This window comes from Amblyomma maculatum, chromosome 10, assembly GCF_055883805.1.
Source record: "Amblyomma maculatum isolate TAMU_Amacu chromosome 10, ASM5588380v1, whole genome shotgun sequence".
Lineage (NCBI taxonomy): Eukaryota > Metazoa > Arthropoda > Arachnida > Ixodida > Ixodidae > Amblyomma > Amblyomma maculatum.
In genome coordinates this window covers 42,345,143-42,417,231 of record NC_139353.1, presented here as the reverse complement: position 1 = coordinate 42,417,231, position 72,089 = coordinate 42,345,143, and the positions used below count along the sequence as shown (strand labels likewise).

General features: G+C 41.1%; 2 protein-coding genes and 2 long non-coding RNA genes across 5 annotated transcripts in view; 1 reads left to right on the top strand and 3 right to left on the bottom strand.

The window, feature by feature from the left end:
- Positions 1–15,382: 15,382 nt before the first annotated feature.
- Positions 15,383–23,152, bottom strand: LOC146176280 (uncharacterized). The gene is made up of 2 exons (XR_014701514.1): positions 22,993–23,152; positions 15,383–22,555 (listed from the first exon to the last, which is right to left on the bottom strand). It is a non-coding gene; the product is annotated as an uncharacterized LOC146176280 (long non-coding RNA).
- Positions 23,153–23,318: 166 nt separating this feature from the next.
- Positions 23,319–33,129, top strand: LOC146176279 (uncharacterized). The gene is made up of 3 exons (XR_014701513.1): positions 23,319–23,484; positions 29,658–29,777; positions 32,970–33,129. It is a non-coding gene; the product is annotated as an uncharacterized LOC146176279 (long non-coding RNA).
- LOC146176278 (L-asparaginase) lies at positions 25,459–59,739 on the bottom strand. Its single transcript, XM_084582605.1, has 14 exons — positions 59,199–59,739; positions 58,700–58,817; positions 55,496–55,607; positions 53,135–53,260; positions 51,651–51,734; positions 48,519–48,645; positions 43,039–43,151; positions 41,419–41,604; positions 39,358–39,471; positions 37,597–37,707; positions 34,089–34,184; positions 31,834–32,081; positions 29,664–29,763; positions 25,459–27,584 (listed from the first exon to the last, which is right to left on the bottom strand). The coding sequence occupies exons 1-14, from the start codon at positions 59,512–59,514 to the stop codon at positions 27,411–27,413; spliced, it is 2,025 nt and encodes a 674-aa protein (XP_084438731.1). The 5' UTR covers positions 59,515–59,739; the 3' UTR covers positions 25,459–27,410.
- An 8,850-nt stretch (positions 59,740–68,589) lies between these two features.
- Positions 68,590–72,089, bottom strand: part of LOC146176277 (uncharacterized) — a 14,953-nt gene continuing 11,453 nt past the window's right edge. For both annotated transcript variants that reach the window (XM_084582604.1, XM_084582603.1), the window contains exon 4: positions 68,590–72,089. This exon is cut by the window's right edge and continues 2,943 nt beyond it. The gene's annotated coding sequence lies outside the window, so the exon portion shown is untranslated.

Here is a 72,089-nt window from a genome sequence, read left to right as displayed (position 1 = left end):
TCAATCATCGCATCAAATATGTATCTCGCTTTCACTCTTTACTCTTGTCATTATCATCGTTTATATTTTCACGAGTTCATAGTCAACCAAGTAAACATCCAATAGTTAGTGCGCCACCTATATCATTCTCAATACCATATAAAATCATACAACCCCTTTTTTTCCATTTACCACAACCTTAACATTTTTTCACCCTGCTGCAGTCATCACACCCAATGTATCTCGTGCTTTCACTCCTCATTCTTGTTTTTCATTATCACGTTTTCGCATCTTTTCACGAGCTCATATTCAACCAAGTAAACATCCAATAGTTAGTGCGCCACCTATTTCATTTTAAATACCATATAAAATCATCCAACCACTGTTTTCCATTCATCATAATTATTTCTTAATCTCATTTTTCCACTCAGTTTCAATCATCGCATCAAATATTTCTTTAGCTTTCGCTCTTTACTCTCGTCATTACCAGGGTTAATCTTTTCACGAGTTCATAAAGTAAACAACCAATAGTAAGTGTGCTATTTCATTCTCAATACGATATAAAATCATACCACTTTTTCTCCATTTTCCACAACTATTTGTTAACATTTCTTCACTCTGCTTCAGTCATCACACCCAATGTATCTCGTGCTTTCACTCTTCAGTCTTGTTTTTCATGATCACATTTTTGCATCTTTATACGAGTTCATATTCAACCATCTAAAAACCCATAGTTATTGCGCCACCTACTTCATTCTAAATAACATATAAAATTTTCAACCACTGCTTTCCATTTATCATAACTATTTCTTAACCTCATTTTTCCATTCCGTTTCAATCATCAAATCAAATATTTCTCTCGCTTTCTCTCTTTACTCTTATCATTATCATCGTTTATCTTTTCACGAGTTCATATTACACCAAGTAAACATCCAATATAGTCAGTGTGCCACCCATTTCATTATCAATACGATACAAAATCATACAACCACTTTTTTTTCCATTTACCACAACCTTTAACATTTTTTCACTCTGCTTCAGTCATCACACCCAATGTATCTCTTTCAAACTTCACTATCGTTTTTCATTATCACGTTTTTGCATCTTTTCACGAGTTCATATCCAACCATCTAAAACCCATAGTTATTGTGCCACCTACTTCATTCTAAATACCATATAAAATCTTCAACCACTGTTTTCCATTGATCATAACCATTTCTAACCTTAATTTTCCATTCCGTTTCAATCATCGCATCAAATATTTCACTCGCTTTCACTCTTTACTTTTGCCATTATCACGGTTTATCTTCTCACGGGATCAATTCAACCAAGTAAACATTCAATAGTTAGTGCGCCACCTATATCATTCTCAATACCATATAAAATCATACAACCCCTTTTTTTCCATTTACCACAACCTTAACATTTTTTCACCCTGCTGCAGTCATCACACCCAATGTATCTCGTGCTTTCACTCCTCATTCTTGTTTTTCATTATCACTTTTTTGCATCCTTATATGAGTTCATATTCAATTATCTAAAAACCCATAGTTATTGTGCCACCTACTTCATTCTAAATACCATATAAAATTTTCAACCACTGTTTTCCATTTATCATAACTATTTCTTAACCTCATTTTTCCATTCCGTTTCAATCATCAAATCAAATATTTCTCTCGCTTTCTCTCTTTACTCTTATCATTATCATCGTTTATCTTTTCACGAGTTCATATTACACCAAGTAAACATCCAATAGTCAGTGTGCCACCCATTTCATTATCAATACGATATAAAATCATACAACCACTTTTTTTCCATTTACCACCAAATTTAACATTTTCTCACTCTGCTTCAGTCATCACACCCAATGTATCTCTTTCACACTTCATTATCGTTTTTCATTATCACGTTTTTGCATCTTTTCACGAGTTCATATTCAACCAAGTAAACATCCATAGTTAGAGCGCCACCTATTTCATTCTCATTACCATACAAAATCTACAACCACACTTTTCCTTTTATATAATCATTTCTTAACCTCATTTTTCCACTCAGTTTCAATCATCGCATCAAATATTTATTTCGCTTTCACTCTTTACTCCCGTCATTACCACCGTTATTCTTTTCAGGAGTTCATATTCAACCAACTAAACATCCATAGTTAGTGCGCCACCTATTTCATTCTCAATACCATATAAACTCATGCAATCACTTTTTCTCTATTTACCACAACCATTTGTTAACATTTTTTCACTCAGCTTCAGTCATAAAACCCAATGTATCTCTTGCTTTCACTCTTCATTCTTCTTTTTCATTATCACATTTTTGCATCTTTATACGAGTTCATATTCAACCACCTAAAAACCCATAGTTAGTGTGCCACCTACTTCATTCTAAATACCATATAAAATCTTCAACCACTGTTTTCCATTGATCATAACCATTTCTTAACCTCATTTTTCCATTCCGTTTCAATCATCGCATCAAATATTTCACTCGCTTTCACTCTTTACTCTCGTCATTACCAGGGTTAATCTTTTCACGAGTTCATAAAGTAAACAACCAATAGTAAGTGTGCTATTTCATTCTCAATACGATATAAAATCATACCACTTTTTCTCCATTTTCCACAGCTATTTGTTAACATTTCTTCACTCTGCTTCAGTCATCACACCCAATGTATCTCGTGCTTTCACTCTTCAGTCTTGTTTTTCATGATCACATTTTTGCATCTTTATACGAGTTCATATTCAACAATCTAAAAACCCATAGTTATTGCGCCACCTACTTCATTCTAAATACCATATAAAATCTTCAACCACTGTTTTCCATTTATCATAATCATTTCTTAACCTCATTTTTCCATTCCGTTTCAATTATCAAATCAAATATTTCTCTCCCTTTCTCTCTTTACTCTTATCATTATTATTGTTTATCTTTTCACGAGTTCATATTACACCAAGTAAACATCCAATAGTCAGTGTGCCAGCAATTTCATTATCAATACGATATAAAATCATACAACCACTTTTTTTCCATTTACCACAACCTTTAACATTTTTTCACTCTGCTTCAGTCATCACACCCAATGTATCTCTTTCAAACTTCACTATCGTTTTTCATTATCACGTTTTTGCATCTTTTCACGAGTCCATATCCAACCATCTAAAACCCATAGTTATTGTGCCACCTACTTCATTCTAAATACCATATAAAATCTTCAACCACTGTTTTCCATTGATCATAACCATTTCTTAACAACCTCAATTTTCCATTCCGTTTCAATCATCGCATCAAATATTTCACTCGCTTTCACTCTTTATTTTTGCCATTATCACCGTTTATCTTCTCACGGGATCAATTCAACCAAGTAAACATTCAATAGTTCTTGTGCCACCTATTTCATTCCCGATACCATGTAAAATAATCCAACCACAGTTTTCCATTTACCACAACCATTTGTTCATTTTTTTCACCCTGCTTCAGTCATCACACCCAATGTATCTCTTGCTTTCACACTTCATTCTTGTTTTTCATTATCACCTTTTTTCATCTTTATAAGAGTTCATATTCAACCATCTGGAGACCCATAGCTATTGCACCACCGACTTCATTCTCAATACCATATAATATCTTCAACCAATGTTTTCCATTTATCATAATCATTTCTAAACCTCATTTTTCCACTCTGTTTCAATCATCGCATCAAATATTTCTCGCTTTAACTCTTCACTCTTCCCATTATCACCGTTCTTTTCACGAGTTCATATTCAACGAAGTAAACATCCAATAGTTAGTGCGCCACCTATTTCATTCTCAATACCATATAAAATCATCCAACCACAGTTTTCCATTTACCACAACGATTTGTTAATATTTTTTCACCCTGCTTCAGTCATCACACCCAATGTATCTCTTGCTTTCACTCTTCATTCTTGTTTTTCATTATCACGTTTTCGCATCTTTTCACGAGCTCATATTCAACCAAGTAAACAACCAATAGTAAGTGTGCCACCTATTTCATTCTCAATACGATATAAAATCATACCACCTTTTTTTTCCATTTTCCACAACTATTTGTTAACATTTCTTCGCTCTGCTTCAGTCATCACACCCAATGTATCTCTTGCTTTCACACTTCATTCTTGTTTTTCATTATCACCTTTTTTCATCTTTATAAGAGTTCATATTCAACCATCTGGAGACCCATAGCTATTGTGCCACCGACTTCCTTCTCAAAACCTAAAATCTTCAACCACTGTTTCCATTTATCATAACCATTTATTAACCTCATTTTTTCACTCTGTTTCAATCATCGCATCAAATATGTATCTCGCTTTCACTCTTTACTCTTGTCATTATCATCGTTTATATTTTCACGAGTTCATAGTCAACCAAGTAAACATCCAATAGTTAGTGCGCCACCTATATCATTCTCAATACCATATAAAATCATACAACCCCTTTTTTTCCATTTACCACAACCTTAACATTTTTTCACCCTGCTGCAGTCATCACACCCAATGTATCTCGTGCTTTCACTCCTCATTCTTGTTTTTCATTATCACGTTTTCGCATCTTTTCACGAGCTCATATTCAACCAAGTAAACATCCAATAGTTAGTGCGCCACCTATTTCATTTTAAATACCATATAAAATCATCCAACCACTGTTTTCCATTCATCATAATTATTTCTTAATCTCATTTTTCCACTCAGTTTCAATCATCGCATCAAATATTTCTTTAGCTTTCGCTCTTTACTCTCGTCATTACCAGGGTTAATCTTTTCACGAGTTCATAAAGTAAACAACCAATAGTAAGTGTGCTATTTCATTCTCAATACGATATAAAATCATACCACTTTTTCTCCATTTTCCACAACTATTTGTTAACATTTCTTCACTCTGCTTCAGTCATCACACCCAATGTATCTCGTGCTTTCACTCTTCAGTCTTGTTTTTCATGATCACATTTTTGCATCTTTATACGAGTTCATATTCAACCATCTAAAAACCCATAGTTATTGCGCCACCTACTTCATTCTAAATAACATATAAAATTTTCAACCACTGCTTTCCATTTATCATAACTATTTCTTAACCTCATTTTTCCATTCCGTTTCAATCATCAAATCAAATATTTCTCTCGCTTTCTCTCTTTACTCTTATCATTATCATCGTTTATCTTTTCACGAGTTCATATTACACCAAGTAAACATCCAATATAGTCAGTGTGCCACCCATTTCATTATCAATACGATACAAAATCATACAACCACTTTTTTTTCCATTTACCACAACCTTTAACATTTTTTCACTCTGCTTCAGTCATCACACCCAATGTATCTCTTTCAAACTTCACTATCGTTTTTCATTATCACGTTTTTGCATCTTTTCACGAGTTCATATCCAACCATCTAAAACCCATAGTTATTGTGCCACCTACTTCATTCTAAATACCATATAAAATCTTCAACCACTGTTTTCCATTGATCATAACCATTTCTAACCTTAATTTTCCATTCCGTTTCAATCATCGCATCAAATATTTCACTCGCTTTCACTCTTTACTTTTGCCATTATCACGGTTTATCTTCTCACGGGATCAATTCAACCAAGTAAACATTCAATAGTTCTTGTGCCACCTATTTCATTCCCGATACCATGTAAAATAATCCAACCACAGTTTTCCATTTCCCACAACCATTTGTTCATTTTTTTCACCCTGCTTCAGTCATCACACCCAATGTATCTCTTGCTTTCACACTTCATTCTTGTTTTTCATTATCACCTTTTTTCATCTTTATAAGAGTTCATATTCAACCATCTGGAGACCCATAGCTATTGCGCCACCGACTTCATTCTCAATACCATATAAAATCTTCAACCAATGTTTTCCATTTATCATAATCATTTCTAAACCTCATTTTTCCACTCTGTTTCAATCATCGCATCAAATATTTCTTTAGCTTTCACTCTTTACTCCTGTCATTACCACCGTTTATCTTCTCACGGGATCATATTCAACCAAGTAAACATTCAATAATTTTTGTGCCACCCATTTCATTCTCGATACCATGTAAAATAATCCAACCACAGTTTTCCATTTACCACAACGATTTGTTAATATTTTTTCACCCTGCTTCAGTCATCACACCCAATGTATCTCTTTCACACTTCATTATCGTTTTTCATTATCACGTTTTTGCATCTTTTCACGAGTTCATATTCAACCAAGTAAACATCCATAGTTAGAGCGCCACCTATTTCATTCTCATTACCATACAAAATCTACAACCACACTTTTCCTTTTATATAATCATTTCTTAACCTCATTTTTCCACTCAGTTTCAATCATCGCATCAAATATTTATTTCGCTTTCACTCTTTACTCCCGTCATTACCACCGTTATTCTTTTCAGGAGTTCATATTCAACCAACTAAACATCCATAGTTAGTGCGCCACCTATTTCATTCTCAATACCATATAAACTCATGCAATCACTTTTTCTCTATTTACCACAACCATTTGTTAACATTTTTTCACTCAGCTTCAGTCATAAAACCCAATGTATCTCTTGCTTTCACTCTTCATTCTTCTTTTTCATTATCACATTTTTGCATCTTTATACGAGTTCATATTCAACCACCTAAAAACCCATAGTTAGTGTGCCACCTACTTCATTCTAAATACCATATAAAATCTTCAACCACTGTTTTCCATTGATCATAACCATTTCTTAACCTCATTTTTCCATTCCGTTTCAATCATCGCATCAAATATTTCACTCGCTTTCACTCTTTACTCTCGTCATTACCAGGGTTAATCTTTTCACGAGTTCATAAAGTAAACAACCAATAGTAAGTGTGCTATTTCATTCTCAATACGATATAAAATCATACCACTTTTTCTCCATTTTCCACAGCTATTTGTTAACATTTCTTCACTCTGCTTCAGTCATCACACCCAATGTATCTCGTGCTTTCACTCTTCAGTCTTGTTTTTCATGATCACATTTTTGCATCTTTATACGAGTTCATATTCAACAATCTAAAAACCCATAGTTATTGCGCCACCTACTTCATTCTAAATACCATATAAAATCTTCAACCACTGTTTTCCATTTATCATAATCATTTCTTAACCTCATTTTTCCATTCCGTTTCAATTATCAAATCAAATATTTCTCTCCCTTTCTCTCTTTACTCTTATCATTATTATTGTTTATCTTTTCACGAGTTCATATTACACCAAGTAAACATCCAATAGTCAGTGTGCCAGCAATTTCATTATCAATACGATATAAAATCATACAACCACTTTTTTTCCATTTACCACAACCTTTAACATTTTTTCACTCTGCTTCAGTCATCACACCCAATGTATCTCTTTCAAACTTCACTATCGTTTTTCATTATCACGTTTTTGCATCTTTTCACGAGTCCATATCCAACCATCTAAAACCCATAGTTATTGTGCCACCTACTTCATTCTAAATACCATATAAAATCTTCAACCACTGTTTTCCATTGATCATAACCATTTCTTAACAACCTCAATTTTCCATTCCGTTTCAATCATCGCATCAAATATTTCACTCGCTTTCACTCTTTATTTTTGCCATTATCACCGTTTATCTTCTCACGGGATCAATTCAACCAAGTAAACATTCAATAGTTCTTGTGCCACCTATTTCATTCCCGATACCATGTAAAATAATCCAACCACAGTTTTCCATTTACCACAACCATTTGTTCATTTTTTTCACCCTGCTTCAGTCATCACACCCAATGTATCTCTTGCTTTCACACTTCATTCTTGTTTTTCATTATCACCTTTTTTCATCTTTATAAGAGTTCATATTCAACCATCTGGAGACCCATAGCTATTGCACCACCGACTTCATTCTCAATACCATATAATATCTTCAACCAATGTTTTCCATTTATCATAATCATTTCTAAACCTCATTTTTCCACTCTGTTTCAATCATCGCATCAAATATTTCTCGCTTTAACTCTTCACTCTTCCCATTATCACCGTTCTTTTCACGAGTTCATATTCAACGAAGTAAACATCCAATAGTTAGTGCGCCACCTATTTCATTCTCAATACCATATAAAATCATCCAACCACAGTTTTCCATTTACCACAACGATTTGTTAATATTTTTTCACCCTGCTTCAGTCATCACACCCAATGTATCTCTTGCTTTCACTCTTCATTCTTGTTTTTCATTATCACGTTTTCGCATCTTTTCACGAGCTCATATTCAACCAAGTAAACAACCAATAGTAAGTGTGCCACCTATTTCATTCTCAATACGATATAAAATCATACCACCTTTTTTTTCCATTTTCCACAACTATTTGTTAACATTTCTTCGCTCTGCTTCAGTCATCACACCCAATGTATCTCTTGCTTTCACACTTCATTCTTGTTTTTCATTATCACCTTTTTTCATCTTTATAAGAGTTCATATTCAACCATCTGGAGACCCATAGCTATTGTGCCACCGACTTCCTTCTCAAAACCTAAAATCTTCAACCACTGTTTCCATTTATCATAACCATTTATTAACCTCATTTTTTCACTCTGTTTCAGTCATCGCATCAAATATGTATCTCGCTTTCACTCTTTACTCTTGTCATTATCATCGTTTATATTTTCACGAGTTCATAGTCAACCAAGTAAACATCCAATAGTTAGTGCGCCACCTATATCATTCTCAATACCATATAAAATCATACAACCCCTTTTTTTCCATTTACCACAACCTTAACATTTTTTCACCCTGCTGCAGTCATCACACCCAATGTATCTCGTGCTTTCACTCCTCATTCTTGTTTTTCATTATCACGTTTTCGCATCTTTTCACGAGCTCATATTCAACCAAGTAAACATCCAATAGTTAGTGCGCCACCTATTTCATTTTAAATACCATATAAAATCATCCAACCACTGTTTTCCATTCATCATAATTATTTCTTAATCTCATTTTTCCACTCAGTTTCAATCATCGCATCAAATATTTCTTTAGCTTTCGCTCTTTACTCTCGTCATTACCAGGGTTAATCTTTTCACGAGTTCATAAAGTAAACAACCAATAGTAAGTGTGCTATTTCATTCTCAATACGATATAAAATCATACCACTTTTTCTCCATTTTCCACAACTATTTGTTAACATTTCTTCACTCTGCTTCAGTCATCACACCCAATGTATCTCGTGCTTTCACTCTTCAGTCTTGTTTTTCATGATCACATTTTTGCATCTTTATACGAGTTCATATTCAACCATCTGGAGACCCATAGCTATTGCGCCACCGACTTCATTCTCAATACCATATAAAATCTTCAACCAATGTTTTCCATTTATCATAATCATTTCTAAACCTCATTTTTCCACTCTGTTTCAATCATCGCATCAAATATTTCTTTAGCTTTCACTCTTTACTCCTGTCATTACCACCGTTTATCTTCTCACGGGATCATATTCAACCAAGTAAACATTCAATAATTTTTGTGCCACCCATTTCATTCTCGATACCATGTAAAATAATCCAACCACAGTTTTCCATTTACCACAACGATTTGTTAATATTTTTTCACCCTGCTTCAGTCATCACACTTAATGTATCTCTTGCTTTCACTCTTCATTCTTGTTTTTCATTATCACGTTTTCGCATCTTTTCACAAGCTCATATTCAACCATGTAAACATCCAATAGTAAGTGTGCCACCTATTTCATTCTCAATACGATATAAAATCATACCACTTTTTTTTCCATTTTCCACAACTATTTGTTAACATTTCTTCGCTCTGCTTCAGTCATCACAGGCAATGTATCTCTTGCTTTCACACTTCATTCTTGTTTTTCATTATCACCTTTTTTCATCTTTATAAGAGTTCATATTCAACCATCTGGAGACCCATAGCTATTGTGCCACCGACTTCATTCTCAAAACCTAAAATCTTCAACCACTGTTTCCATTTATCATAACCATTTATTAACCTCATTTTTACATTCCGTTTCAATCATCAAATCAAATATTTCTCTCGCTTTCTCTCTTTACTCTTATCATTATCATCGTTTATCTTTTCACGAGTTCATATTACACCAAGTAAACATCCAATAGTCAGTGTGCCACCCATTTCATTATCAATACGATATAAAATCATACAACCACTTTTTTTCCATTTACCACAACCTTTAACATTTTTTCACTCTGCTTCAGTCATCACACCCAATGTATCTCTTTCACACTTCATTATCGTTTTTCATTATCACGTTTTTGCATCTTTTCACGAGTTCATATTCAACCAAGTAAACATCCATAGTTAGCGCGCCACCTATTTCATTCTCATTACCATACAAAATCTTCAACCACACTTTTCCTTTTATCATAATCATTTCTTAACCTCATTTTGCCATTCCGTTTCAATCATCGCATCAAATATTTATTTCGCTTTCACTCTTTACTCCCGTCATTACCACCGTTATTCTTTTCAGGAGTTCATATTCAACCAACTAAACATCCATAGTTAGTGCGCCACCTATTTCATTCTCAATACCATATAAACTCATGCAATCACTTTTTCTCCATTTACCACAACCATTTGTTAACATTTTTTCACTCTGCTGCAGTCATCACACCCAATGTATCTCTTGCTTTCACTCTTCATTCTTTTTTCATCATCACATTTTTGCATCTTGATAAGAGTTCATATTCAACCAAGTAAACATCCATAGTTAGTGCGCCACCTATTTCATTCTCAATACCATATAAACTCAAGCAACCACTTTTTTTCCATTTACCACAACCATTTGTTAACATTTTTTCACTCAGCTTCAGTCATAACACCCAATGTATCTCTTGCTTTCACTCTTTATTCTTCTTTTTCATCATCACATTTTTGCATCATTATACGAGTTCATATTCAAGCATCTAAAAACCCATAGTTATTGTGCCACCTACTTCATTCTAAATACTATATAAAATCTTCAACCACTCTTTTCCATGTATCATAACCATTTCTTAACCTCATTTTTCCATTCCGTTTCAATCATCGCATCAAATATTTCGCTCGCTTTCACTCTTTACTTTTGCCATTATCACCGTTTATCTTCTCACGGGATCATATTCAACCAAGTAAACATTCAATAGTTCTTGTGCCACCTATTTCATTTTTGATACCATGTAAAGTAATCCAACCACAGTTTTCAATTTACCACAACCATGTGTTAATATTTTTTCACCCTGCTTCAGTCATCACACCCAATGTATCTCTTGCTTTCACACTTCATTTTTGTTTTTCATTATCACCTTTTTTCATCTTTATAAGAGTTCATATTCAACCATCTGGAGACCCATAGCTATTGCGCCACTGACTTCATTCTCAAAACCATATAACCTCATTTTTTCACTCTGTTTCAATCATCGCATCAAATATTTATCTCGCATTCACTCTTTACTCGTGTCATTATCACCATGTATCTTTTCACGAGTTCATATTCAACCAACTAAACATCCATAGTTCGTGCGCCACCTATTTCATTCTCAATACCATATAAACTCATGCAATCACTTTTTCTCCATTTACCACAACCATTTGTTAACATTTTTTCACTCAGCTTCAGTCATAAAACCTGATGTATCTCTTGCTTTCACTCTTCATTCTTCTTTTTCATCATCACATTTTTGCATCATTATACGAGTTCATATTCAACCATCTAAAAACCCATAGTTATTGTGCCACCTACTTCATTCTAAATACCATATAAAATCTTCAACCACTGTTTTCCATGTATCATAACTATTTCTTAACCTCATTTATCCATTCTGTTTCAATCATCGCATCAAATATTTCGCTCGCTTTCACTTTACTTTTGCCATTATCACCGTTTATCTTCTCACGGGATCATATTCAACCAAGTAAACATTCAATAGTTCTTGTGCTACCTATTTCATTCTCGATACCATGTAAAATAATCCAACCACAGTTTTCCATTTATCATAATTATTTCTTTAGCCTCATTTTTCCACTGTTTCAATTTATCCATTCTGTTTCAATCATCGCATCAAATATTTCGCTCGCTTTCACTTTACTTTTGCCATTATCACCGTTTATCCTCTCACGGGATCATATTCAACCAAGTAAACATTCAATAGTTCTTGTGCTACCTATTTCATTCTCGATACCATGTAAAATAATCCAACCACAGTTTTCCATTTATCATAATTATTTCTTTAGCCTCATTTTTCCACTGTTTCAATCATCGCATCAAATATTTCTTTCGCTTTCACTCTTTACTCTTGTCATTACCAGAGTTAATCTTTTCACGAGTTCATATTCAACCAAGTAAACAACCAATAGTTAGTGCGCCACCTATTTCATTCTCAATACCATATAAAATCTTCAACCACTGTTTCCATTTATCATAACCATTTATTAACCTCATTTTTTCACTGTTTCAATCATCGCATCAAATATTTATCTCGCATTCACTCTTTACTCTTGTCATTATCACCTTTTATCTTTTCAAGAGTTCATATTCAACCAAGTAAACATCCAATAGTTAGTGTGCCACCTACTTCATTCTCAATACCATATAAAATCATCCTACCACTGTTTTCCATTTATCATAATTACTTCTTAACCTCATTTTTCCATTCCGTTTCAATCATCGAATAAATATTTCTTTCGCTTTCACTCTTTACTCTTGTCATTACCAGGGTTAATCTTTTCACGAGTTCATATTCAACCGAGTAAACAACCAATAGTAAGCGTGCCACCTATTTCATTCTCAATACGATATGAAATCATACAACCACATTTTTTCCATTCTACACAACCTTTTGTCAGCATTTTTCCACTCTGCTTCAGTCATCGCACCCAATGTATCTCTTGCTATAAGCTGTTTCGACATATAGTATAGGGTACCTCATTTCAACCACAACGCTCTAGTTTCATGCATCTCTACTACTATTCAGAAATATGTAGCAATATAAAAGCACCCAACCACCCTATTCACATTCATTTCACTCACTTTCTAGCCCGATTATTTTCAAAACTCCAGTGTTATGCTACTCAGACCCCCAGTGCAATGTAGTCACACCTTACATTATATAATCGACCATTTTAACAGGTTCATTTGGAGTATCAAGCAATGCTGAGGACAGTATTAAGCAATGTTGAGCATGGCATGTAACCATATATAAAGAACCCTCCATTGATCTCTTATTCACATAGACTACTACTGTATACCACGCATTCACATCACCAATGCATTCATATGAAACATCTTTAATTCCTTATCACTCTTCTAAAAGAACTCTTCCCTACGCTTTCATTAGTTGATATTCAACTACAAAACTTCTTGAAACCACCCATCCCAATAAACTAGAATTTTCCTGAACTATTTCCACTCCACCGAAATATATCACTATTATCCAGTGTCAACATAACTATATATAAAGGCTGTTTAATCACCTTTATTTTTTGATATCATATTCAACTACAACATTGGCAAACCACCAAACCAAAACATTTTTCCCACTTGTGGACGTAAGAGCCACTCGTTTTATGCCATGCACTTTGCTACTTTCTTTGCTATAACTACAGATCCGTTGTAGCCTAATTCAAAACACTTTCTCCAGTTCCATAGCTGTTACACTTTGCATTTATTAGCAACATACTGTGCCTGCAATTTCCAGAAACTTCCATAGGAGTTTATATAAACCTTATTTCCACCTTGCTCCATTATTCAGAGCCATAGCACTACCATCCATTTTAGGCAAGCTCTTATCTTATGCTAAGTGAGAAATTCATACACTGTACTTTGAATCCACATACATTTGCATATTCAAGCCACAACCATATAAAATGAGCTTTATATAGTACATATTGACTGCACCCAGAGCCACAATATTGCATCATTCCATCAACTGTATCCCAGTCACTAGGACCACTTTGCATGCTTTTTACTCCAAGCTTTAGTGTACCTTCAACAAATCAGAACCACATTTAAAGCTTTTTTTTTTCATTATAACAGAACTGCAACAACAAACATTTTTCATCCATCCAAATTTCAAATTCAAAACCAGTTTTTTTTTTTTCAACACCCTAGCAGCACAGCCCCAATTATCTTAATGGAGAACTAAAACCGATTACATCATTTGCCCATGGGTATCCCTGCTTTGTAGTTTTCACAAGTTGACAAACTGGTAAATCCAAAACCGGTTGAATGAATTGCTTTCCCTGAAAGGACCACATAATAGTAGCCTCACCTTTACAGCATCATTTGACACTTCACCCTGCCTTCTAAAAGCCCCATTATTGGCAAGGCACGTAAGTATTGCATTTTTTTTATCAGCAGTACAACCTTTATCAGAGTACAACCAGCAAGAGCCAGTCTCAATTTTAAACCCATTTTACGAATCTCTGGTCGAAACTTGTTTTAATATACGCCATTTTCTGTGCAGTTTCTCAAAACTCACAAGCACAACCCAACCTCCATATGTACAATCGTATTTTATTCATGCACTCGTATCCACCTCCAGATGAAATTTTAACACTCCATACAGCCTCCCTGTGCACATTTTTTAAAAACAAGCAATGTGCACTTGCAGCTTCCTGGACACGGCCAGCATGTTTCATCACTTCTCAATTTGCATTTACAGAGGACTTCCAGATTCGAAACAATGTTTCTCGCGATCCAGTCTGTCTTCAAATAAGGGCAAACAAACTGCCACATCATGTGTATCAGAGCCACACCCACAGTTGCCCAAGAATCCATCCCGCATTTTCATCCCGACAGCAGTACAGTATAGGGGGCAAACGAACTGCCACATGTAATCAGAGCCACACCCACACTTGCCCAAAAATCCATCCAGCATTTTTGTCCAGACAGCAGTACAGTACCGATGTATGCTATGCAAAACTCGAAATAGGTGTTTTTCACTTTGTCCACATAGTCGCTCGAGATACTGAATCGCGCCATGCTATAAAATGCACAATACAATACCATTCAAACCTGCAGTATCCAGAATCGATTACGTAGCATCTCGCAGACGCACAGCGCTTAACTGGTACGAGGTGCTCAGTTGCAGGCATACTATACCAGTCAAATCTGGGGCATCCACAGCACTTCTATGCAGTATCTTGACTTGCTAGAAAAAAACACTACCACTATGGCTTAATCCAACACCCTTACTCAACTGGAGCAGTAAATCGTTAATTTGCCACCAGTCTCGAGGGGTCATGGACTCAAGCAAAAAGCCCAAGCCATTTGCTTTAACTGCAAGTACTTTTGAGCCAAGCAGATCATGGGCTAATTTCCAAATGCTGCCAATGTTTGGCTGGCACCTGGGTAATGAGATACACAACAAAAGTTTGCAACATACTTTTCTGATTTATCTTTATTCATTCAAGTTACTATAGTTTCAAGACAGTAATAACATGGAAACGTTGCTGTGAATAGAGCATTTTGTTATGGCAGGCTCCCTTCTCCCCTGGCACCTGCCCCATATTCCACACCTTTCTTCTTGCCGGATCTTTTTTTTTTAGGAAAATTTATTCCATTTATCTTATTTACAGCAACGTTTTATTTCAATGGAGTCCACTGTTATGAACAAATATTTTTACATATGCCAGGAGCACTTCGTGCTGCCTTTAGTATGCATGTATACTGCAAAAAAATATACTGCAGTAACTCGTCAAAATTATTGGATTTCAAGTAGGGCATGATTTATGTGTATGATAAGATGTATGATATATCGCGAATATGATAAAGACTTGAGAGACGGGGAGTATTTACCAATATCGAGCAAAAGCTTTCGCTGGTATACTTTACTAAATGAGGTATTAAGCCAACAAAGCAACATAAATCGCAGCTTAAAGTTGCTAATAATGAAACCAGTTTAAGACTTTAGAGACCAGAATTATATAACGAGAAAAATCAAGCATAAATTTCTTTCACATTGATATCTTAGTAAAGGCATTAAGCCAAAAAAAAAAAAGGGAACAAAAATCAGTTAACAGAACTACTTCCATATGCCTTAGGCTTTTTTTTACACAATTAAGTTGCATACAATGAAATTGCACGCTCTTGATACAAGATTTTCTGCTATGCACATTTTTAGTGAATATGTCGACAAAGCAAGCAATGGAATAAAGCGCTATTGCAAATGACAACCTGCAATTGAGATTTTGAATGTCTAGGTATATTCAAAGATATTAGTTGCAGAAATAGCAACTTTTTCAGAAAATGCAAATGAATAAATGCTGAATAGCAGCTTTTTAGGTGGGTTTAAAAATTGTCACCCTGAACAATGTTTTTATCAAACATCCACTAACTGAACAGGTGCAATTTATAATACAGATCAAATGCTACTTAGCAGTCATTCAAATGCTAAGACTGACTTATAGTGCAATAGTGTAGTCACTGTACCGCACGAATTATGCCACTCATTCAATCACGCCCTATTTACAAGCTTCCCAGCTGTACAAAAAAATCTTGCATTCCATATACTTTTGTTTAGAAACTGGAGTTTCATTCGATATGCAAGCATATCCTACACAATATTGTAATATGCAGTTTCTCCAAATAACTGGTTGAAATACATTCCACATAATGTTTGTGCTAACATCTTATCCTGCACAATACTTTGACAATATTTCGCAGCATGAAGCATGTGAAGATTTAATTGGATCACTCAACTGCACAACAGACCATGCAAAATAGGCAGCCTCCCCAATTTTGTGGAACTGTAGCAGTTAACCACACTTTTTCCAATTTTATGTAACCTGGCACATGATTTCGCCATGTTTCATCTCTATTGGATGACTGCTCTAAACGAGAACAGTGGCTATGCATAAGGAAATTGAGACCACCTACATTGTGCCTGCTTTAGAGCTATTGGGCAATTAAAGCCCCTTTTTACTGCTGCCAGCATGATTTATGGGCAAACGGGACACCCATGAAATTAGGGCACCTTAAAAATGCAGAGATTACAACATGGAAGCGCATGTTAGATATAGCAATGTAAGGACTGCAAAGCTTGCATCATAGCCAGACTATTATGCAATACAAAAATTTCAGATAGCCGGCTTAAAAGTTTCAAGTTGTTTTTTTGAACTGCAGCTTTTTTTTTAACTTTTTTAACTGCAGCAATTGAATACAATATTTAGCGGGCGAGATATTACACAGTAAAATTTTGTAATGCAAGAATTCAGTGGCATAATTAAAGTACTTGGAAGACTTAAGCAGCTGCACTAAATGCACTATGACAATGTATTTCTGAAGAATGGAGGGATTATTCTAAGTTGACGAGGTGATATGCAGAGAAGTGATGAGGCCAATAAACGTCGATGATGCCGATGAGGCCACAACTGGGGCACCCATGGCAGTAGGGACATCCTGGATCTTCGGAACTGCGCGCTCTGCTCACTTGCCGATGGGAAGTTCCGTCGCGGAGGGGAAACAAGCTACGATGCTCTTCCAACGAAGGGGAAGGGAACCTTGCACGCCTCACACGCCCGACTGCACCAAGACGCGTCGCCGACAGTCCTCTACACCGGGAACACGGGAACCACAGCAACCGGACACAGCACCACGGAGAACGGCAGCCCCCGATGCACCCTCGACGACCGAGGAGCTGATCTAGCGGGCGCACATCCTCCAAAGCTGGCCGGCCGCGGATACCCTTTCCCAGCTGTGTAGCGGGACCCTCGCCGAAACGCCTTGCTCTCTCGGGTCGGAAGCCCCTTGCCATCGCGGCACACAAAGCGGCGAAACCGACGAAGGCACGCCCGGACAGCGGCACAAGACGCCTCTCACCGCGTGCGCAACGGCACCGCAAACCACACACGCCACGGCAGCAGCCACTCACGCCAGAAGCTGCAAGAAAACGCCCACTCCCACACAACACCACCCTCACCCGCTTACTAGCCTTACTCGAAACACGGAGCTCTACAGGTTAGCTAGCTACATCCACAAGAATTGCACAACACAAACCCAAAACCCACCCCGCCAATTAACAGAATTATCACACCCCAAACCCATTGCGGGCGGACAAACAAATGCAAAAGCCCTTTTCCAAACCTTCGGGCCAACGTGCACACCAATGCCTTGTCAAGGGTGGCCAGCAAGCAACACGCAGGAGTGCAGACGGTGGTAGGGATTGCCTTTACAGCAGCCAGTCGAGAGAGGCAGGCGCCCGAACAAGGGAAGGCTTTTCTCTTCGCGGGTCTGCTTTAGGGCCAGGGCACTCCAGGGCCAGTAGCGTTAAGGGAACCAGGGCTCGGCCACCGGGAGCAGGGCTCGATCCCCGCCTAGGCGCGCGCATTCCAACGGCAGTAAGCGGTGGGCCCAAAACCAATAGGAGGGGTAGCAGCCAAATGTCTCAAGGTCTACAGCTGTACTCCCTGCACCCATCCTCGCGACGAGACCGCAAACCGGGGACCGCGTCCCTCAGCCAGCCAGCCACAGCCAGTGGAGGTGGACACCGCACACGGAAGCTAGGGTTGCCACGGAGCTGCAAGGACTCATGCACACCAACATTCCCCCCTCCCCTCCAACAAAAAAGAAAAAGACGCACATGGTACGAGAAAAGGCCACTCACAGACAGCTAAAGGTTAGGTGACTACGCAGACAACAGGTGTACCTGACCTGGATTCACACTGCAAAAACTGCACAGCATAAATTATCCCCCCCCCCCTTCCTTAACCCCAAATTCTAATACATGACCTGGGATACACTATATAAATAAAAAGAAAGCTTGTCTTGAGCTTACGTTTGTCCTCTGGAGAGGGTAGGCACTTCATTGCGCCACACTGCAAGGCTCACGAGAACCAAACTTAATGCACCCCCTTCCCCACCCGCAATAGAGTAAAATGCTTACAAACGCACCAGCTGATCCTCCAAGATTGCATCTACCATGGTTGTGAACACTGCACAGACTGGCAAAAACTGTGATGCCCCCCCGCCACCCCTTACCCGCACTACATCCACGATACTTCTGCTTGGGGCAGGCTTTTCCTCCAGACCGGTTTACTTCAGTCCATTAGTTCCTGCAAAAATATGCTTCATCACGCACCCCCCCCCCCCCCCCTCCATTTCTCGCAACGCATACAACCCTTCCAGTCGCGTTCACAAATATGAGCAATCCATAACCAGAATAGGGCGTGCAATGCTTACAACAGCTTGCTTCCGGAACGTGAACAATGCGGGTCAGACTGCGAATTCATAACAGCACAGTTATGCCCCCAGCGCCCCCCTCCCCCTTTGCACTTTACAGCCCTTAACAATCCTCTGGTTAAAGCGATGCAATACGAGATTGAGGTAAAAGTTCGAGCAAAGCAAGTACTTGCACAATCCAGTAGGCAGTTATGCAACTATCCGTGCAATTTGCAAAGAGGAACCAGAACCCATTCAGAAGGAGCTTACAAAAAAGCTTTTCCGTGCAGCTGTAGACAAAGTGCACCAGGCAGAACAGAAGAAAGCAAACGCAGGGCTCCAGGCCACGGTGAACCACGCAATAAAAGTCGCAGGTGTTGGTGTCACTAGGAGTTCTAAGTCATCCAGGTGAGGAGTGCGACGTGTACCTATTAGCTGCAACGGCTCAAAAGCGAGGCATACAAGAGCCACCCCCCCCGCCCTTCCCCCCAAGAAAAACAAAACGACCCCTAAAAAAAAAAAAAAAAGTCACACCAATCATGCTACAAGAGGATGTAAGCTTAAGCTACAGTACACATATAGCTAGCTGGTAATGTTGCACACAAGGCAAACACTGCGAGCACAAGATATTGAAAGGATGTGTGAACAGACTAAATATATGCAACTGAAGGGTTATGCACAAAAAAGGACAGTAGAGCAAGACTGGACTCACAAATACCTGTAAATACCTGTGGAAGAACCGTTGATGCATGAAACTGCCGGACTTTTTTTTAAAATGTACCCACGGATGGACGATCCCTTGGTATCTACTTTTCAATTATATGAATGCATTGTGATGACGATCCAATTAAATGGTATCCCACAACACTACTTCCTTCCGCCTCGCCCAAGAAACCTGTAAAACAAATTCCCTTTAAGCTCAAACCTTCCACCACTGTGCCTAACATCAAGTGCTGCTGTAACATTGAAAGCCAAAAATTCAAATGAAAGCTTACATATACTTGAGAATGGTATCAAGCAGCACACTAGATATCAAAAGGCCTGAATCTTAAATGTAAGAAAAGGCAAACCAATGACATTCAGGGAAATGTTGGCATCTTGAAGCTCTTCTCCTAAGGGGGGGGGGGGGGGGGGGGGGCGATCTTGCAACTTGCTTGGAACTTTACAGGTAGGCTCTTCTATCCAGTAAAACGGGCTGTATCTTTAGCTTCACTTCAGTCAATCTTGGAACTTTACTGGCTGGCTTTACTGTGGGTCCTAGCAACGTTAGAAGCCAAAAAATGCAATTGAAAGCTTTTACTTGAGAATGCAGCACACTAGATTACAAGAAGCCTGAATCTAAAGTGTAAGAAAAGAAAAGGCAAACCAATGCCATTCAGGCAGATGTTGGAATCTTGGAGCTCTTCTAGGGGGCATCTTGCAACTTTACACACATCAATCTTGGAACTTTACAGGTAGGCTGTCATCCAGTACAGTGGGCTGTATCTTTGGAACATCAGATGTCAATCTTGAACTTTACTGGCTGGCTTTACTGTGGGGGGCCTAGCAACGTTAGAAGCCAAAAATGCAAATTAATGCTTTAACTTGAGAATGCAACACTACATTACAAGAAGCCTGAATCTAAGAAAAGAAAAGGCAAACCAATGCCATTCAGGCAAATGTTGGCATCCTGGAGCGCTTCAGACCTTCTAGGAGCGATCTTGCAACTTTACATGTCATCTTGGAACTTTACAGGTAGGCTCTTTATCCAGTACAGTGGGCTTTCTCTCTGCAACTTCAGATGTAAATCTTGGGAACTTTACTGTCTGGCTTTCCTTCCTATTCAGAACTGTGGAAGGGTTCTTGAAACTTCACTGGCGGCTTTTCCTATCCGGAACTGTGGGCTGTAGTGCACAAAAATGATTACCCCCCTCCCCCAATCTCGTGCCATGCAAGTCTTCAGCATTCCTACTGACCTATCTTCCAGTCATGCAAATCTTGAACACAAGCTTGTTAACTTGAAATCTCTTCATTACTAGGAATACTTTCATTGCTTTATGCTAAGTTGAGCTGCTTGCAGGCTGTGATAAACCACGTTAACATTCAATCCTTATCCAAAGGCTTTTATCAAGCAGCATGTTAACGCTCCCTACAGTAGAACAAGTCAAATCCAGGACTTGAAAAATTCTTCAAAATTCAATGAACGGCAAACCCAGCGTGTTTACACGCAATTCTTGGAGGACAGCTCCACACGACAATCTTGCTTGGATGCGATTTCAAACCTCTCCTCCTCGCATGTCAGATCACCAGTATGCAGTAGACTACCTTCAACTCAAGCACTGTTCAGGATGGAGTGCTATGAAATAGGAAAGAAAAAAACCGAACCAGATGTGATCAGAAGTCGCACAACCAAGCATGGCACTATCTGCCCAAGAATGAGACTAATTTACGAACTAAGTGTTCATCTATAATTTGCAGTCTATATAACATTAAGATATGAAAATTACTTTAAGTCTCGCATGAAGTCTGTTAAGAATAATGTGCGCTATATATGCAAGTTTAGGGTATGGAAATTACTCTGGTAAGAAACAAGTGTTAAGTGTTTCGTAGTTAAAAGGTCACAATGAAAGGAGCTAACTTGGGCACTAATTGAGATGGAAGAAAAAGGAATAAGCAAACCCAGTGTTTAGACCACGAATGAAGGTGCTGCGACGCGTTGTCGACTCTGCAGTTATGGGCGAAATCTAGCAGGTACGACTTCCACTTGGGGCATATAAAATGATTCGGTCCACTTCGACGTGCCGTTCGACTGTAGTGAACATCGATCCATGTACTGTATCCGTCTACTCTGTCGCTTGTCAAACTTGACCCCTGAAACGCAATCGACTGCAACAAGCAAATGGCCGCTCGATGCATTCTTGTACTTCACGGAAGTCTAGTATAAAGTAAGCCGATAAATAGTATGCAGTCTTGAAATATACATATAGCAGCGATGCTCGGTTTCTAACTTGGAAATAATCGGTGACCTAAAGATAAAAGAAATGCTTTTAAACAGCGCGGTGACGTCAAAACAGGTGCAGATTTCTTAATGCGCACGATGGCAGAGCACTGTAGTGAAGCAAGTTGAAACGCAGGACCACTAGGCCATGACTAGGCTTAATCAGAGTAAGCGCCATGTTTAATCACGCTAAGCCTACCAAGATGGCGGCAGCGAAGCGACAACAATAGAACTACACATATCTGCAAATAATTTAATTTTCATCTTGCGACTATGATTATATACAGAGTTATTTACAGAAGTGATGAGTATTTACAAATGCGCAATTACAGCGACAACCACCGGAACTCACTCCCTTCCAGCGGACGCCGACATCCTGGGGGGTAGTCGCGCCGTGGGGGCGGGAGGTGGTGGTGGGAACTGCAAAAAAGAAGGGAAACGACGCCACACTCAGAATCTGTCCTGCACCGCCACTGGTCCCTGCCGCAGCTTCTCAAAGAAACAGTTCAAGGAAAGTGGGTCATCGTCGCTTGCGCAGTTGCCGCCATCTTGGTGCAGTCGCTTTGGTTGGGCGCCAAGCTCGGACCACAACTCCTGCCATCGGCGTTTTCGGCTTATCCGTTTGCGCTCCAGTTCCTCCTTGGCCCTTGCATACGTGGCGCGGACGAGGACGTTCATTCTGAGGTCGCACTTCCCCCTCAACCATTTCTGCCAGGCGCTGTTGACAATCTTCTGCAGCTCTTGCGTGTTGACCACACAAGTCGGGCCGCCGGCAGTTTCGACAACGGCTACCATGCTGTCCAGCACTCAACACAGCGCTTTAGGTAAGCAGGCAGACGAAGCAAGTCGAAGCTTACCTTATCGCAGACACGCGGCCGCCTGATCCAGCGCACGTCCCTGCGAAAAGTTCCGCTGTTTCATGGGTCGCACGGCATTTTATAGGCACCCAAACCTAACTGTAGCACTCCGCTGAGACGAAATGTAGTTCTCTGCGTAACATTCGAATTATACGCAACAACTTTGTTTCTCTTATTAAAAAGTCCTATATAGATTTTAGAAAATGTTTTTGTTGCTGCTTGAATAATTATTTTACTATAATATTGCAAAACAACAAAACTACGTTCCAGGATGTCCTCGCGGAGGATTTCTGTCTGAGGATGCTCTGCGGCCCGTTCGGGAAAATTCCTTTCTGTGACGTCAGCGGTTGCTGGCGTTCGAAGTAAACGTTGGAGAGCGGCGTCCCTTCTGTTTGTTTATATTTTTATTGTATTGCGTGGCCTAGATGGTCTGAGGACAATGCGTTGCAGTCCTAAAATCGCAGTTTCTCGGACGCTGTACGGGGTTCTGAGGTACGGTTTCCTGCGCAAAAATCACGTTTATCGGGACGAGTCTATTATTTGTGGGTGGAGATTGTTCGGCCTTCTTGTTCTATAGCGTCGCAGTTGCTAGAATGTTCCAGGCAGTTCCAGGCGTTGGCACTGCTTAGGACGTTCGATGAGTTGCTTGTAATTTTACGCACCGTTATTTCTGCTGTATTTGAGCCCCGCCGTGGGGAAATCATCTCCTAGTTTATGAGAAGCGCGCTGTGAGCGCTGACCGTACTACGTTGGTGTGCATTTCGCAAACGTTTTAAGGCTTAATGCCTGTCATAAAATTGCTAAGTTGAACGTTGTTCTGCCTGCTGCTATTACTGTTTCTGAAAATGTTGCGTCTGCGACCGGGTCTATGCTCTTTATTGAGGTTATGCTTGCGCTCCAATTTCTGACCTTGTTTGGGAGCGGACGTCGTTCGTCTGGTTATGTACTTACGCGAAGTTATTCTTGGTTCGCGTGAAAACCTACAACGCCAAATGAACGTCTGCAAACAGATGTGCTTGCCTGCTACGCTGCAATTTTAGTTCTCTTTAACGCCGCGATTATTTTTTGAGCCCCGGCATTTACCAGCGCCTCCCCTGGCCAATGCCCCACCCTTCAGGTTCAACTAGGGTTCAACCGACACTATAGCCACAGCAGAGATTTTCCACGATTTTGTTAGCGCTACATTTGCTTCCGTAAGTTTGAGTTAGGTTCGGAACAGTTCACCTGAATTATTTTGCACTAACAGGTGTGCTGTGCTGCTGTTTCCTTTGTCACGACTGAACCCAGTCAGTGACGCGTCACCCGCTGCTGCATAACGTCATCGGCTGGCCTACGAAGCTGTACTGTCCGTCAGCCTCGCGTTTTCAAGTCTAAATGAATTTAGGGAGCACACTACTGTGTTTCGGCTCCACCGCATATCTTGTTCAGGGTCGGCTAGTGGACTGCAGTAATCGGAAAGGAAAAAAAAAAAAATTCTTCGTGTGCAGCGCGTGAATACAATAATACAAGAATCAAACGTTTTCATCACCACTGCCACCACCACCACCAATCATTCGCAGCTTGCAGCTGATCAGAAAACGCCTACAAGCATGTGTCCACCTAGACTAGGCATTCCAGCGCGATTTTTGCTAACCTTAAAAAAAAAAAAAAAAAATGCCGTGCCAGCGTATGACGACTCTTGCATACCTCTCCGCTGCTCAGTCTCGCCAGCTGATTAGAAATAAAGGAGATATGCGTAATTAAGCATTGTCACAACTGGTTATTTTTGTAATCCCTGCGTCTACGCTACTTATTTTCGGGATTGTTTTTAACAGACTTGCTGTCATTTTAGTACCCGGACATCCTGCAAAACTTGTTTACTGTTGTGGCAGTACGGCAGCACGCTGTTTCACATCATTGCCAACATGTCTTTCCCAGCGACTGCAAATTCAAAATTATGCATTTTTATACCCCTGTCACACGGACAGTTTAGATTCTCATTGAACTCGATCTGCATTCAACTCAATGCAGATCGAGGTTGTCACACGACAGCTTTCAAATGCAATCGAGCTCGAGTCTGCTTGACTTCAAACTGCTTCCTCAATCGATTTCAAGCACACTCGAAAGCGGTCGTCGACACCGTAGCGCACATGAGGAAAATTTCTCAATGCTCATTGAAAACGCCCGTGTAGCATGGGATGCTTCAGTCCTCCATGAAAACCTCAATACAGATCGAGTTCAATGAGGATCGAAAGTGACCTTGTGACAGAGGTATTATTGTCCTATCTTTTCAGTTTGTTCATAGGCCTGAGCAAGTGTAACTTAAGTCAGTTTCAAGCTCCATGCAGAAGTAAAAGTGCATTTGTTGTTGTTGGGGCCTCTTGAAAATGGCATCTAACCACCATGAAGGACTGTATATAAGTTTACTGTACCTGTGTTCTTTACTTGCTGCTGATGTCCCACAATGCACTGTTTACAGTTGTTGGAGTTAAGAAAATTTTATTGAACACCTATGCAATAAATAACACAGAAAATGAAACAAATGGAATTATGGCATATTCATACAACCTAGTAGTCTGCATGTGTGCAAACTGATGCTCAAGACCGAAAGTCCATTGTACAGCTGTACCATGACAGAGGCACACTGCAGGCTATCATGGGTTACCCCATTGAGCTGCCACTTCAAACACGTGTGAGCAAATAGAATTGCACATTTTTCTACTTAATTGTAACATCAAAACTTATATTAAGAATGTGGCTTTCTATGTTTTATTTTTTTCCATACTGATTTGCATAGAATAATGCAAACATGTCATCACTTTGGTGGAGGTGGGTTGCATGAGATATCGTATGCAATATGTAAAGCCTTTGGCAGGCTTTCTGGGTGTTAATAAGATTTAAAAAATGTGCTAGCTTTTGCCAGGTTTCTTACTCTTGGATATGACTGCCTCTATGATGCAAGTGATCTGTTCTCACCTTGTCCAAGACTGCAGTGTGCTCTATGATTTGCTCCGTTGACGTAAACCTCAGTTACGGTTGTGGCTTCGAGAGAGTCGCGCAACGTTTCTCACACACTGGAGCTACTGTCTTTGCAAGCATTCGGATGTAAAACAAACTCCTAGATGAAATCTCTGGACAAAACTAATGCTTAAACAATATATACAACCACTGCATGGAAAAAAAAAATTCTCCTTGTATCTTGAAGTTAGGCAACTTTTCTATGCCAGTGCTTTGAGCCACACGTTCCAAAACAGAATGCTGAGGTTGCCAACATTCTCATTCTGTGACATTGTGCAAACATGAGGATCGCAAAAGAAGTGCACCCTTGTGGTACAAATACTGAGCTGGTAAAGAATGCTTTATTTATAAGCATACCGCAAACTTAAAAGGGAAGCCTGTGTCATTTTATTCTGCTAACCTATGAAGCTCAAGCACTGTTCTGTATCACATTTCATTGCTGCCAGAACAGCCTATACAACATTAGATAGTGTGCTGTACTGGTGTGTGTTTAATGAGGCGTCAAGGCAGGTCATCTGATGAGAAGAGAGGAGTCGCTGGAGAAAGATTTGATGTTGGGAAAGGTTGAGGGTCGCCGGAGAAGGGGTAGGCAGCGAACGCGATGGTTAGATGGCATCCTCGAGGCACTACAGATGAAGTTATATGATGTTAGGAAGATAGTGAGAGACCGGAAAGCGTGGCATGACATGGTTTATAGGGTCACGAAGAGCCGGACACGACTGAACTGAACTGAACAAGGCAGGATAACAATGCGTTCCACTGCAGCACCCAAATGTCTGGGTCAATGAGAGGAACCATCTTGAACCACTCAACCTGCTAACAGCACAAGCGTAGGGCAGACTCCTCGAATCTTTATGAATCCACCGAGTTAGCCAAGAGCTGCAACAAGTAAAATATGCATTCTTGATGATGGCCCAGCGTGTTCAAGATGACTGCATCTGTTGCTCGAAAGAATAGTCTATAGGCAACAGCCTTCAAATGATGCTACCAATCCAATGCTTCCCAACACTACATTGCCATCGTCTCTTGCTGCACAATCACTTTATATCCACTCATAAATATTTAATGATATTAACAAGTGTGCTGGCATATTAGCAATAAACCCGCTTTGGTTCTGGAAGCCTTGTCAGCACCGTGATAGCTATATCATTGTGCAACAGCACATAACAGTGCAACTGTCTTTTCTTCAAAGAAATAGCGCATCTATCAATGTTCCTTCGCACTGGTTGCGAGGAGGGCGACCATAATATGCGAAAGATAGATTGGCTGTCGTACCGCCTGGATATAAGCTTCAAAAGCTAGTCAAAACCTTGTATACAATTACACTATACATGAAAAGAACTGCTAGCATTATGCGCTGGGATGGTACTGGATCGTCGCTGCAGCACTGGTTGAGTGCAAATCTAGGAGGAGAGGTGTGCCTAGTGAGTCCCATTGGGTGTCGGTAAGGTGCTCTCGAAAAGTTGGACTAGCTTCTCTTGGTTGAGGGCCCTGGCTACTTCTTCAGGGGTCCGACTGTAGACGTCCTTTGTTTCGGGACGAATCTTGTGTTCCAGCAAGAATTTGACCACGGCCTCCTGGCCAGCTTCACAGGCCTAAAGAAAAATACAGTGTACTGATTACAAAACAAGAAGCAAACTCTTCGCTACCTGCGGCCACTTCTGCCTGCTCATCCGGCTTTATTGTAAGTGTAGACACTGTAGATGCATTCAGCGGCTAAGTGATACATCTTCCAAACACTGTAGCCTGTTGTGAAGGTTAAGCCTCCAGTGAAAAGACTGCCATCGCTGCCACATTTGTTTTCATCCGTGCACCTCACATTGTACGCATTCTCATGTGCATGAAAAGTTGTTGCAGAACACTTGGTAACAAGCTGCTTATACCGAGGTTTCAGTGTTAGATTATAGATCCACATTATTCTGCATTTACCTGAAACAAAAAGATGGTAAAAAAGAACTTCCGGTGTTCTTTTGCATATGTACTAAGCATCTGAACTGCGATTTCCATTTATAGAATATGAACGTTCGCATTAAAGAGATGCCAAGCACAAACAGAGCTCGGCCTGCGCCAACAGGGTATGACATTCCAATCGGAAACACTCTCACTGAAATTGGATCTTAAAAGCTACAAAAGGCAAAAGTAACTAATGCAGTACACAGATATCGGCATCGCTAGTCGCCAGCCAATTTCACATGTAAAATGCCTGCACCAATTTCCGATTCGGCGTGCGGATCCCAGAGGTTGGGCTACACTGCCAGTTCACCTCAAAATAGTGACATGTCCTCTCCAGCAAGGACACGAAGAGTTTGAATCGACTGGTGACAAGATTTTTACAATATTTTTGTCAGCAGTGAATGCATTCTTGGGTACAGAACAAGAGTCAGCATAGCTAGAAAGAGCCAGAAAATCAGAAAAACAATATTAGGATGAAGGCGTCCTCAGTGTCATTTCAACAACCGGCTATTCCTCAAGAATAGATTTTAGTTTTTCAGCCTGCAAGCTCGAAAACTTTTCAAACTCGAGTCCTCACCAGCCCTAGTGCTAGGCTTTGTGTGACTACTTGCAGTGGAGTAGAAAGTACAGCTGCGGGGTTACAGCTTTCAGACATTTGAAGTTGACTAATGAGCATGTTAGAGCATTTGGAGCTTATCGTATTGGTGCTTGGAGCTTCCACTGTACTGCAAGCAGCAGTGAGATGGATTGTAGTGATGAAAATAAAAACAGTGGTGTTCCAACTCATGACTGGAAATTCCCCATTTCGAGCCCCTTTTCCCTGCAGCAGCTAGAAAACTGCTGGTCTGGAAAAACTGGGAACATTTTGGTTCTCAAATTTCCCTGAAACTCTAAAAATGCCCCTTTCTACATACTTTAGACCCCAAGTTTCCTGAAAAAGGGAAGGTTTCCCAAATGGCACATCAGTGTGCATTAAAGTTGAATGAGAGATGCTGACATGTCAGCTGGTTTAAATCCGTCATTATGTCAGGATATCACTGAAGATGTAAGCATAAAACAAGCAAGGTTAAGATGTCTTTTTGTTGTGTGGTGAAGAATAGACAAACCTTGGGAACCCGTTGTGCATAGGTAAAGGCTGACAATTTTTCTAATTGCTTTTGATAACAGGTCAGCAGAGGCCAAGCAGCAAGTTGGGCTAGTTGGTGACTCATTATAAGTTAACCGCACTAACAACATAATGAGAACACGAGACAAGAGAACGACACGAGCGCTGCACTAGTTGTATAATTATCTTCTCGTGCTCTCGTTACATTGATTGTACTGTTAATTTATAAGTGGCTTATTGTTTTACACTGCACCCCTGCCATTCCTAGTCGCAAATTCAAATAACACTGCCAGTAGTTTACCGCGCAGCTCTCGGAACAAACGCGCAAGTGGCAATCGAAAGTCCTGAAACACGAGAGATTAAGTAGAAAATCCTGCAGAGGATAGCGAGTGAACGCAAACCAAAACTGACAGTGAAAAAAAGAATGGACTATTTTTCGCCGTAAGCTTTGGCTCGTATTCGTGCTTTGGTATCTGCAAAAATGAATTATTGCATACTCTCCCTGCCATTCTCATGGACTTTTTAAACAGTTGTTCAAGCCATAATTTATAAGTAAGTGAAGGGAAAGGGAAAAAAAGTGCACTGTTATTTTTTTTTTCTTCGACTTCAGACTCACAGCATGCAAACATGTCCTTCCGGTCACATCGCTCTCGTAAAAGCTGGCTCCAGCAAGTCTGTAGGATTCCAGCCTCTTCACATTGCCATTCCTGGCCGCACTGAAATAAAAAAAGTGAGCTATGAGCACTGAATTTGAAATTTTTTGCTGCTGCCATTCAGGCAGGAGTGCCTTACAGGCTATAAGACTATGAATGCCTGTGAAGGCACCTCTGTCACCAGATATTTCAGTGGTGGGTCTGCTCGTGAAGCTCTATTCAATATAAAACAAAGTTTATGTAAAAGCTCACAGTGAGAGAAAAGGCATGAAGTACTAAGCAGGTTGTGGAGTAGAATAATGCATTATTATTGCGTGACACGTTCTAGTTATATTGGGTTTTATGGCGCAAAAGCGACCAAGGCTATGCTGCGCCAAACACAAGGTTAAAACTGATGATGTTAAAATGGTATATCTTGATTGTTATAGTTTGTTTAAAATGTTGGAGTCATTAAGGAATTTAAAAATATGCATAGGAGCATGCAAATATGCATAGGAGCATGAGGTGCAATGGGATGTGTTCTTTACAAAAATAATGTAAAATTTTTTTTCTTAGATCTTCTAGTTCTGAACAGGCAATTAAGATGTAGTTAACTGTGAGTTCATTACAGCAGCGTGACACGTTCTCTAACGAGTGTAATAAACCATAATTATTTATCTCATTTAAGCACAACCAGAAAAAAATGGATTTGAATGGCCCAAATATTTGTCTCTGAATGCTCCACTTTTTTGGTAGTGTCTGTAGGTTCTGTGAAAGACATTACAGGTATGTGCTTCACAGACTATAGTTCGAAACAGGCTATTGAATGAACTTTTGATTATGAGTGTCTCGGAGCATATGCTGGCTATGTGCAGTAAGGCCCACAAAAAACTGCATCAGACTATTGCATTGGCACTTTGTTGGAACGGATATGCACTCAGGATCGTTACCCATGGTGTTTGTGGACAGTGAAAAAAAGAGAGTGGTAGCATATGCCCGGAAACTGCAGAAGCTGGTCATTTATAGACCTCTGTTAATTAAAGAACTGCTCAGGATGCTGAATGATGCAACAATACAGCTGAATGATGCAACAATACAACAAATCAAGCTTTTGTCATTAATAATCCAGTTATGCAGTGCAGTATAGCAAGACTTATTTAAAAGCAGGCTTTGCACTTATGTAGGTGTTAATTTTTTGCAATAATCTGCCACATAGGCTGGTATCTTTATTCCACTAGGCTGTTTGATAGGCTAGTTATAGTGTGTCATTCCATGTCATTTAAATATTTCAAAATGCAAGATTTAAATGGACCAAGTTTGCTTTGTGACGAATATTTCAGTATTCGTCACAAAAGCCAAAAGTTCCATTTAAATCTAGCATTTTTTATGTAGGTGTCATGTACCAGCATGTCATGTCACTGCAGGAAGTGCACTATAGCATAAGTGCACTGTAGGTGCACCATATTCATGCTTTTCAAGGTAAGCTGACCAGCTATGATGTTTATGTGTCAGATTACCAATATATCAAATTATTTCATGATCCACAATGGGTTTAATACACCTGGAATCAGCTGTGTCATATCTTGAGTCATGACCAATCTTGCAGTATCCTCGAGTTATTTTTTTTAACATAAGGACTGATAAGTTACACCCAGGAAAGCGAGCATAGGCTACTTTTTACGCTCATATGTCGGAAAAAGCTATTTCTTTGCAGCAGTAACATGAGCACCACGAACAAGGCCTGCATACTTATGCGAGACAAAGGAATAACTTCCCCATGCCAGGATAGAGCAAAAATTTCAAAATTCTGTTTCTTCCTTAACAAAGCATAACAGGTCGCCCAATCATCATGGAACAAAACCTTAGCTGTGTCGAAATCATTACTATCACTTCTACAACTGCGTGGAGTTCTAGGTAAACCATATCATTATCACCTAAACGAACACTCTAGCATGTCATTTATGCACCACTGTCCAGTCGTTAAAATTTGTACATCTTCGTGAATGCCGCAGAAGTTAAGACATCATGCTGTATGTCAGCCCCCTTCTAGATGATAATCCTAGCTGTATTACTTATTGATCACTTGAAATAAAGTATTACGTTTAGGCAATCTTAAAACTAAAATTTGCATTGAGGGGTGTGAAGGCCACCGACGTGCACAGCTCGTCGGCTAGCTGGGTGGCTGGCAGGCTGAGGTGTGCCCCAGCTGTCACAAGCAGCTGGATGATGGCATGCTGGTCAGAGAGGACCGCGCTCATGAGTGGCGTGTTGTGGTCACGGTCGCGCATGTGCACACTGGCACCATGCTGCAGCAAGTAGCGGACCATGGGGACATTGCCCTCGCAAGAGGCCACGTGCAGAGGTGTGCGAAAGTCGTAGTCACATGATGACAGGTAGGCACCCTGTAACAGAGAATGGCTAGCTTGGGTACTTGTGAATCGATCACCACATGCCACTTTTATGCTTGAAAATTTTTTTTTTTTCATCTAAAGAACCTAAGAAGGCCAAAAAAAAAAGGCAGTTTGCTCTAATGAGCAAGGCACTCGTTGATTTTGTATATATGTAGTGTACAGGTATGCGCACAAATGAGTAAAAACATCACTTCACATGGTGCTAATATATGAAGGAAAAGGGCATTTGAGGGTAATGCACTCTTCACGGTGAAGAAACCCGGAACAAAATGCTACAACCATGTAGAAGAATGTGCTACCAAACTCATGCTACCAAGCTCATGACTTTGAGGACTATTGTTTGTGGCATTCACTACCTAACAGTAAACATCCAAGTTATGGATATTGTTGAATTCATCTGAAGCAAAGGAATTACTGATAGGTGTAGCACATACTTGGAAAAAGCTGCAAGTTTGCTCTGTGTGCTACCATGCTCAATATAAGTTACAATGCACCTGGTGTAATTCAAGTCGAGGTCCGTCCATTATATTAAATCAATGCACATCCATGCAGCGCATCCAGCTACTAAAAATATTAGACGTTGTCTCTTTGGACACCTAACTGGATAACCTAACTGGATAAATTTTAAGCAGTGCTGTGGTCACTGAGTCTAGAACGAAGCTCCTACTGCATCTTACCTATGTTTGGCAGCTTATATTGAACATAATTGTATATACCATCTCAAATGCTTTGATTTTGTGAATAAAGCGTTTTTCTTGACCTTCGGAAGTTATACCTGTAGAGCTGTGAAATGCCTCAACAAAGCAGACCAACACAGACAGAATACAACAAGCTAACTATAACTACGTGGCATTGTCTTATGAGACCATGTTTTTGCAGCAATCACTTGCAGCCAACCTTCTATCTTTGGATGAAGGACAAAATGTCCCCACCTTTTGCAAATGGGCCTGAAAGCATTTTGGAATATGCCATAAAGCTGTTCAACGTTTCTTTTTTTTTTTTTTGCAAACTTCAACATTTTTGTAATTAAAGTTTTTTTTTTTAAATAAACATTCTATCAACATGCATGTAAAGTTCCTTCCATTTTTACTAAATTAAATCACTGCCGAAGGTACCAAAAAACCCCAACACTTTCATTTCACAGTGTGAACATGGACAAGTTAAAACTTTGTACTACTGTGCTAAAAAAATTTGAACTGCAATCGCTTTGTGATGGCAGAGTACTAATTTGGCCCAGATGGTAAAACATGGCACCTTCTGTTGTGAATAATTCAAGCACATAAAAGGCCACCAAATTACATTTAAAAATAGCTAATATAGCTCTATTTACAGCTTGTTTGTTCAGCTATCTTCAGGTGATAAGCTTGTCAACAGGAAAAGCGAGTCAAACCAGCCGATTCTTTTAATCTCTGGTAAACACCGCTATGTCAGTCCAGCAGGATTGCAGGGCTTGTTTGTTAACGAGACAATGTTAATGTCCCCACTCTGCAGAATATCTGGTGTATGCACTGGTATTGCAAGCGAAAAATCACAAACATGCCTCAGGCAGGTGTTGGCAGGTGACATGGAGGGAAACGGATTGGTCTGCAGGTTGTGTGACAAGACGAGACCACAAGAAATGGCTGAGTTGGCAGGTGCTATCTGCCGAGGACAAGGTGGGAGTCAAACCAGGACCCCTTATGTCTATGTTGGGTGAATTTTTCACATAATGTGATAACTTAGGACAGTATACTAAGGAGCGTGTGTGACATAACTGAGGCACAAATTAAGGGATCATTAATTAAACGAGTAACAAAATGCATTTACACAAACAGCATCTGCGAGAAGAGCTGCAGGCTGGACACATTAATGCTGCCACGTAATGCTCTTGAAGGTGGAGCTTAAGTGTCCTCCAAATTTTTCACAGTCATTTTTGCAAACAGCAGCCCATCTTTCCCTTCAAATCAAGCAAGCAAAAAAGAAGAGGCTGCAGCCAGTTTCTATGAATGGGGTACTCACAAACTGACGCATCACTTCCAGGCGATCAACGTCTCCTTGCGCCGTTACTGAGCAGAGAATGCTGGGATACAGCACCGTCTGCAGGGACTGAAGTTCCTGTCAGCGTGGGACACAGAAGATTGTATGAGTTTACAATGACTGCAGCATGAGCGAAACTGCCGTGTACAAGAAACACAGCACGATCAGGCCGTAAAAAGCACAATACAGTAAGATCTCGTTAATTTGGCATTCAAGGAAACAGGAAAAATGTTTGCATTATTCGAAAGTTCGAATTAGCTAATGGCCCTAAAAGCCGCCAAGAACCATTTGCATCATTGCAATTTTATCTAATGAAAATCTGAAATATGGTTGTATATATACATTTCAAAGAGTTATAGCAAAAATATTTCGTGGTTTCATGTGATTTGCTTTGCGCACTGCTGGGAATATTGAACAACAGCTCCGAAATTCTAAGTGCTTCTGTTGCCCATTTCGCAGTGCGAAGCAGTAGCAGTAGTGCCTCCCCGCAAACGGCGCCATAACATCTTGAGGATGCAAAATGCATTTCAAAACGTCTCAAAACGAGATAGATCAGCGCACTCAAAGAGCGGAGGAAGCTCATGGATATCAAACAGACAAATATAAGTAGGCAGCACGACGCTCCCAAAATAAAACAAAAAAAGTGAAGGGCAAAGCAATGCCCGAAACAACATGACCGGTTGAAGCACGCACCTTATGACAGCAGCAGGATGGCATGAATTTAAAAGAAGTCAAACAAACTATGCCGCTGGGCTATATTTTGGCAATGGAGGCCTCCCGGTTTTCGTCATTCCTGCCATAGTGTGCATGCCTGAGGTGCGCGGGAACCACTGTTCATGCGATTCAGGGTCGGCGAGGTCTATTTGGACATCCCTGACTCCACAGGTGGTACCTCGATGTGACATCCCAGTCCAAATTAACCAGTGCGACCCTGTACTTATATGTCTGCATCAACTAACGTTCTGCACCACAGACTTACACGGGCATCAGCCGGGACAGTGCACCTAGTTTGAAGCATCCGAATCATGAACCGAATCGACGGGGATCGACATTGATTGGGATCGGCATGCGGAAAGATAGCAGTGCATCACTGTGACTTTAGTGCCCTCAGTGTGTTGGCCATCCAGCAGCAAAAGCAGCGTGTGCAGCTGTATGTCAGTGGCACCCAAACTCATGTGGCTTTTATTATAGTACCGACTTTTTCTTCTCTGTGCCCAATCCTCTAAATTTCTTGCTTGAACTGTTCTGTCTGTATGGACACACATACAATTATCAGAATCGCCTGCCTAAAACTATGCTTTCAGCTTTCCAGCACAGTTTGATGCCAATAACCGTGATATTACCACTTTACTATACGCAGCACAAAACAGCAAAACAGATGAAACAAGAGTTCACCATTTAGTGCCCTTGTATTTATGCTCATTGCAGAAGTGCTAATTGCCAGCTTTTTATTTTTTTTTTTTTTTATTATTTCACTCCTGTGTGTAATGACAAAACTGAAGTGTTGCCAATGAAATGTTTGAAATGAAGTGTTTGGCAGCAAGTCCTAACAGGTGTCACATGCTTTAAAAACATTTCTGCCATGCTGCCAAGAAGTGTGCAGTACGCCTCGCATAAATGAAGCCACTTCACTTCAGCGTTTGCTTGAATAATGTGGAATATCTGAAAGCTTTTTGAAAACCGAGTAAACCTTTACAGCCACGGAATATGTTTGAGAACTAGATGCTACGCAAAGTGACAAGCAATTTGTAGACTTGGTATAGGCTGCAGCATCGCACAGTCAGACTACACAGCCATATAGTACAGCTATTAAACATCTACCTGTGGTTAAAATAACCATCTATTCACTTGCTACTAGACACAGTCACGTGCTGGCGGCAGATAGGACATGTCTGGTTTCTAATCAGCTGTTCACTGGTCCCACTTCGGCAACAACACAGCATTTGCCTTCACACACCACGTACACCAAGCTCAGCCCAAGCGACTAATCTTCAATAATGTGCCCAACAATCATTAAGCGTTAGCATTTGCACTGAATAACTTCCTTTTTAAATGCAAGTGAGCACACTTTAAATATTTAAGTCCAGTTGCCGCATGCACTGTCACCTCAAAACACTGTAGTGCAAGCTCACCACCTTTTCTGACATGTCACTGCCTTATCTGCACTGACAGCACAAGGCACCGAGTGGAACTGATGCTCTGAAAACCAGCAACATTTTACTCCACAGCCAATCATCTGACACATTCATTACACCAGGCAACAGCGAAGTGAGTGCAAATGCTGCTATTAGCGGTACTGCCGCCACAGGGAGCTGCACCCTCCTTAGAGGGTTCCAATTCCATAAAACTTAAAGGGCTTTGCACCCCTTTAGATCCCTACGTGTGCAGCATAGATGAAAATGGACTTGAAAATGAAAAGCGAGACCTGAGCAGGACTAATTCATTGCTACCAAATTTTTTTTTCACCTTTGGTTCTAGATATGATAAGTGCTAGAGCAGAGCGCTTGTGTGGCATTGCATTTGACCTACTGTAACGCAGGCGATCAAGTGGGCTTAGAGGTCTTCGACGCAGAAGTATGTCAGCTCATGCCTCCGCCACACACCAGCAAGCAACATGCAAGGTGACATATATCACTACGTACTTGTTGGCAGAGAGGCGTAACGTTATAACTTCTGTCCTGCTCGGTTAATGTCACTTGATATTATGTGCATGAATTTCCGAGGTAACCAATACCGAAAAGCATAATGGAAGCCATTCCACTCAGTGCCTGCAATGCTGATCTGCACGGTGGTACCAATGCACACTGAGGGAATGAGTTGTACTATATCCTTTGGTTGGCACAGAAATTTTGTGTCTGTACTCCTTTACGGTACTTGTATGCATCTCTAGAGACTAAAAAAGTCTATTTCGCTTCTTCGTCCCGTATGCGTTCATACTATAATTTTTCAATATGAGCCCACATCAACAACCTCTACTGTCCGCCATGGTGGACTGCGTACGTCTGTGCATATTTTCTCTGGTTTTTGCTTTTCATCCTGCTCTAAGCACTCTGAAGGTGACCACCAGGGCAGCTTCATAAGCAGCACAGCATCGCACCGCACAGGGGCGCCTTGCTTTTCGCCTCCATCGAAAAGAGTCCGCCGAGGCCTGGACTCGATCTCGCATCCTTGGGCACAGTATTCGAGCGTCTTAACCACTGCACCACCCGGCAGGTCTAGCAGCGTATAATACCCCCAGAAAAATATTTCTGGCTACGCCACTTTTTGGGGCCCACCATTTACAATAATACAAAGCCGTGGTGGGGATACCATACAGGACATCCATAAAAAGGGCTTGACTGATCAGAATCAATAAAAGCCATTAGTCAGGTTAGGGTCGTTAGACGTCCTTCAAGACTGCACAGCAACTTGGCTACCAAGTTCTGACTGCGACACGATTAGTACTAGAAAGAAGCTAGCCAGTGTGTCGGCATTGTCAAAACAAGTTTACCTCAGGTGACGAGATATTCATAGTCCTTGCAATGGCGGTGATCAGATCCAAATCATCGAGCTTGTTTGGCTTGGATACAGACAGCTCGCCTCTCAGGCTGGCCTGCAGCATCTGCATTCGCAAACGAAGCACCAAAATAAATGTCATGCAAACTGCCTTGAGAGAAGAGTAAAATATGTGAATGTTCATTGGTAGAAATGCCAGGCTAAACTTTATATTGGTAAAATTTATTTACAGGAATTCCGCCAGCTGTGCAGATTTCAACCATTTGAATAATTACTAGAACCCACCTGAGCAAACCTATACAGCAAAAACCTAAACAGCTTTCTTAGAACTCGCAGCTGAAGCAAAATCTCTTCTGGCCATAGGCTTGACTTGAGAAGCTCTGCCTACAAAGAACAGTCAACCAACTAATGTTATCAAGTCACAGGACAGAACTAAAAAAAAAAAAAACCCAAAGAGAGAACAGTGTGGTCATATATATTATAAAAATTCCTCAAGGAATTCTCAATTTTCTTTTGCTCCCCTTCACACGTGTACAGTAGCCTACTAGGCATCGCCTACTTAACCTCCCTGCCTTTCTGTTCTTCTGTTTCTCTCTCTCTCTCTCTCCAACCGGCCTAAATTTTTTTTTATTTGCGAATATTTTGCTCAGTTAGTGGTATGGCTGTATACCTGCTAGCCAGTAGCAACTCCATTAATCAGCTCCAGGTGCATATTGCTTACAATCGGACAGAATCGTAAACTCACAACTGTTTGAACTTATCCACAGTGTTTTGCATACAATTAAAAGAGAACAGCACGACTTAAGTAGCACAGTTATTATGCATGACCTATGCCACAGCCAGGCCACACCACTTATCAGCTACTCCAGCTGTTAGTGCATTACCAGCATATTCAATAAAGGGCCATCATACTGCCATAATAACACATTAGAGAACAACAGTTTTTCTTAACTAGGCTTCAAAGGAGCAGCAGCTCATGAGGCAAGCATACCACATAATAAACTAATAATAAACTAAACAATTTTCAATGCGAAACCATTTCTTTCCTCATGGGTGACGTGGACAGGATGTGTTACCACAAACTATGGACAGGACGTGTCCTCATGAATGAAAAACAAAATAAGAAAAATAAGTGAATCGTGTCCATGGCAGGACTCGAATCATCACTCTTCCATGCCCCAGCTGAGCGCACTAACTCTACGCCGAATTCCTGACGTGTCCATGATTCTCCTAGTCTAGAGTAAGGACACAAGGGGGCGTTGAGGGAAAGGACAACCGCAGCGCTGGAGAGGAGAAGGGAAATGTCAACGGCAGCTGCACGCTCACTGTGGGCTCACCCCCTTATATATGTCGCAGCATGGGCTCAGAGCTGTTAATAATAAGTAAACAATAAAAAACTAAAATAAATACAAGAAGTACTATTGAAAATAATAAAGAAGCAAGAAATAAAAACATAAATAATACTAAAGTAAAGTCAAAGCAAAGTTGTACACGTCGGAAAGGCAAAGAAACTCAGAACTAGGAGCACATGACAGAACTAGGCATGGAATTCGCAATGCTTTTGCAATTCCATAATTAAGGGCACTAAATGTGCCTAATTTTTTGTGAATGCCATCTAGTACTTCCACTCATCGTGCTCAGAAATGACAGTCACTAGCTGAGTAACTATAAGCACCCAACCATTTCATGACAGGGAAATTACCTCCTCAATAAAACCCGGGCAGAGTAAACTCGCTCACTAGAAAAACTGAGGCACCTCTTTTTTGGTTGCGTATGACCACTCAGTCTTGCTCAGCACGTAGCACAGCTTGGTGAGTGCTGCTTCGGGCGTCATGTCAGAGCCAGGAATGACACCGGCTGCACAGAGAGCCTGCACCATTGTTAATAAACGGAAGAAGTCTCATGTCACAAACGGCATGGCCGCACCACTATAAGACTATGAGAAGTATTCAGGATGTTACTACTGGCCTGCCAGTTTTAGCTAAACAGTCACTGCATGCCAGCTCATGCGGTGAACAAAATTTAAGAGGTAAAACTACAGAAGGGTGAAATTTGGCCGAGTTTGTTCTTATGCTGCTAAACAGAGATAAAACCAAGAAAGAAAGAATTGAAGGTGCAACTAAAGACTTAGCAGCAGATTAGATTAAGTGCATTGACATGTAAAAGCCCTACACAGGTCAATATTAGCCCTTAGGCCATGCAACAGTTACAGCCAGAATAATCATGTATCATCAACCGGACTTGAAGGCCTCTCCCATATTCCTCCAATTAACCCAGCCCTGTGCTAGCTGCATCCACTTGACCCTTGCAAACATCTTAACCTTGCAAATATCCGCTCACATAACTTTCTGCCGTCCCCTCATATATGACATGTCAACAGCATATGACAGCTGGCTCTTTAATCTTACCTGGGAAATTCCACTTCAAATATGAATAGTTTTAATACACCCTTTTCAGATGCTTATAGGTTGCCGCATCATCTAGAAGTGACCAATAGAAGCTATCTGACACTGTCATCACTGCCTTCTGAAAATCACTTTTATTTTCTCGTTTACCTCTTAGTTATCTCTACAGCTGTTGCACTTAAGAATTTTTGCTGCTGCCTCTCTTCAACTGACTGTATTGCCAGGTGGTCCTGCATTTATCCACAATTTCAAAATTTTCAACTTGGACACAGCTTACTTTGTGAAGGTGGGTGCTGCCACAGTCCCTAAACACCCAAATTCTGTCTAAGTCAAACCATCATTTTTTGATACATGGGTCCTATGGGACGTTTTGCAACTGGTAATGTTAAAAAGCTCTCTCAGAGTCTCTGAGGTACTGAGAGTTTCTATATTCTGCTTCATACTTGGAATGAAAAAGCAGAAGCTGCGCAAATTGTGTGCTCATGTGACTCCACTGCATATCATTCACGCTTCTAAAAGCCTCGGTAAGAATTTTAAAATAAAACATGCAACAATATAAAACGATATAACACAAGACCCTCAGAAGTGCAAATTGTGGTCAGCCAGTCAGGCATTCAGTTTATGAACCCGACTTAATTCTCTTTGTTGGCGTACTATTTCAAGGGTGCAGGTGGAACTGGAGCAAATAAGCAAATATTAGAGGACGAAATAAGGAGTAAAACAAAGTGCAGGATGTCAGTCCCCTGTCATAGTACTTCAGCTTTGTCACAATGAAAGAAGGCTATCTCTACTTCGGACATATGACACTACCTTTTCTTTTTAAACTGCACGCAAACAGCTCAAATAGGCATGCTAGCTCTGGCAGCACAGCACGCTATGCATAAAACGGAATATATTATAGGTCTAGAGCCAGACTGAGAGACTGACAAGCATAACATGTTTCAAAACACATATGCAAAGCTTGTTTGTCAAAGCAATGGAATTCAATTGGCAAACTGCATACATCTGTGACATGTGGAAAAATAATATTGCTTAACTTATCGCTAGCTAGCTCTAAGGCTTCGGTATGCACGTCACATGGGACATAGCACAAGTTCGAATAGCAAACCTAAATACCTAAGAGTAGAGGTCTTGCACTGTGATAACTTGCAGCTGGCATCAGAATATAGAATTCATGATTCACTACACTGTTTTGCCTTGATCACTGCTAAACACTATAAAATGGAAACCATACACGCAAGCAAAAGACACATCTACCAGATAGGAAAGGATGATGCTGCCCCACGTGCAAGATATGAGTGTGCACAGTACAACAAACATTAGGAAAGCTCGATGCATCATGAGTCTTAAAAAGCAACCTAGCCCCTCTTGCAGCTCCCTTAGAACTGGGATCAACAAGCACAATTGCTTACATTCCCCGTAGCGTAGGCGGCATCTATGGAACCCTGCGTGCACTGGGAGCAATTGACAATCAGGATGCCCCTCAGGGTCGCGCGACGAATTTCGTCAAGCAGGTCCGCACGGGCAGTGGGGCCATTGCCAGCGCCGTAGGTCTGCAAGACCACTCCCTGCACTGGTGGTGTTAGGAATGCACGCACCTGAAAACAAAGGCAAAGCTCGATGCAGTGCGCACGGCAAAAAAGGACGCAACTGGCATGACAGTCTTACTCAGTGGCTAGGTTATCTAGAAAGGAAGGATGCAGTAACTGTCTCACTCTTGCTGAACACTTAAACTGCACCCTGAAGGAGGGAGTGAAAGAAGGAAGGAAGAAAAAGGCAGGCTCCAAATAATGTTTGATCACACGGTGTTCACTGACATAGCACAGCATGCAGATGTCTTCTGCCATTGGCCTCCACCAAAACATAGCCAATGCAGGCAGAATTTTATCCTACGGCTTATTTTCAGCCACTGACTCCCAAAGCTACTGTGTCTCATGGAAAATGACAAAAACATTTAAGCAAGTGAAATGCATTAAATTGACACTTACTATGGTCCATTTCCCAATAATATGACATGAATACGAGAGAAGGCTAATCAGGCAATCATTAAAACTATTAATCACCTAAGTGAAACCATTTAATGATAAAGGAAGACTATAGAATATTACCAAATCCTTGCAGGAGAATGGTAATTAGGATTCGTGTACCTACAGAACATAGTAGATAAGCACTGGCAAGGAGCAATTTCGAATCCATAAATGCACATTACTGTCATGGGTCATTGAACCTTGCACACTTTAGAGCAGAAATTTAAGGCTAATAAAAATTAAGGGGCATTTAAACTCTACCTTAATGGTATGATTTGGCAGCAACCTACAATCCTCTCTACTTACACTCATACTCGTCAGCATATAGTAGCAAGATGCCACTTAATGTCAGAGACTGCACACGACATACATTTACACCCCTGCTTGTTCCCAAGCCGTACAAGCATGTTTTGCATGGAATAGTCGGTAGCTAGTTTGGCACAAAACCCAACATGAGTTCAAATCTCACCTCATAATCTTTAAATACTTTTAACAAAATCAATCTCTTTATAAAGTTCAATCATTTAGGACAGAAGGCAACTTTTATTTCACATATGCCACATTTAAATTATTTTCACTCTACGCATGATGTTACATTTAACGTGAGTATGGTGGAGTGTTTGAAATTCATGCACAGGGTCGTGAAGCTGTGACGTCATGATACTGTCAGCCGGTCAGGATTTTTCACTCACACTTAATGCTGTCGCGTTAAATGGTTTTTTACCGCAAAAGCTGTTATACAAAGCCCTCCCCAAGGGGACATTAATGGCTACAGATCATCATCATCATCCTCAACCTGACTATATTCACTGCAGGGCGAAGGCCTCTCCCATATTCCTCCAATTAACGCGGTCCTGTGCGAGCTGCATCCACAACAGCTGGTAATGTGGCCATCAAGTTACACTCGTGGATTCATGGTCATGTGACCATGATGGCGAAAAAAAACTGACAAAAAAATCTTGAAAAGAGAGGGGTAAAATGCACAATAAAAATACCTCAACCCACCACTTCAACGGTGATACTGGGGAAGAGGCGAAGGAGGCCAACATTGCGGTTGAGCGTGGAATGCACGCGGAACTTGTCCATCGTGTTCGGCTGGAACACCGACTTCCAGTTCACTGCATCGACACAATGGCAGGGAACAAGTGCAGCCATTAATATGAGAGTGCCGCACACTCCGACAGTTTCAACATTACAGCAAGTGGCACATCATGCTGCCAAAGAGTCTATGATAAACACCCACCACAGGGTCTTGCAAAACCAGCTTCTCCTGTGGGCATAAAAGTACAGTAGGTCATAAACAAAGGACTTCTGTATTACACAAGTTCTGAAAACTCCAAACATATCCTTTCTTTTCTTTTTTCTTTAAGCTTTTGCACAGACATGGACAGAACAAGACTACAGTTCCATCTATATTTACATGAAAGCTGTAGAGCAAACATATTAAATTGTAACCACTCTGTAGCATCCCCAATATCTCGTTTGCAATGCCTTGGATTTGGCTTCGAATGCAGTCAACCTTCCCCCCAACGCCGGATTTTCACATTTAGGAAACATGTAACTTGCAACCGCATAAGTATGGCACTTTGCATAACCTAACAAGGCCTGAATACAGTGGCATTTATCTTTCAAAATTTCAAATATGAATCGAATATGTTTTTTATTTGATTCATATTCAAAAAACTAATATTCCAAACTTTGAATATTCGAAGAATTACCAAATACACCGAAAATCAGTATATAAATATACAGTGTAGGATTTGCACTAATTCTAGTTTGTCTTTATTTGCAAATGCCGTGTGAAATCTTAAATAAGCAAGACAAACAATGCTTGCTATTTCTTAATTTTCCATTTTTCCTTCGTGATCAGATATTCAATATTCGGAGTAATTTTCTTTTCCTGTATCTGTATTCGATTTGTATTCAAAAATTTCAATATTCGCACATTTATAAGATTTATCATTTATCATATCCCCATTGCTCAGGAATTTATTTTCATCCATTAATCCAAAGCAAGAATATATGCAGCTTTGTGTGCATTGAAGATTATTAATTGTGCACTACATGGTCAATCACAAAAAAAGAAAAAAAACGGCAACTATCAAATAATGCATTTGTAACAGCTCCTCCATACTAGATGACTGAGCTCTGCAGTACTTCCAATCCTGATAATGTGTATCACAAATCCTTTTGGCAACTTCGCCTACTCAGCTGTTGCATCGCAAGCACTGCTGATTCACCTGCCGGTAGACATATCACACCTCTTCCAAATACTATATATTGCATGAATTGCATGCATGCATGCATGCATGAATGAATATATATATTGCATGAATTGCACAGAAGAATGTTGATGTTGAACAAAGGTAGCATTTTCTCTAGAATGATGTACATACAGACAGACCAAAATGAGGACAAAGAGAGGGTCAGCCAAATACAGATCTTCATATAAAAACAGGTATGTATCAAATGAAATTAGCTAAAACTCTAGCTGGGAAGAAAGAACAGAGAAACCACGCTTCACTTCACCACAGCGTACAAAAAAAAACATGGACAAACAGATAGACAACACAATTGATTTGCCCTCTTTTCTTTTTCAGGACCACACAATTTGCTCAAGATGATTTGCTGGACTACTGGCTCCTCATGCTTCCCTTCACTAGGGCACACAAAAAAATTACGAGACTTTAGCGACTAAAGTAGTGAAAGGCGAAAGCCTGGGAAGTCTCATCTCTAGCGTTCCTGCCATCGGCCATCCCACACTTGAACACGTGCCAAGGAATGCCGTGCGACAGAAGCGATGGCGTACCATCCAAACACACACTCGTCGGAGAAAGTGTGACAGATACTGCGCCTTTTCTCTAGAAGTCTCATCTTGTCTAATGTTCCTGCCATCTGCAATCCCGCACTTGAACATGCGCCAAAAAACGCCATGCGACAGCTGCCGCAAAAACGGGACACACTTTGTCCATGACAGTATGAGCCATTAAAGGCTTTCGCCTTAAAATTAGAGGGTCTCTTAGATGTCTCTTAAGAGAAGAATGGCGGAAGCCTACCCTTCCTCTCCGATCATTTGTCTGTCATCGTCTTTTATCGGCGTTCGTTGCAGTGCTACATATAATTATAATTGGTTTACAGAGAAAAAAAGGTGCAGTATCTATGACACCTTGTCCGGCAAATGTGAGTTAGGACGGTACACCATCGCTCCTGTTGCGTGGCGTTCCTCAGAACGCCGCAAAAGCGGGACACACTTTGTCCACGACAGCATGAGCCATTAAAGGCTTTCGCCTTAGAAATGAACACAGATGGGCAGAAAGGCACCGCATCTGCACTGCAATCTTTTTGTCAGTCCATGTTCAATTTTTGTGTGCTGCGGTGAAAAGAAGCATGAAAAACTAACTAACCCAGCCGTTAGATTCGAGCAGGGTCAAAGCAGCATGGCTGGAAGTTGCATCTGCCAAAGTGAATGAACGTGCATATTACTTGTTTTTCAGTTGAATTTAGAATTTAATTGCTGAACATGCACAATTTCATTTTGCACTTCTCACAAACAAAGTTATTGCTTCATTTCGGAAGCACTGAAATTTAACACAAACCGACAAAGAGAGGCATGGAGAGACAGACACGTACAATTTTCACACTTCCGAAATGGCGTTCAAGCACCAACTAGATAGACAAGCGCATAATGCATGTCTATCTGGTTTGCCAGCTGAGACTTACCAACTCGCATAGACAAATCTGATAGACCTGATTTAAGTGCAGATAATGAAAGAACGACAAAGACAAAAGACATTGAAAAGCATGGCACATAAAAAAGACAGTTGTCACATCAAAGGGAGAAAAAAAAACTATCAGTGCAGTAACCTCTTTCATGAAACTTTAAGTGTTGACTAAAGGTGGCCCAGACAGATAGATTACTGCAGTTTAATTACAAAGTGCTAGTGTCACTGAGAATGGAGCCCTTTCAAACTAGAAAAGAGCACAAAATGAAATGCGAGTACCACACAAGAAAAGTAAAGTGCAATTATGTCACGCGAATTTGTTTTTTGTTGCAGAGAACAGAAAATGAATTATAGAGCCAAATGCTAAGAAAACTTTTGCAGTGTAATCACTGCTTTATGCATAAGGAAGGTAACAACAACCAAATGTGGAAGGTTAGACAGAGCAAGTTCACAACTCCTGACATTCATCATCAGCATCCCGCGGAATGAGAGAGGCAGAGAAAAAAAATTTGGACACTTAGGCTCCGCCTTTAAAGATATGATGAAACTACATCAATAGCTCTCATTAGAGGCTCCTCTTACAGTTCCTCATTCATGTACGCTCACCCTTCATATGCACTTCGCTGCTCACTTCATAACAAGTGCCTTAATTAATACCTCTCTAATTTCACACATATGCATTAGCCTACAGTTGTAAGCTACCATATTAGGTGAAAGACCACAAGAGCTGCTTTAACCAGATAGATAGATGGATTTATTGAAAGGAAAAGGCAGAGAGGTTGGCCGGAATAATTCAAATCTGGCCTGCTACTCTGCATTGGGGAAGGGGAAAGAGAGAAGAAAGAAGATCATGATGGGTGACGATGTGGGAGAATGCATATAAAATACATATACAGGCACAGTAGCTTGCTTTACAAGAGCGAATCAAGTCCGCTGGTGCACAAAAAATGGCAAAGAGCATGCACTGCCTGGACACCCTTCCCATATTGTCCTGCCAAGTGCCCGGCAGCAGTTCCTCTGACAAAGGCCTCTTGTCCAAACGCTTCAAGGAAGCAGCTAGCACACTTTTTCGCAGAGCTGCTTTAACCAAGCCACATAAACGTGCCTATGAGGCCAAGAAGTAGCATGCCTGACTCCAGATCAAATGGTCCTGGGTTTGATTCCCACCTCACCTTACACATTTTTAGAGCGCAATTCATTTACTTTATATACTTTCAAGGTCTAGTGGTGCTCGAGTCATATTGTGACCTTGAAATCACAGTTTATATAACATTTCAATCACTTTTCCATTCTGCCGTTCCATTTATGACATCAAACCTCTCCGACCAATGCAAATTTTCTCTAAATGCTGCCAGCACTGCAGGGTTTGCACTGAGTGAGAATTTTAACCCTATGGTGTTACAATATTTAACTTCATATTTTTTTTATTTAACTTGCTCAGTAACAACAGTATATTTTCCTGCATATTTTTTCAAAATATTTTCCAGGTACATCTTACAAAGAACGACACTCTGTGAGGACTAATGTGGTTACCCTTACTATCCCTTATTATTTAGTCTTTGTTGGATCAGTTCAGGATTCGATCAAAACATGTCTGGCGAGAGAAATTCAGCATATCTCAATATTGCATGCTTGAATTTTTCTTTTCCCTTGTTACCTCGGAAAGTGTTGTTTTATTCCAACATGTTAAATATACACACTATGTTTCGACGTTCCTGTCAAAAGCCCCTGTCCAGTGCACTGAATGTGTAATGAGTGAGAACAGAAGGTGCCTATAATTACAAACGATGAAAGATCTGGTTAAACAAAGAATTTTTGCTTCTAGCGCTGTAGTCTCAGAAAAAGATATGGCCTAAAAGAATAAACAAAAGTTCTTTTCTACAAATAAAAAAAAAATTTTACTGTACAGCCTTTGCATAGCACTTCAAAGAAGGTTAGTCATGCACTTTGTTAGTTGCAAACAAAAATGGAGAAAACACATATTCACACTATCCTCACAGTTACAAGGGAATAAATTTTTGCACCTCCAGATTTTTCTACAATAGTAAATACACTTCCAGTAATCTGAACATAAAGAGAAACCAAACATTGAATTTTTACCTAGCAATGCAACCAATAAAAAACCGCACAAATATTCTGCAGGATAAACAGTATTCAATGCCATACAACCTGCCAAGGACAGCAGCTACCAAAACATTCAAGTCTTGTTTGTTTACATTTTGCAACCAATCAGCTCTACAACTTAATGACTGGGCAAGACACAAAACAAGCAAATAGCTCATGTTGCTGCCTACATTCTATCGTAGCTTTCATCCAAGCATATAAACCTCAGCTTTCGCATTTTTGCTATTCCCTCCAGAATGCAACATTCAAAGCCAACTCTACAAGTAATCTAGACAGGCATATAAGAGTATAGCCACCATGATTAAGCACTAGGAACTATCAGGGGCTGTACCTTCAGGAGTAACATTAAATATACCACCCATCAATGTATTGCTCCCTGCTCATCCAATTGCTTTTGACATGAAATTCGCCAAGTACGAGCATTATCAATCACAATAAATAAACTTCTATGCCTCCTGACAAACAGTTACCTGCTCTTACCTGCTCACCTGTCTCGACAACAGGCACTGCCAGAATGTGGTGCAGCAATGAGCTCTAATGGCAGATCGAATGAAATAGCTTTTGCTACCAATAGTATGCTTGCGTCAATCACAACTGCGGGACGGCGATATAAAAACAATGAGAGGGTGGTGCTGGTACCTTTGATCTTGACGCCAATAGTGGCCAGGGGCTGCAAGTTGGGGGAAGAGAAAGCATCCAGCTCATTGATGCTGGTCTTACTTGTCCTGTTGCCACGGAACAGCTTGTTGTTGAACATCAGCGTCACCTGAGGCAATGCACGTGGAAAGGGTCAGAGAAGGCTGCAACAGCACTTGCCTGAGCAGCATTAAGCAATTAAATCAAGCAACAACCCTTCAGCATAGTCAAGGTATATGTAGTAAGGTGGAAAGTTGCGCGAGTTCAATATGATTCATGATGTAGTTAGCGGTATAAACAAGGATTGAGTGTTGTGTCTTTGTCCCAGTTTGGTCCTCATTTTTTGCACTAACTACATAATATCAGGAAGGCATATGTGAAACCAGAGTGGCGAACATCCCTGGAGAACAAGCAATCAGCATCAAAATTCTATTTAGTTCAATTTGATTTTGTTCTCACAAAAGGGAAGTCCATATCATCAGAAAATGCTTGCCACCGATCAAAATAAGCATGAGAAAAAAAAAGAAAGACTGCAATTTGGCTGTCTAGTGGCACACACTTTGACACTTTGAGTTTGACCATACAATTTGTAACATGGCACTTATCAGTATTCATATGCTCAGAATATGGACTCTAATGCTGTAGCCTAGAGGTATGCAAAAAGAAATGCATTAGTATCAGGTAAAAGCAAATTCTCTCTTCATTATCTCCTATTTGTTTCTGTACCCCTACCCACTCTTCCCCACCTGACATCTGTAGCTTCTCTGTCTTTCCCCTACCGACTTTCCCTCTACCACCTCTATTTTGGCAGAAGAGATTTGTCCTCTTCACTTTGCTCCCCCCACCCTCACCACACCAACTGCTGCCTCCACATCTCCTCTCTCACATCCCCCCCCCCCCTTCATTTCTTACAGAGGAGAGAGGATTTCAATCCCTCCACTTTTCCACCCATCACCCTGACCCCTCTCTCTTTGCTGAAAGTTGCACAGCTAAGGCCAACTCAAACCATGTAAACTGAAAATTCGATGCTGCCCGATTCACACCAAGAATTCCATTGTTGGCTTTCCTTTTTAAAATGCAGTCAATCACTTTCAGAAAGTGCACCAGGCTTGCCTCCTTTAAAATATGCTGTCTAAAAACTACACTTACCCAGATGCACTCTTCGTTTCATACTGACTTTAAGTATGATCATCAAGGAGTATAGACACCTAATTTTTGGGTCCGTGTTTTATTCTTTGTAATCATCTGTAAAGCATTATTATACACGGATCACCACATTAAATTTTCCTACGACTACTAAATAATTTATAATCCAATTTCTTTTCTTACCTGTCTCAGTTTCAAGGTCGAGCAATGGCTATGGCATCAAAATAAAGTACAGATCACGTGACTGACAAATAAAACTGAAATATAATCACTCCTTTATCTTTTTAGTTCCCCACAATGCTGAAGCCAGAATGCCTCAAAAACAGGAGTTGCAACAAGTGAAGAATCAGCAATTATACTGCTGTTTTTTCATTACTCACATGACCTAGATGTGATTTTGACACCACAGTCATTGATCAGTTGATGAAATCAAAACAGCTGAGTAAAGAAAATTCGATTATAAATTATTTAGCAGTAGTAGGCCAAAACATCCTGGTGATCCACGTATGGGAATGTTTTGCACATCATTACCAAGAAGAAGCTTGCAGCCAATATTTTGGTGTCTATACTCCTTTAAGCTTGCATGTCCAAAGCATATTACTACTCAAGTGTGGCATCATTAAGGCTCCTAATTCACTGTGCTGGAAATCTTTGAATCAAGTACACATAATCTTCAATATTCCATGGGAAGCACCCATGTGATAACCTATTTGACCCTTGATGCAGCAACAGCTGTCGCACTGTCACTTCTTGTTACTTGCTACTCAATCCTGTGCCCATTCACCTTTTTTTCTTTTCTTTATTCCTCAAAGCTTTTTCACTGCCTTCTATCTCTTTTATTATTTTTTTTTTAACAACCCACACCTTTCTTTTTTCACGCTTGCAGGAAACAAACTACCTTGATGACCAAAGGTCATCGAGAAGTTTCCTGTTCCTCACTGCTCACTATTTTTGTGGGCAAGCTCGCTTTGGAGATCTTGAAGGGTGCTACATTTGTTCATTTATTTATTCATATTACCTTACAGCGCTCTGAATAACATTGAGTAAAGAGGCAAAGAGGAACACATGTACTAGAGAAAGTAAGTCACAAATGCATGAGATACAAAGCAAAAACTATAGAAAAACTATCATACACGGCAAAAACTTACACGGCGAGAATACACATAGGCACAAGGTTTGGTTTGATTTAATTTATTGGGTTTAACACCCAAAAGCAACGCAAGCTATGAGAGACTACATAGTAGAGGGCTTTGGAAATTTTGGCCGCCTGTGGTTCTTTAATGAGCACCGACATCACACAACACAAAGGCATGATGCTTTTTGGCTCCAACAAAAAGTGACTGCCGTGGCCGGGATTTGATACAGCATCCTTCGGTACAGCAGTCGAAAACCCTAACCACTGCACCACCACGATGGGATACATAGGCACAAGATAATTAGTGTTACAGCATAAGTAGTAGCATGCATGTCACACAGATAACAAATACACAAAATGTAGTAGTGATCATATTAGAAGAGTCAACAGCTGTGAGAGTTGTAAAACGCACAAGAAATTAAGACAAAACCCAGCAGCAATGAAGAAGCAAAAATAGATACATAAAATATGCATAAAAACTCCCTTATTACAAATCTTCTCTACCTTGGGAGTAGAACACACAATTCTATGTGAAATGCTAAAATCTGTAATTTTTTTACGGAATCATGGCATCATACATAATTAGGAACCTTAATTATTGCACAGCTCTGTTCATTTGTGGACATAATTAAATTTAAACCAGCAACGCCATATTGGCCTGAAATAGCAATGCCTTCAGCAGAAAAGCATCATAAAATGCACATCAGAAGGTGCACTGCACTTAGAGCTCGCAGTATCAGAACAAAAACGAGTGAAATGCATTTTAATAGCTGGGCTGAGCTATGAAGCACAGCTGCCAGCCAAGGGCGACGCCTGGAAAACAAAATGCTTCTCGTCGGCAAAACAAACCTCACCTCTGGAATGACGTAGTTGCCGGCAATGATAAGAGAGTTGAGCAAGTTCTCCCGTCCATCACTCCTCGGCTCAAAGATTGGAATCTGGCCAGAAACGCAGACAAATGTCACAGCTGCAGCTGCCACCCCTCCGAGCAGCACGAGGCACAAAACAAGCAGTTATTTCAATAACAGCCAGATGTCAGGACACCACGTGCATTCCAGTGCATTGTGCAACAAGCGGGCTGCAATTTAGCAACAAGTTTAGGTCACCATGCCACTGTGTCCGAAAACAAGAGAAAAAAAAAGCATTGCTGATTCCTAGCTTTCTGACTGCTAAAAACAAATTACAAGCATGAAATTACAATCAGAACAGCACTGGAATGCCTACTCAGGAATTTTTGTAGGCTGATGCACAACCAGGTTCAACCTGAGTAACAAAATAAACGTAAACTGAAGGTGACACCCCTTCATGAAGCTAAGTTCCAAAGGTGCTCCGAGACAAGTTAATATAAAATCAAAGATCTTAACATTGAAGTTGCTAGATTTTGTGTGGCGTCGTTAGTGGCGTCTGAAATGACACCATTAATTTTTGTCAACAGGCCGTTAAGCCCGGTCGTTCAAGCAATTCCACAGCAGACCATTAAAAATCCACTATTATTATTATTATTATTATTATTATTATTATTACTATTGGTTTGGTTTGTGGTGTTTAACGTCCCAAAGCGACTCAGGCTGTGAGAGACACCGTAGTGGAGGACTCCGGAAATTTCGACCACCTGGGGTTATTTAAAGTGCACTGATATCGTACAGCACACGGGCGCCTTGCTTTTTGCCTCCATATAAAAGCTACTGCCGAGGCCGGGATTTGATCCCGCACCCTTGGGAACAGTAATCGAGTTATTATTATTATTATTATTATTATTATTATTATTATTATTATTATTATTATTATTATTATTATTATTATTATTATTATTATTATTATTATTATAACTATTACTAATGCCACTCTCATTAAGACCAGTATTGTCATTACTCCATATAGAAAGAGCACATAAAAAAAGTGTTTTTATAGAGGCTGCAAGAAACAGAAACCTGACAGCAGAGCAGAAATACTGCAACAGAATACAATGCCCATAAGCTTAACTGCTTCGATGAGACACAGCCAACTTGTGTTGAAGCAGCAAAATTATGCTTGCAACTGCTCTCATTTGCATAAGTACTACCGTGACAATAACTTTATGATAGAATCACTGCTCAAGGCAAAGGATAACAAAAGAACTCAGTCCCACTTCTGGTCAGCATTTATTCACTCAATTATAGTAAGCGTTCCCTGTTGTGCTAGACTATGCTACACATCAGCAAGCAGAATAGGCATTAAGCCAGGTAACAAGTGCGAAACAAAAAATAAAAATCCCAGGGCCAAAAAATTAAATGGTGGACTGATGGAAGTGCACCATGGCAGCCAGCTAAAACTTGTACCTGAGAAAAAAACCACCTACCTGTGAGCCTGTGATGATGACAGACTTGCCCAGGTTTTCAAGCATGAAGGACAGGGCAGAGGCAGTGTAGGCCATAGTGTCAGTTCCATGGAGCACGACAAATCCGTCAAACTGTTCATAATATGCCTGCAGACAAACACATAGCGGTTTATCAACAGTTGAAAAACCCAGTAAAACTGCCTACTACAGATTGCCTCACCTCGCAAGCAACTGGTATGCACCACGAAAGATGGTATGCACCACAAAGCAGCTAGATGCACACTTTTTTTTCTTTTAACAACTAAACAATAATCATTCTCTTATACACAGGCTACTATTTACTGGAAGGAGACGTCAAAGATGTTCAAAATCTTCTTGCTTGACTTACTTAATTGACTTTAAAAAATTGATTTCTTGTGTTGCCACCTAGCAATTTGGAAACTTCGTGTTCTTAAATGCATGCAAGCTCATCTGTCTCCTAATGGCCTTCTGCTTTTTCTAGACGAAGCAAGTTGAGTTGATTTTCATCCTTCAGATCAATTTCACGGCACCTGAATTTTTTACACACAAACCTGATGCAGGATTTTTGCATTGTCGGGAGTTATTTGGCAGGTTCAAAAGCTTCTTAGAACATAAAACATAGCCTACAATAATTTGGATCTACTCATAGTTTCAACAGCCCATGTAAAAGACTGTGAAGTGACATTTATGAACAACAAGCCATTTGATTACATTAAAAAAAGACACCGTCACTCATTCACAAGAAAGTTTAAGTCCTGTTAGCTTTTGCGTTTCTGTTAATTAAAGTTTATGAGGCATGTTTCTGATCCATCCAAGTAAAGTTGAAAACTATGTTCATCGCCCTCTGCTATCTACAAATATTGTTTATTGAACACTAAACAACTTTTTCAAGATAGTAAACACACCCATGAAACACCATACCCATACACCCATAACTGACACACCCTTCAAGAAAAGCAAAATTTAAAAGAGGTCATAAGAATTAATTTTTTCACAAAGGTTCTGGGAAAAACATTTCTGATAACTTCGCCAAAACATTTAAAATGTTTTTACAGTGAGGTATTTTGCAAGCGGTGACCCTTCATGGTGAACAGATTTTGTAATTTGTAATCAGAAAATACAGACATTCTTTTTTTATTATTATTGTCAGCAGATAAGCACCTAATACATAAGCTGCACGTGAAGCGGTTAAATTGCACGGCCATGTAAAGCTGTAGCTATTCTACAAAGGCTATTTCGGCACCCATAGAAAACATAAAGACAGTTTTCCACAGTGGCCACAGTTCTGACAAGGGTGCTTCACTGCACCGCTTGTAGCAGCTGTAGGAAGCTTACCCAGAGAGCAAAAGTTGGCAGCTTTTCTCACTTCAAACAGTAAGTGTCAGCATAAAATATTTGTTTTGGGCCGCTTAGTGCACTCCTATGTTGTGTAGATAAAAGTCTGCAGTGCTCTCGTACAATCACCTATATATGTAGAGAATATGTCAAAAATCCTACTCCCACGGCAGAAATACTGCAGCAACTTCTAGACATCCATCCCCTGTGGAAAAACTGCAACTCAGAACAGTAATTTTTGCACAACTCTGGCATACTTGGAGACAATCAGAGACTGAGCATCCCAGCAAAGTTCGCTTAATTCTAGTTGTACTCAGCAATTTATATCACGGAACTAAGCACATTACACAGTTCGTTTTTCTTCCCTGAATGAATTGTGCAGTTATACAATATTAAGTATAGCTAGATATAAATTTAAACTAAAGTTAGACACTTAAACCAGTTGCCCAGGTGGTCAATGTGCTCAGCCTGTAATTTCTGGTCAAATAAAAGTCTTATACTATACCACTATACTACTTCATTTTTTATTATATTTTTACATTGCTGTTTTGGGGTCGACTAGATATGACAAAGCAAAGACCTTAAATGAGAGCTCAATCCAATGTCGCATTTTTTATTTTCCCCTTCATTTTCAGATGGCCAATCCTACACAGTGGATTAGTGAAAAGGTTGCCTTGATTTTTGGTATAAATTCATTAAAAGAACAATATGAGCATTGTAACAGGACACAAACAAATAAAGCTATACATAATTTTTTGTCCGATTTTCTGCTGATCATAGAACAGCACTCCTCGCATGTTCCAACTAGCAGGCAGTCATGTATCCAGCTGCCCATACGATTTCAGCTATCTATAAATTGCTCAATCCCTGTTTGCAAACAAGTCATCACTCCTTAAAGCACAAAAGTGAAGGAGAAACAAGTAAATACAGGAAATTACCGGATATGAAAAAAAGAAGCATATAAAATATATATTTATAAGCGGCACACCTAGAGAAATAATTACCATGCCTAAGTGGATTACTCACCCGAATGTCGAGAGCAATACGGACCCAATCATCCATTGTGGCATTAGATGAGTCAAGCAGCGGGTCATATTCGTAGATAGTATACACTACACGATTGGGATCCCCAGTGCAGCTGCAAGAAAGCAAGGAGCACAAGAATTTCACATCAAACGGTAGTTTAACTAAGGCCACAAAACAAACTGCAACCTCAAGCTTGTTCGGGATCTCTCAACAAATCTGCATAAAGTTCAAGGAAGAGCTTTTAGCGTAGGTATACGTTGTGAACAAAATTTTAGAAGGTCTAGGTTTGTGGAATAAGGTTTACTTCTGCACGGTCAAACAAGCCAGTTCATCGTAAAGTCCGCAAACATGAGATGATTTCCGTGCTCCAGGCACTGGAATACAGTAATACCAGCTGAATATGCAGTAAATTCTTTCTGCCCATTCTACAAAATTTTGCTCACATTAGGATATCTACAACAAGATATCCTAATGACACTGATCAGTTAGCATTACCTAACAGCATAAGGATCGTAGTCTGAAAATGAAAGGCACGAAATTCAGCACACAGAAACCGATTGGTACAGTCAAGTGCTGCATTTTTTTCGGTGATCCAGGGGTGTACAGTAGCAAATCATATGTGCAGTTTTCTCTGTGCAATGTATGTTATCTGCACTACCAGTGTGCCATGCAAAAAAGAATGCCCCTGACAGCAATGCATGCAAGCTCCGCATTCCGCTAATAATGGATGCGTGCACCCATTCCAGTACAAAGGTGTGATGAGGAAACAAGCCTAATGCATAGCATAACTGCCTTAACTACAGCATGCCTATTAGTTGCACACTGGCAAGTCAGCATGAGATGGCATTTAGAGGAATCAAAGCATTGCTAAATCGATTTTATTACTGCTCACTGATGTCACCTAGCACTTGCCACATTGCCAGGCTGCAGAGAAGCTTGCTGATAAACCATGCTATGCCTACAACTCTACTGTCAGCATGAGGCAACATCCTTAACAGCAGCATTCTTTTTCTTAGGCTTGTTTTTGTCCACAGCCACACACAGAAGGGCACCTCCGAAGGAGGAAGTCCTTTCTTGCAGCAGGAGTAGATAGAGGTGGCAATAAACACTCTTTATCTCAGAGACACCTATGGAGAAAACTAGGAACCTATGCAAGCTGACACAGATCAGCCGCGTCAATTATGATATGTTCTTATCAGCAGCTGCACGGAGAAGACGTGGCTGCATGGCTGTGCACTTTCTCCACAGTGCAGTCAGCTGTGCAAGCAGTGGCAGCATGGAAAACACTTTTCCTGCAATGATTGGACTTCCTTATCGCCTTATCACGTGGCAGCCTTCACACTGCGCTGCAATGTGCATGACTTAAGAGTCTTGCGCTTCCTTCTTGACAGATGGAATAGCTTTCGCCCGATTCACCCACAATGTGTTTTTTTCAAGGAAGCAGATCTTGTGACGTAAAGCAAGGCTCTTCGCCATACTTCAGTCTACATGACCTAGCAAACCTGCAGAACAGGGTGTTATCACATCTTTCCAGCTTTCCTCCAGTGCACCAGCTCCCGTCACCACAAAGTTCTAGACAATAAAACAGATGAAATTCAAGAAGTCACTCACAGATTTCTTTCAAGACTGATATGCTTATCATAAAATTCAGGGGCTTATCAAGCAAGTTATTATTCAAACATATCTAGCTTCGCAACCCTTCCATAGTTGTTGCATAATAACACATTGCATGATGAAATTTTCCACTGCTTGTCTTTTTTTTTCTCGGTAGCAGCAGTGCCCACAACTTGCGCAGAAGATAAGGCTGATTAAATATGGTATGATCACCCGACGGCAATAAGCAGCCTAAATGATAATGCTGATAGCACCAAAGAGCTTTTCTTTGAGGAGCTTTGAGCAGACTTCCACCAGAGCTCTTTATATGCAAGCTGTGAACAGGCACGTTCCAGCTCTGGACCTTTCTCTCCACTATTCTGATATCGTGACTTCAAATTTGCAGAAAAGCAAAGTGAGTTATAATATAGAGACGAGTAAGAATTGACTGATAAGTCCAGTGATGGGGCATACCTAATGTGTAAACAGAATTTTCAAACAGCATCTGATTATTACGCATCATTTGGAGCAACAAACCACGAGAACTTAAAGGAGCCAGTTTAATTGCAGTTGCCTCAACAACAACTGAACATTCGTGACCTTGCACTTCCTTCTTGACAGACGGAATAGTTTTTGCCCGATTCACCCCCATAACATGTTTATTTTATGGAAGCAGATCTTGTGAAGCTAGGCTCTTCACCAACACTATACTAGTCCATATGACCTAGCAAACCTGCACAACAGGGAGCTAGCTTGTTATCACATCTTTCCACCTTTTCTCCAATGCACCAGCTTCTGTCACCACAAAGTTCTAGACAATAGAGCAGATGAAATTCAAGAAGTCACTCACAGATTTCTTTCAAGGCTGATATGCTTAGCATAAAATTCAAGGGCTTATCTAGTAGGTTATTCTTCAAACATATTTAGCTTCACAACCCTTCCATTGTTGCATGCATAATGATATGTTGCATGATAAAATTTCTCCAAGTTTGCCTTTCTTCTTCTCCGTAGCAGCAGTGCACACAACTTGCACAGAAGATAAGGCTGATGAAATATGGTATGATCACCTGATAGCAATATGCCTATGATAATACTGATAGCACTTAACAGCTTTTTGAAGAGCTTTGAGCAGACCTCCACCATGACTTTTTATACGCAAGCTGTGAACTGGCGCATTTCACCTTTGGACCTTTCTCTCCACTGTTCCGATATCATGACTTCAAATTTGCAGAAAAGTAAAATATTTTATAATATTGAGATCAGTAAGAATTAACTGCCGGATAATTGTCCAATGATGGGGCATACTTATCGTGTAAACAGAATTTACAATGAATAGCATCTGTTTAGAGGCAACAAACCACGAGAATATATAGAGGGTCCAGTTTAATTGCAGTTGCCTCAACAACAACTGAGCATTAATTCATGTATGCCATCTGGCTAGCTGTTCACATTTTTAACTCACAACTTAATTCTGTAAAAAAAAGTCTGTTATGTTCTGTCAGGTCGATTTGTGCGCAAAAGACGCGGCTGTGATTCATGTGACCTGGAAAAAATTTTGAATTTTCCTCTCACTTTATGACAAGCAAGGACGCGCGCAATCGCGCCACTTACGGCAAAACTAGGGGCGGTTTATTTGGGTCCGTAAAGTGCGTGATCGAGTACTCAGCGTCGTGCAGTTGCGGAAAGGTGCGCAGCCGGTTTTCCAGCACTTGAGGCATCGGATGCAACACTGCAGAGAGAGAGAAAGTGATAATGCAGAGAGCATTCAAAAAAAGACATCGCGAACTTTTGCGCGTTGCGCCAGAGATGAGCACTGTCGATAGCGCACAGGTTTTTCGAAGAAGCACGCGCAATAGACCGATGAGATTTCGCTCCACCAATTGGGCACCAATTTCTACCGCATATTAAGCGGGCTCGTGAATGAAGGTATGATCCATATGGCTTTGCGTGAGCGAAAGGTCCATCTACACACAGTACGTACGCTTCGATCGCGCGCGGCTGACAGCAGGAAAGCATGCAGTCGTGTCATGTCGATCGTGAAAGTCGCGCCAGCCCAGCTAAATGAGGCAATTAGCGCACATGTACAGGTGTGCAAGCCACGTCCACCTACCGCCACTTTCACAGTCCCGGACCATGCCAATGGTACCGCCGCTGTAAAGCACCAGCACCTTGGACTCATTGTAGTGCGACTTGGGCTCCTGGCTGGTGAGGCAATCGCTCGTCTTTCGCAGCACCTTTGGCGCGTATGATGTATCGAGAAGATTGCGATGCGACTGCTTCCCCGTGTGCCGTCGCATTAGCGGCGGGCTGGCTTCACCGTTAAAGCCGTTCTTGTGATTCTCGAGCGGTGGGCTCGACGATGCGGATCGAGACAGCCGGGAGATCTGGCTGTCACCGGAGTGAGACTCCTGATCGACTTCCGACATCTTCCCGTTTACTGCCGCCGACGTCGATGTGCAGAGCGCGAGAAGCAGATGTCTTCGTTCACTTCGCGAACCACTTTCGCTTTCGCGCCGCCGACGACTGCAGCAGCTATGCGACGGGTGAATGAACCCGCGGTTATCCCGCGGTGGCAGCGACTGGCGGCTGACAAGAGTTGACAGCCGAACAGCCGAACTGGCCGAACCAGCCGAATCGCCGAACTATGCCGAACGCCGAACTTCGCGAAAGGGCGCAGCGCGCGCAGCAGTGATGATTAAAACGACTTTCGGCACTCTAGTGGCGACGCGACAAACTAATGAGAGCTCGGAGGCCACATCTTGGCAGGCATACGTTCCGTGCTACGGACCAAAAGGAGAAAGACGGCACTGCCGTCGACAACGACATCGTTAACATCGTTATGTTAAAACAGCAAAAACAGCGCTAGAAACACGGACAGATAGCGCAATGTGTGTTACCGCAATGTGTGTTTGTCTTTATATCTGTCTGTGTTTCTAGCGCTGTTTTAACATAACGATGTGACGTTGTGCAAAAATAGCAGACAGCTCGCGCATTTCGGTACCCAACGTTCTACAGGATTTTGGTCTAAAAAGCACAAACACTGTAATAAAATTGCGTTAACGATGTTGTACACTGCAGCCCAGCGGCCCGCATCATCAGCGGTATGACGCTAAACGAAACCTGGTGCGCGCTGTGAGCAGACAGCGTGCAGAAGTGCGCGTGAGAATTAAGCGATACCAAAATGTCGAGATATTTCGAATCAAAATTGCGACGCAGCCGTCCTTGTGCAGCATTCCAGGCCGACGTAGTTACCATTTCATGCCTCATTTCTGATAAGTACACTCGACTTAAGGCAGCCACACATATGAAGGGCACGTGGCGCTGCTCAGTGTAAAAACATAAAATATACATATGCAACGAATGCAGTACGTGGTATTCATAAAGTTGTGTGGCCTACCCCTGAGCCGAACAGTAAACATTAATGAACGAAGGCCTCTCTTTTGTTTTCCCATGCATGCCACAAAGCTGCCGGAAACATTCGCAGAATTCTAGATTGCCAATATAATATATGATGCTTTCCGTTGATTGCTGACTATACTGGTGCCATACATTTTTACTGTAAGCCGAGGTTTAACACTCGCAACATGATTCTTCTGGAGAGTAAAGGTGGGCAGATTTGTGGGTCGGGGATGCATCAATTCTGAAAGACAGTGCGGCCCCCTGAAATATGCTACTTGGGGTAAAATTAAAATGCGAACTAGGTCTTTATTTGAGTCAGATTTGAAAGCTTTACGTTGAGCCGACAGTTTGCAAAAAAAAAAAATGTAAAGACTGCTCGCTGCCTATTTGGGCGACGCGCAAGCCTCCCCACTCGGCTGCAGAGCGCACCCATCATTGGACGTTCCGAAGCCTATAGACCTCCTTCACTCCGGCTACGTCACAAAAATGCGGTGGCGCTGTCGTCGTTAGTGACTTTCGCGTGGTAGGCAAAACAACGCTTCAGTCGCCTTGCCTCCCGTGATTGTGCGATGGCTTGCTGCTGCCGGGAAATGCAGAGTACCATGCCGACTAATCGCTTCACTATGACATGTGCTGAAAGGCACACAAGAGGAAGTTTAGTAAGCTTGCAAAGGCTTTTTGCCGACAATGGTCGCCGTAAACAGTTGTGGGCCGCCGCGGTGAAGCGCCAAGGCTGCTCATCGAATATGCGGCAAACACTTCGTTACGGCTAAGCTGGAGCTTATTCACCTTTACGCCAGAGTGGTCTACCGGATCAAAGGTCGCGAATCACTCGAGTTTGGCCTTTTTACGACGCGTGATGGGATCTTGGTGTGCGGGCGCGGGTGCGCTGGTAACATACATAGACGAGGCAGTCATATATATGTTGTATTGCGTAGGCCTGTTTCTTTGTTGGAGCATGCATAGATGTTTACCTATGTGAACTGTTCCTCAAGCCCGTTTTTTCACTTTGGTAATTTATGTATGCGCAGTGAGCTGCTACTCGAAAGATCTGTGTTGCACTGCTCGATCTATGATATATATGTTGCATGGCTAACCTTCGCCACGTTCACGTCAAATTATTTTTATTACTTCCAGATGAAGAATCCCACTTCACGTTAACAGCTAGTGATTTGGAGCGGAGCTGCATTTTTTTTTTATTTATGCCGAGCGCTTTTATTTGTATTCACAGCGGCTGATTGTGAATGAGAATTGTGGGGTTTATCCTATACATTACCGCGGCCACAGTGGCGAGACCGAACAGGGCCACCCTAACTACGGAACCACGGGTGAAGGTAAAAACGGCCCCTGAAAAGAGGTCCCCAGAAGATACAGCCACGAAACAAAGGCCCCTGGACTATATGGCCCCGGAAAAAAAAACGTCCAGAAAGGTCCCCTCAGGAAGCGGCCCCTAGGAAAAAATGTCACCGAAGAAATTGACTGAAATCTGCCCGGAACTCACTTCGCGAAAAATTAAACATCTTATGATGCCGTTTTTTTTTTCTTTTTTTTTAGAATAGATGTAACCATTGTTTGGGTACTGGGTCCTGGGTGCTTTACGCGTTTACAGAAACTGGAGAAGACTTAGCATGAAAGCATATCGAATAAAAAAAAAAAGCCCCACCACTATATAATATCCAGCGAGTATTATGCGGTGCATAGTTTCCAGTTTCCAAGCTGGGAAATATCGCTCTTTAATATAGGTCTAATCACCCGGCTAATATTACACATTCGAGTCCTCCACCGCACAAATTTCGGTGCCATAATGGTTTTCTTTTTTTTTTTCTTTTTTTTTGCGAACGCACAGCATCAGTACCATGTTTTGCAAATTTCAAGCGGACGGGTAGAAAGATTCACTGTAACCTACATTACTGCGGCTAGACTCGAGGAAACTCAGTATAGGCCTTTAGTAAAAGAACTACAGGACGTGAAAAAGAAACAAAAAAAAAAAAGACGGCGGGGTTCAAAATATAAATACTGTTCAAGCTAAAACCATAAACACAGATGGCAGATAAAAACAGTAAAAGTTAATTACAATGAGCGAAATTTATCGCTGATAAATCAAGCACCGGGCAAGGCGAAAGCTCGACTTTGTAGTACGTTTAATTGCATCTATTTGGGGACATTTTATCCGAGGCCATTTTTTCCGGGACCACTTTTTCCTGGGACGTTTTTACCGGAACCCACGTAACCACATTGGCCGCTGCAGCTCGTAATTGTAATGTAAGCTAACAGCGGGACTACCCGTGATAAAATTGTTACCATTAACGACGACAGCCGCCCGCGACCAGAGCAGATATAACAGACGCGCAGCGTTGTGATTTTAATGAATAACGAAATGATACGCAAGTCCGTGCAGTGTTAAGGCTACTGTTGCCATGCTGACCTAAATCACCTTACCCATACAGCCGCTCGACGCTAGCGAGGTGCTTCGTGCTTACCAAGAACACTCATTTGCCGCTCGGTGTGAAGAATCATCCGATAACGCAATGATGCTTCGAGCGGACTACCTCGTACGGGGTTTGCGGCGCTATATATCAGCGAAAAAAAATCACCGTCAGCGTACTCGACTCATAGTAGTTGTAAGCATCCGAAGCTTCGTAATTCTCTATGCGTTCCGCGCTTAATTTTCTCGGAGAAAACAGGCGCCTACAAATCACAATAACACGGCCTTAACAAGCTTGGCCACAGTGCTGCGGCCGCGGTCGTGCTTTTTGCCTACCGTGGGATCGCTAACGATAGCAGCGCCACCTCGATCATGTACGTGATGGGGCACCGTCGCGATGTTTTCTTCTATTTTTATTGCAATGGAATGTTGAATTGCGGTGTACATACGCGAGTGAGAGCGGCTTGCTTCGAGTAGAACTTACGTGCGAGAGGGTCGACTTACAGCGCGAAGATCGGCAGCATGCAGACAAGCAACAATAACAGCTAGCTTGAAGAACCGTGAAGACGAAGCTACACTCCCATCCCTCCTAACTCCCTAATTACCCAAACAGCGGCCGAGAGCCACCCCTTCCTTCAAATAAAGGCTTCATTCATTCATTCATTCATTTTTCTTGCACGCCGGCGTGGACTGTGTTGAGGAGGAGAGGAAGGGCATATCATTTTCACTCACACATATGTTCGGTGCTAATGAAGCTGTAGTTTAAAATTTTTACGTTGCAGAGAGGATTGATCATCGAGATATATACATATTGCTAGTACGCGCGTTTCATAATTCTAATAATAATAATAATTGGTTCATAGGAAGGGAAAAGCGCAGTATCTGTGGACACGTATACGTGAACCGCGCCCGCAGGGGAAGAGAGGAAGGTGGGAGTGAAAGTGGAAAGAGAGAAAGAGGCGCCGTAGTAGAGGGAGGGCTAATAATGTCTACCACCTGGGGATATCTTTAACGTGTACTGATATCGCACTTCAAAGATCCAGCTGGTCGAAATTGCTCCGTAAATAGCTATTCATGGGCCCTGCTGGTGTGGAAGATTGGGATCTATATATATTGTGGAAGAAGGCCAGGTCGAGACGGCAAGGCAAGGGATGCCGTGTCTGGCGTTTATTCAGATGGACAAAACCCAAGCGCGTGCCGGAGCCGGCGCCGCGGGACGATATGATGATGGTATGTACAAGAGGAAGAAGAAGATCATGGTAACAAATGAAAGAAGATCCATGGAGGGCTCACAATATATATATATATATATATTGGGTAGGTGAATGTAGAGTATAGTGCTCCAGATTCTCCGCTACATCTAGATCTGGATACGATTTCTTTTTGGAGCGCATTATAAAACCAGTATCATAAAAAGAGTTGGGCATTGGCATATGTGAAGCCTAGCTAGGGGCGACGGTTTAGGAGAGGGAAAATGCATAGGCGGGAGAGAGTATGCCATGTATAATAGGTTCTCAGGAAGGGAAAGGCGCAGTATCTGACACACTTGTTTCATGTGAACACCTGAACCGCGCTGTAAGGGAAGGGAGGAAGATGGGAGTGAAAGTGGATAGAAAGAGGTGTCATAGTTGAGGTCTCCGGAGTAATTTCGACGACCTGGGAACCTTTAACGTGCACTAGCACAAGACGCCTCTTCGCTTCACCTCCATCGAAACGCAGCTGCCGACAGTCGGGGTCGTACTCGATACAGTAATCGAGCATCCTAACACTGCACCACCGCGGCAGAGCCACACAAAATGGTCACACAGTGTTCGCTGGATCGGATCTGCAGTGGAAGGGCCGCGGGTCACACGGGGTTCATCCATCTGGATCGCGTCATTCGCTCACACTGCCAGAACACGGCAGCGGCCTCTCCCTGCGATGCATAAAGCAACCCGCCACTGCGCGTTCCTCTGCGCATGCCCAGATCACCTTGACGGCGCTAGATGGCGCCACCTACTGGACGTCGGCACACAGACCTGCCCCGTCGGGAGCAATGAGCGCTTATGCACCAGCGGATCATGGTAGCGGCGGTCACAGTACCTCTCTAATTATAGCGCGATCCGCTACAACTGTAGCGCTACTGCACGTCACCAGTCTGTACGCGGCAAGCGCGCGCGCCACCTGCCAGTATATATATGTGGCACCATTTGCCAATCAGCGGTCTGCACATGCATAGTGGAGACTGTGGAAGCTAGATCAAAGTAACGAATGGTGCTATGCTATAACTGTCTATTTGCAGACAGCTTTCTGTGGCTCTGCAGCAAAAGCTGGAATGAAAAGGAGACGCGCTTTTATCCCCGTACCAGCATCTATTGTTCAGAGTCGGGGTGTGGTAGAGTGATGAGGAGAGGCGGATGCAGTTGGTAGGGCTTCACGTCAGATATTTTTGATCGACTTGGTGATATCCCCGAGACAGGGCGGGCCAACGGTTGACATGACGAATGTGTTACATTAGGGGAGCATTTTTATGAGTTGGTGCACCTAGTTGAAAGTTTGATATCTGAGCTTCAGAGTAAAATATATGAGGAATGTCCAAGGAAAATGGACAGCAACAGGTGGGCAGCTAAAGTATTTAAATACCTATATCTAAAAAGTGTTGACTCAAAATTGAGGAAAAGAACAGGAAACTCACCAGTAAATATGCAGGGTGCAAGGATGGAGAAACAAAAAGCTTTAAACAGGTAAAAAATATAGAATAGAGGGTAAAAATTAGATAAATATATCAAAACTGGAGAAGGCAAATCAGGAAGGAATCAGGTTAATAACTCAAGGGAGTGCCCTACTTTTTGATCTAGATCTGGGTGACTTAGAACACACAGCTACAAAAAGAAATTTAGCCAAGAAGATGACTCATGTGCTGTGCGTGGTAAATCTGAGGAAACAGTTGAATATATCTTACTCACATATGTAATGGCATAAATGTGGACGTCGATGCAGGTGCAGTCATTCTCCCCGAGGCCCTAGGGTTTAGAGATACCAGTGGTCGTGTGAATGAATCTGTGGTGCAAGTTAGCAAAGATTTGGTGGCTGAAGACATAACAAAAAGGAGCCGAGCATGGTGGGAACTGCCACCACTGCGTTTCAAAGGGAATGCTCTTATAATCTACCCATCCATCTAGACATACATAGAAATCAGCTGAATAGGGAAAAGACTCAATGAAAATGTGCAGTATGGAATACAAGGCTTGTTTGGCAGCCCAACACCGATTATAAATTCATCGAAGCAATCGCACCATAATTGAAGATCGAGCAGGATATGTTCTCAAGCAACTAGTGAATAGCAAACAGGCCTGAAAAAAAAAAAAGGGTTTATGTTTATGAACCAAACTGAAATGATATATAAATATATGCTTTTCTGCACATACACGGCCGCTTCTCAATATTCCAATGCATGGTTCCACTCATCAGGCCTCTGTATCAGGCGAGAGAGGAAATGCCACTGCAGATTGCCACAAACCGATTCTGCTGCTGCTTCCATTGTGCTATCGTGGCGTGCAATAACATGCATTTTCAAAATGAAGGATGATTTAAATGCAAGAGAGTTGCGCAAGCCCAATGGTTAGACATTGTTTTGAACTTGCCCATTTCAGGGGTAGCGTTTCTGACTTCAACCTAGGGTGGGTAGTTTGGTTCCCATCTTGCCCTTCCCACTTATCCCTAAAGGAGCCGCTGGAGTTATCTCCTGCCAAATCGTCTACGTCACACGGTCTCGTGGCGTCACACGACTTGTGGGCCAATCAGTGCTGCGCCATGCCATCTGCCAACAGCCCAACTACCTGCCAGAGTTCAAGGATCAGAATGTAAATGGCAAAATCAGTGAGCGCAACACTGAGTTGGTACAGTGCTAGCGCACTAAATGTCTTATTTGCAGATAACGTATACTCACCAAATTTCAGATTTTTTTTTGTCATTGGTATAATGCACCGTACAGTACATGAAGGGTTACGAGGATTATGCCAATAAGTTCTAAATAATTTATAATTTGTTTTTCTCTCGTGCAGTTTTGGTTTTAAGCACCGGACAATGGTTAGGACATCACGGATGGTTTAAGTTAATCGCTGTCTGGTAGGGTAGTGGATTTTGTTACTGGTGGCAAGCGAAGGAAGCAACGCTTTGAAGAATAAAACTGCTTTGCCCTTTGGACCTTACATGCTGGAAATTATATTTTGTTTCCAATGTCTTACATTTGAAAAATAATAAATGTTGGTGCAAGCTCACCAGAACACACCAGCAACACAAATAATGAGATGAAACCTCACTACTAACTTGAAGAGTAATATGTTCTACGTGCCATTTTATTATGATTTCTTATGAACAGAGGCAATACTGTTCCGTTTTCACCTCAGTGCTATGATCTACTTGTAGCCTTATTAATTAAAGCCACAAAGTTATAATATGAGGTTTCAGAACCAGTGTTACCAAAAAGCTCTGGATGCTGATCCCACACATAATCCTGGTCATATATGTTCACTTTGAAACGCAACAATTTTCCGGGAGATAGTTTTTAAAACTTAAAGTGCATCAGCTGAACATCGTGACAGCTCTGTCATCTGCGCCTCGAAGTCATGCAGAATTGTGGAACAGCAAAAGAGTGAAAAGGGTTCAACGCTGCTGAACCAAATGTGGAGCGGAAGCATTAGTTGCGGGTGACCGAGCGTTCTTCTTCTTCGTCTTCCACGGTGCCACGCCGATGGCTTGAAAACCTAGCGCAGTGTAGCTTTGGCTACAAAAGAGTTCAGCTAGTTGGAGCAACATTTTTAAAAACATAGCGCAACAGACAAAGAACAAGTGAATAGTTTCTTCTCGCTCGTCCTTTGTTCATTCAACTGTGTTGGTAAGAATGTGGAGCAGCATTTCCCCCAAAAAACAGCCAGAGCTTATCACCACTTCATTTACATGCTGACAGGAGATGCAATGATTTCTAGGACTTAGAATGTCATGCCAATCAACATGTTCTTTCAAGCATGCTGCCTATGGTCAGTCTTGCAAATGGTACCCTGAGAAATCTAAACGGAAATGCGCGGCACTGTCCAGCTCTGTGTGAATGGTGTATCACAAGATACATAATTAGGAATTCATCAGTGAGTGAGAAAACAGCAAGGCTGTACTCTTTATTCAATATGTTTATTTGGCGTGTGATAGAAAGACTGTGCTGTAGTTGAAATGAGACTACACACGATGCAAAGATCACAAGAAAACTTCCAGTTACAAATACAGTATGTGGTTACATAAAAAAAAGAAGACTAAGCAGCATCTGCAACAGCAAAGAAAAAAAGCATGTATATGTAACTACTGAACACTACTAGTATGTCCAAAGGCAAATGCATTCTTGATAACACCAGTGAAACTATGTGAAAGCTTCTTATGCAGACGTTTATCGCAGAAAGGTGCTGTGCACTAAAGATTTAACATATGGCTGATTTGATATTGTACACACGGATATTAACCAGTGCAGTACAGCAGAAAACAAAGAAAGGAAATAAACTAATTAAAATTGAAAACTGAAACTCAGGTTTGAGGTCTACACAGCACTGAAGCAAATTTCATTAACACATAACAATACTGGCAAACTACCTCATTGAGTACAAATAATATTTGCAACCAATCGAACTGCAAGCAGCCATTGAACCTGAAATTCTTGCATGAAAACTTTTATTAGTCAAATCACATCATCTCATGGCATGTAGCACACTAATGGGTCATCATGCATGTTTACAATAGAGTTCAACCAGCTACAACAAACCATAAAGAATTGGCATAGCTTAGCTGTTGTTTTTCTTTTTTTCCAGAAAGCAGTAACAGTAATTGCACTGAAACCTGTGTCAAACAGCAAATACAAATACCAAAGGCATGGAAATACTAATTGGTTCAGACAGGACTGAGTATGTGTTGCACTGCATTGTTAACTAGAAAGAATCACACCACATGCTCTGAGGTCTTTTACAAGCACATGCAAATCATTACTCACGCTACACAAAGTGTGCCGCCGCCAGCGGTCAGAACAGTCCACTGAATAAATATGGTGATAGACAGAAAGCACTCTTAGCAAAGTCTGCAACCCACCAACATTGCAGAATCTTAATGACATGACTAGTTACGTAAGGAACACGATAGAGCAGATGGAGAGAAAAATGAAAGCAATCTCAGGAATAAGCTTATTGCACGAGAAATGCAACAACACTAGACACCTTATTTTAAAATAACTGCTTGCTTTAACTCGTGCACAAAAGATTAAAAAGGTTGTGCTGAAACTGAAGACACCTGCAGATGCAACAAAAGTAAAATCCATCTCACCTCCACAACCGTGTGGTGCACTGAGGGATCTTGCAGCCCTGTGATGAGTATTTTGCACCCCCTATGTATTGAGATCACCAAGACTGTTCGAACAAATTGCCACCAATGAGATCAACAATAGCAAAGTGCAAATAAATACTAAAAACCTACAAGAAAACAGTAACAAACTGAAAATGAGAAGCCTTGGTACGATGACATCGACTAGATACGTTTGTGACAAGAGATCAAAGCACACTAGACAGATCAGTAGCATCTCGTGTATGCGTTTCAGGTGAACAAATGCCAAAAGCAATAATGAAAGCACGTCTTGAAGGTCACTTACGTTAATTCTCGGCGAGTGACTTGGCAAAAGGCATAAGCCGCACACCCACACAAATGATTCCTGCCACATGAAACATACTGTAACAGTGCTACAATAACACTACTACACTGCCACAAGGGATACTTAAGTCAGCTGAAGGACGAAAGTGCGGTACGAATTACACCACAATATTTGCAGTAGAGTAAATATTGAAAATCTCAGCTTTTCTTCAAAATATACCTTCCCCTGTTAAAATATTGCAGAGAAAAATAAAAGAAAAGCTACAAACTCGAGCATTGCATATCAGCAGATACAGTACTGGCCCAACACAGCTCAGGCAATAACATAAGCCAAAAGATGCAAGTTAGCAATGTCACAAAAGTGCCAGATCATAATAATAATGCATTGTTACTGTAAGAAAACCTGATGAAGACATACCAGTCTTCCAAATCCCTCAAAAGCAAGGCTGATGTCATATGCTCCCAAGACGTGTAGCTCTTAAAACTATTTCTACCCAACAAGCAGTTGACGACTGACAGTGCACGAATTTTTAAATGCTACCTGTCAGTCACATTTAAATAATATGTAATGTTATAACAGAGGCCATTATACCAAAACGATGTCGACCTGCACGGCTACATTTGTGGAAGAACATTAATGCTTAACTGTATGTAAACTGCTTATTACTAACAAAACTTCAAACTGCGTGCCGTTTACCCTGCTAGTTCGCGCCGGTGGTCACTTTGCCGGACAAACAGTAGACGGTGTGAGAGAAAACTTCCAGCAATCTGTGGAGCGTTTTTCGTTAGGTGGTGTCGGAATCCAAGACTACAGGATCAGATTCTGGCAAATGTTATAAGTTCGGTTAATTTGGTTTGATTCCTGGTCAGCTGGGCTGCATGCGAGTATGGGAAGCATGATGCTGGCATTGTGACTGCGTCATTATGTGTCCCCATCCTATGGAGAACACCACAGGAAGTGTGGTCGTGAGACAGGGCTTGTGTGTTGACTTATATCTGAAGTTAGCCATTTTTCTTTTTTTTGGCCAGTGAAAGCTACAAATTAGAGCAGAAGGGCAACATACAATAGGAATCACTATATGCAGCAGTAGAGTGAATTTTCGCACAGTGTGCACCGGAACTGCAATCACTACCACCCACCGTAGGTCCATATGCGCTGATTAGCCTAAGTACAACAAGACCTGTGGCTAACGAAAACGTGGCGCCATCTGGCGACGTCAGGGAAATGTTAAGTGTGTGCACCGATAGTGCACAGCAGAGGCAGCAGTATGAGCCATGCTCAACATTTTTAATATACAGAACCTCAAAGTATCAAAGATATTCATCATTTTTAAAAACTTTTTGTCAAATCAAATGTGTGTTTGTTTCATTGTAGGTGGCATTAAAAGAAAAACAAACGAAAAAAAAAAAGCCGAATGAAGGAAACTACTACCACACCACTTAAAAGGGGACACTCTTATATGCCATCCATCCACCTTCTTCAAGGAGACTTGATACCAACCAGTAGGTGACAAAAATTTACATCTCACTGACCAAAACTTCTACACTTCATCATGAATGAAATGATCTGGAAGATTTCGAGAGGCCAACTATACCTCCACATGAGTATCATTATCTCCAACAGCCCTATTAAACCAACAGCATAAAGGAGATGGACAGCCCATAAGTGGCATGCTTTTAAGCACACTTTGCACTAATAACAATAATAAAGAAGAAAAGCAGCACTGAGGAAAAGCAAGAGCCCTGAAAACATTTTCAGGATATAGAGTTGACTGCTGCAACTGAAAATGCTGCCAGAACGTTAAGCATGCCAGAAATTACTACCCAGCACATCAGAATCAAAAGGTAGTGTCAAAGCAGTACTTCAGGGCACTCACTGTGAACCACAACAGGATCAAGCTGTTCAGTGTGTATCTCAATATAAATTATATTAATCTCAGCCATCCTTTCCATTATATAGTCACTGCAAGAGGAAACAGATAACAGTCTGTAAAGGATAAATTCTGAAGAAATGCGACTAGTTACAGTGACAGATCTGTTGAGAGAAAGAAAAGAAAAAAGTAACTGGTGCACATGCATATAAACTTTAATTACCTGTGGTATAATTATTACTTTAAAGAAATATGAAAAATGTCATTTAAGTTGAACTGTCCAGGTGGCAAGCCAGGTTGCAGCGAAGCACGACGCCACCGTCGCTCGTGATTGAGCTTTACTTCAATCTAGTGGTCTTTCAACAGAGAAGTGTCATAAACTAGGTCCAAAGCCTCACTGTTTTCTAAACTAGCCACATGATTCACAATGACAGTGTCAATTTTCATGCCACTTGCTACATGCAGCTGTTCACCAACGTCTCTACAAATTGGAGCACAGCTTTTAATATGTGCAAGAGCATATCATTTTCTCGACGACTAAGAGGCCACAGCCATTTTCCGAACCGCCACGTATTCCGTGCTACAAATGTGTTCAGAGAGGTGGTACAAGCTATGGCCTCCTTTGTCTCCAAGTAAAGCCACTTGGCAC

Coding starts and splice junctions, on each gene's coding strand:
- LOC146176278 (XM_084582605.1), bottom strand. CDS start 59,514: ATGTCGGAAGTCGATCAGGAGTCTCACTCCGGTGACAGCCAGATCTCC. Junction 51,735..53,134: donor TCATCATCACAGGCTCACAG/GTAGGTGGTTTT, acceptor GTTTCTGGCCAG/ATTCCAATCTTTGAGCCGAG. Junction 39,472..41,418: donor CCGCCTACGCTACGGGGAAT/GTAAGCAATTGT, acceptor ACAATGGTGCAG/GCTCTCTGTGCAGCCGGTGT.